Source organism: Beta vulgaris, chromosome 3, assembly GCF_026745355.1.
Source record: "Beta vulgaris subsp. vulgaris cultivar EL10 chromosome 3, EL10.2, whole genome shotgun sequence".
Lineage (NCBI taxonomy): Eukaryota > Viridiplantae > Streptophyta > Magnoliopsida > Caryophyllales > Amaranthaceae > Beta > Beta vulgaris.
In genome coordinates, this window is record NC_079204.1 from 5,329,393 (window position 1) to 5,382,513 (window position 53,121).

At 35.8% G+C, this 53,121-nt stretch overlaps 5 protein-coding genes and 1 non-coding gene across 14 annotated transcripts; 3 read left to right on the plus strand and 3 right to left on the minus strand.

The window, feature by feature from the left end:
- Positions 1-5,219: 5,219 nt before the first annotated feature.
- TRNAM-CAU (transfer RNA methionine (anticodon CAU)) lies at positions 5,220-5,291 on the plus strand. The gene has a single exon. It is a non-coding gene; the product is annotated as a tRNA-Met (tRNA).
- A 4,239-nt stretch (positions 5,292-9,530) lies between these two features.
- Positions 9,531-14,116, plus strand: LOC104888307 (uncharacterized). Of its 3 annotated transcripts, none has more exons than XM_010673235.4 (4): positions 9,531-9,688; positions 11,090-11,149; positions 11,250-12,878; positions 13,493-14,116. In XM_010673235.4, coding segments are annotated over exons 2-4 (2,028 nt in total). In that variant the 5' UTR covers positions 9,531-9,688; positions 11,090-11,148; the 3' UTR covers positions 13,891-14,116. The 3 variants fall into 3 exon arrangements, with proteins under 3 accessions (XP_010671537.2, XP_048496845.1, XP_048496844.1); XM_048640888.2 differs by lacking the exon at positions 9,531-9,688 and adding an exon at positions 9,711-10,920; XM_048640887.1 differs by lacking the exons at positions 9,531-9,688; positions 11,090-11,149 and having other exon boundaries at positions 11,156-12,878.
- On the minus strand, positions 14,106-15,080 carry LOC104888308 (hypothetical protein). 2 transcript variants are annotated; one of them, XM_010673236.4, is made up of 3 exons: positions 14,946-15,080; positions 14,532-14,618; positions 14,106-14,422 (listed from the first exon to the last, which is right to left on the minus strand). In XM_010673236.4, exons 2-3 carry the CDS (start codon positions 14,602-14,604, stop codon positions 14,319-14,321), a joined length of 177 nt encoding a protein of 58 aa, XP_010671538.1. In that variant the 5' UTR covers positions 14,605-14,618; positions 14,946-15,080; the 3' UTR covers positions 14,106-14,318. The 2 variants fall into 2 exon arrangements, with proteins under 2 accessions (XP_010671538.1, XP_057249509.1); XM_057393526.1 differs by having other exon boundaries at positions 14,532-14,620; positions 14,954-14,970.
- A 1,042-nt stretch (positions 15,081-16,122) lies between these two features.
- LOC104888309 (common plant regulatory factor 1) lies at positions 16,123-29,597 on the minus strand. 5 transcript variants are annotated; one of them, XM_010673241.4, is made up of 13 exons: positions 29,287-29,597; positions 27,417-27,508; positions 20,536-20,624; positions 20,264-20,308; positions 20,030-20,125; positions 19,865-19,939; positions 19,317-19,486; positions 18,514-18,568; positions 18,393-18,435; positions 18,009-18,172; positions 17,199-17,276; positions 16,995-17,120; positions 16,123-16,562 (listed from the first exon to the last, which is right to left on the minus strand). In XM_010673241.4, exons 3-13 carry the CDS (start codon positions 20,593-20,595, stop codon positions 16,428-16,430), a joined length of 1,047 nt encoding a protein of 348 aa, XP_010671543.2. In that variant the 5' UTR covers positions 20,596-20,624; positions 27,417-27,508; positions 29,287-29,597; the 3' UTR covers positions 16,123-16,427. The 5 variants fall into 5 exon arrangements, with proteins under 5 accessions (XP_010671543.2, XP_010671541.2, XP_010671542.2 ...); XM_010673239.4 differs by having other exon boundaries at positions 27,366-27,508; XM_010673240.4 differs by lacking the exon at positions 27,417-27,508.
- Positions 29,598-31,858: 2,261 nt separating this feature from the next.
- Positions 31,859-36,214, plus strand: LOC104888310 (hypothetical protein). The gene is made up of 5 exons (XM_010673243.3): positions 31,859-32,186; positions 32,671-32,723; positions 33,442-33,606; positions 34,756-34,857; positions 35,648-36,214. Exons 1-5 carry the CDS (start codon positions 31,958-31,960, stop codon positions 35,780-35,782), a joined length of 684 nt encoding a protein of 227 aa, XP_010671545.1. The 5' UTR covers positions 31,859-31,957; the 3' UTR covers positions 35,783-36,214.
- Positions 36,215-36,319: 105 nt separating this feature from the next.
- On the minus strand, positions 36,320-48,881 carry LOC104888311 (hydroxyproline O-galactosyltransferase HPGT1). 2 transcript variants are annotated; one of them, XM_010673244.4, is made up of 12 exons: positions 48,508-48,881; positions 42,203-42,266; positions 41,722-41,771; positions 41,424-41,614; positions 40,577-40,640; positions 40,408-40,480; positions 39,282-39,405; positions 38,080-38,167; positions 37,934-37,984; positions 37,531-37,602; positions 37,185-37,300; positions 36,320-36,772 (listed from the first exon to the last, which is right to left on the minus strand). In XM_010673244.4, exons 1-12 carry the CDS (start codon positions 48,630-48,632, stop codon positions 36,747-36,749), a joined length of 1,044 nt encoding a protein of 347 aa, XP_010671546.2. In that variant the 5' UTR covers positions 48,633-48,881; the 3' UTR covers positions 36,320-36,746. The 2 variants fall into 2 exon arrangements, with proteins under 2 accessions (XP_010671546.2, XP_010671547.2); XM_010673245.3 differs by having other exon boundaries at positions 42,208-42,266; positions 48,508-48,562.
- Between the last annotated feature and the right edge of the window lie 4,240 nt (positions 48,882-53,121).

The following is a 53,121-nucleotide window of genomic DNA, read 5'->3' on the forward strand; positions in this document are numbered from 1 at the left end:
ACCACTTTCATATTATAGTAATATATACAAGTAATTGGGTTATCGATGGAGCCGGTAAGTTTTTTTTTTTAGAAAACCCATCAGTGGAGATCATACTATATCATTCAAAGCAACAACAATAACATCATCCGGGACATCGTCTACCCAAACACGCTTGCCAATCTTCCAAGGCTGGAAATGACCTAACATATGAACAACCTTATTCCCTGACCGTTTAACAAATGTTCAAACAACATAATGAAAAGAACTAGCTAACACTAACGCATCATCAATAATTAAATTAAACTCACTAGATCCCCTTTACCACTCCTCAAAACTTGTATAGCTATGAGGCTATCACTCTCAATTTCAATGTGAAAATGCCCCAACTCCTTCGGCACCTTCATGCCATAAAAGATAGCATTTGCTTTCGCTACCCGAGGCTCCCACATCTCCTCGAACCGGAATGGTAAGATAGAAATGTTCACAGTTTTAATGACCAAGGCCAACGACTAGTGTTCTATTACATAATGATAAGATAGAAAGGTCAATAATCATGCATGAATAAGTTACTAACATTAATTTTCTTATTAAAAACATTCATCTCTTGGAATATTGAATAGCTTATCTATGTAATGATCTCACAATCATAAGATCATTGTTCTATGACTAGATTAAGAGTACTAACAAGTAACATGGTGTGATTAGTATATTAATCATAGATATGATGAATAACAACATGGTACGGTTAGTACTAATTACGTGAGCTATACCCTTAATGCTATTGATCGAAGGGAAAAAAATATTAATTAGGCTAACACGTACATCAAATTAAAGAATACATGACCAAAGTCTTTCTCGGAGATGCATTAATATTATATATGCATGTTATAGCTAAACTACGTATATCAATATTGCATCAAGGATGTTTTGGCCTAATGGTTAAGATTGAGGCGTTGTGAACGATAAATCACAGGTTCAAATCTTCCTCCGTTTTTTGTACTTTGTACTGTTTTTGTGGTTCATAGGATTAAAAAAAAGTATACCAATATCAAATGTCCATATTGTTGAGAACTCCACGTTCAAAGAAGTAACATGTTAAACAGAATTATGACTTAGTATAATTTTTGGCCAAGTAACATGGGTGAAATTGAACACAAATATATATAATTATATATAGATGAATTATTAAGGTGTCATGTGAGGCTCACCACTTTTAAGGAGAAGTTTCACTAATCATGGGTCAAATGAGAGAATTTTTAATGTGTATATACTTCTTCAATTTTAACACATAGCCAAAGTAGAAAAAGTTTGCTTTATTATAAAAATAGTTTTTTGCCATTTCAAAATATATACAATACAGGTGGGTCAATTGTATATATGAGAAAATAAGTACAAATCTTCAGAATATATTAGGTGATCCTTATAAGAAAAGGATGTCTTTTGAACTATTATTCTTTTGTCATTTGGTGGATTCTAATACAATGCTTAAAATTTTGCTTTCCTTAATTCCATCCTATTGCTTCCGTCATATTATTGTGATAATTTTTCTCAAATGCGGCCCAATGCTCCAATCCCCATTATTGATTTCTTATAAAAAATACATATTGCATTGGAAATTTTTTGAGTAACCCTCAAATTTCCAATTTTTTAAGACAAATTAATTACAATAAAATATTAATATTTATATTCATACAATAAATTAAGAGAAGAAGTTACATAAAAATAATATCTTGATATACTCCTAACTAATAAAAATTAAATAATAAAAAGGTTGACAACCCTTAAGGTCACTCGACCATTCAACGATTCTAAACGTTATTACATAAAAAAAAGGAAGGGTCAGTACTAGACTAGTAGTAGTTTAAAAAGTTAATGAAAATATATGGTGCGTCATCTCTCTATTTTTTTTATTAGGAAAAATAATTGGTCAGAAGACCAACCCCTACTAGGCTACTAACCTTCAGGGTACACCAGTTCAAAGGCAATGTATAAGGCTAAATAGTTTAGAATTAAATGCCCAATATATTATTGGGATGAGGATTCGAACCCTAAGCAACACCCTGGAATTCGGGGTGGTACCCTGGGCATCATCTCTCTGTTTATTGAGTGCAGTATGGGTCCAATTCATATATACCTAACAACACTATTAGTAATACTTAGTTTGTTCTCCTCATCTTATGTTCACCTATTTGAGTTAAAAATTTAGATCTTATCTATATTACAAAGGCTAAAACTATTAAATTTAGAAACAATACGAAACGGGCTTGGGTGACCTAAATAAGGAGGAGGAGAGATTTATTGTTAAATTTTAGGATTATATGAAAATGGGCTTGGGTAACCCAATAAGGAGGAGGAGAGTTTGGTCCACTTACAAGCCTAAGGAGGTTCCATCCTAAAACCAATTGGTGATAGGAGGAGTAACTCCTAATTTTATAAAGTGGTTTATTATCTTCTCTTTCTCCAATGTGGGACACTTACAAGTGGACTTTCAATGGATTTCAACACACCCCCTCACTTAGCTTGTGAGTGTCCTTAGAAATTCAGAGCTAACTGAAAAGGTCAGAGTAATAATCCTCTTAGGGGCTGGACATCCTATCGAGATAAATCCTTATCTAGTAGCGATCAAACACCCAGTTTAGACGAGACCTGCAACCCGGGCTCTGATACCATGTTAAAGGACCAACTCAACCAAAAGCTTAAGCTTATGGTTGAGGCCCCAATAATAGTTTTGTACTCTATCACACCCCCTTACGCAAGAGCCCTTTGGGCTTGAAGTGTGGATGCAACACAAGCCTCCATCGCTCATACCCGGTGCTTAATATTCCACTGAGAAAGAAGGAGTGGATGAGATTCGAACCCGTGACTTATTTTGTCACGCTGGCTCTGATACCATGTTAGAGGAACAACTCAACCAAAAGCTTAAACTTATGGTTGAGGCCCCAGGAATAGTTTTGTACTCTATCAAATACGTTCATATGAGCTAGGTAAAGGCTAAAAAGAGCAAATAATTTCATATACTTTCTTTGTTTTTTAGTTGCAACAATATGTTTTTTTAGGAGTTTTTATTTAGATGCAATATTTTCTTTCTTGGTAAAGATTTTGGGAGGTAATTTGACTATTTTATTCTCGCTACCTAACCAACATGTAAAAAGTATGGGCAATTGGGTCAAATTTTACTCCATCTCCTCTTTCCTTAATATTTTTGCGAAAAGACATTTGTTTCAACTAAAAAATATAGAAGCATTATGAGTTAGAATAGAACCCAACAAGAAATTTATATTAGGGCTTAGTAAGCTCTGATAAGATTGATTAAATAAAAAGTAATACTGAAATGAAGAGAACAATAATTTTGCAAGTGTTGCCTTTGAAATCGAAGAAGAAGAAGATTTGTAGTCGTCGGGTGGGCCGTGGGCGACTTATCTTCCACACTCACTGCCTCATTTATGGTGATTTACCCACGCGAGCGCGAATAGAAGGCATGCATGAACAATGATTTTAGTTTTCGTGATTTCTAGTAATTTTTAGTTTTGAGATATTTCTAAATTAATTGATAGCGCTCTATTGCTCATATTAATTCAGGGTTTTCTGGAGGTTACTAGGGTTCTATGTATCCTATTGGGTAAATAAAATCTCTAAGCCTTTTGTAAAACTCCTTGTAAATCTTCTAAGTTTCTCTATTGAAGATTATAGAAAAGCTCGTGAATTCCCTACTTGTGGACTAGGTCACATTGAACGAACCAATTAAATCCTTGTGTCTTTTATTCCTCTTCTTTATTGTTTTCTTCCTAATCCGTATTAAACCAAACACAACACATTCTAATACTTAACAGCTATGTATCAAATAAAAAGGCTAAGAAAACAAGGCTCCAGTAATACTAATTTAGTACGCTACATACAACTTTATAAAAGATTAAAAGCTATACTTATTATTTTTTAACAATCCTGTAATTTGGAGATATCGCATACACGTAATTGCATGGATGTTGGATATAAAAGTATAAAACGAACTATGATATTTGTCGTTTGTATGCAATTAGTCAATGACAAATTGTATAGATCATGAAAATCCGCCATCCTCTACCACGACTTTACGTTTCTTTGAGCTACAAGAAAACTTAAAATATTTCTTTCCACAGTACACTTTTATAAAAATCCTTCAATTTTTACAATAAGTTGATTAATAATTTATTTGGAAATGATCATTTCATTTGACATGGTGAATTTCACATAATTTAGATATTTGAAAATCCAAAATATTTAGATTTTGGGGTAATTCCATACCCTTATTATAAAATTTGGAGTTCAAAAAAAAAGGAGAGATATTAAAAGAAAAGGTAATGTCATATGGTAATGATATAGCTCAAGGCTAGTCTTAATAGTATCGGCTATTCGAGTAATCGTTAAAATTGGGACTTTATAAATGAGCTTACAATTTACTTCCTCTCTTTTAAAATAATTGTACCGTTTGCTTTTCACGTTTGCCAAGACGTTTTTTAAAACGTTAATATCTTTAATTGCGTATAAGTAAAAAGTTATAAAAAGTTGATATTTAAGATCCTCATATTGAGACGAATTTAACAGGATCCTACATGACTATGTTTTTTCTTATACTACCTCTGTTTTTATTTAGTTGCAACATTTTGACTTTCACGCTTGCCAATGTACAATTTCAAATCGTTTTATCTCTAATTGTATGTAAGTAAAAATTATAAAAATTTGATATTATGAAAGCTTACATCGAAACGAATCAAACAAGACCCCACATGACTATATTTTGTTTAACATATAAATCAATAAATGTGGTCAAATAAGAGAACATGAATAGTGCAATTTGTCAAACGTTGCAACTAAAAGAGAACGGAGGTAGTATAATGGTATGAGAAGGCTTGTCAAAATTAATTTGTAAATAATGACCAAATGTCAAATGCTAAATGATACAACTATTTTGAAACAGAGAAAGTGTATTATAACACCATAAACCAAGACAAAGAGGAGAAAGTGAAACTTTGATTGCCAATTCATAATTGTATGCTAAAGTCATAAAATTAGAAAATTATTACGAGCAGAATAAGTCAACGCATATATTAACAGTTAGTACACTGCACCAAAAAAAAAAAAAAAAAAAAAAACAGTTACAATTCCTTGATTCCTTCTTCCGACGAATGAAGTTTACTAGCTTTGTCGCATATGAAACCGATACAATACAAAAAAATATTTTGGAGAAGAATACCAACAACATCAGAGTGGCGCAGCGGAAGCGTGGTGGGCCCATAACCCACAGGTCCCAGGATCGAAACCTGGCTCTGATAGATTGTGAGAGAAAGCTTCCTTTGCCAACTTTTTTTTTTTTTTTTTTATAACTATAGAGGAAGTGGATTCGATTATGGCCAAGTTTTTTTTAGCAGCCTGCTATGGGCTAAATTATACTTCATATGCTAAAATCTATACTTTTAATAATAATATACTTCCTCCATTTTTTATACAATTTTTCACTATTGAGGATTTGCAAATAGAAAGCGACTTCGATTGTGGACAAGTTTTATAACAGCCTGCTATGGGCTAAACTATACTTCCTCCGTTTCTAAATAAGTGCAACATTTCTTGTTTTCACGTTTGCCAATGCATTATATTAACCATTAATATCTTTAATTATCAATAAGTAAAAATTATAAAAAGTTGATATTAAAAAAATTCACATTTAGACGAATCTAACAAGATCCCACATGACTATATTTTTCCTAAAATGTAAATCACCAAAGCTAATTAAAGTTTAAACTGTGAATAGTAAACACTATACAAATGTTGTACTTATTTAGAAACGGAGGAAATATTTCATATGTTAAAGCCTATATCTTTAATAATAGGGTTATGATATATGCAATCTTTATGGCTACATATAAGACATAAATATATTGGTTAAAATGGAAATTAGTTGTCAATTTATGACAAAAGTTTGCATTAATTTATGTAATAAATGATCAGTTAATGCTGGTTTTTTTTTTTTTTTTTTTTTTTGCATTTTTAGCTTCTTATGTGAAGCCTTAGGGTTGCATATAGCTTTTCCCATAATAATATACTTCCTCCGTTTCTTTTACATATTACATAAAGAAATCGATTTACATAGTATGAGTTAATCCTACTAATCCATGTGAGTAGAAAGCGAATTCGATTGTGGCCAAAAGAACCTACTATGGGCTAAACTATATTTCACATGCTAAAGCCTATATCTTTAATAATAGAGTTATGCTATATGCAGTCTTTAGGCTACATATAAGACATAACTACACGCTTATAATGGAAATTATTAGTTATCAATTTATGATAAAAATTTGCATTAATTTATGTAATAAATGATCAGTTAATGCTTGTTTGTTTTTTTTTGCATTTTTAGCTTCTTATATACAACCTTAGGGTTGCATTTAACTTTTCTCTTAACAATAATATACTTCCTCCATTTTTTTACATGTTACATAAAGAACAATGTAAAAGTTGACACATGAGCTATGTTTTGTTCTTTTGGAGTTTATCTGCACTCTAAAGTCAACTAGATTTGTCTAAATTCAACTTAATTGAGCTGAATTTTCATTAATTAATTTCAAAAGAACATAATCTTAATCCAACTACTCCCTCCATTTTTTTAATTGTTACATTTATACTTTTCAAGCATGACAATGCAAAACTTTGAGAATGTATATCTCTAGTTTTGTATGTGCTAAGTTATACTTCATATGCTAAAATCTTTACTTTTAATAATAATATACTTCCTCCATTTTTTATACAATTTTTCACTATTGAGGATTTGCAAATAGAAAGCGAATTCGATTGTGGACAAGTTTTATGACAGCCTGCTATGGGTTAAACTATATTTCATATGCTAAAGCCTATATCTTTAATAATAGGGTTATGATATATGCAACTAGAATTTTTTGCACGCGATGCGTGGTGGAATTTTTTTTCAAAACAGAAACTCGATTTTCTTCGGCATAAGAGTCAAAATTTGAACATTAGACATACGAAGTATAATTGTTTTAGTTGCAAAATTTGATTGGTTTAGTTTATGTTACTTAAGTCTCTCACCATTCTTTTTGTTTTTTTTTTTTTTTTTTTTACTTTTCAAATTTAAATTCTATGAACAAAATAGAAATTGTATTCCATTAATTTATGATTTCTAATATTATAATTTTTTAGTTGATTTTTGAATTAAGTACAGTACTTCATAAAGTGTAAAGAAAGTAGACACTTTGATTTCAAGTCAATTTTTTCATAGGTTGTAGTTTGTAAGTGAAATTTTAAGTTTTTGCAAAGTTTTCTCATTTTAGTGATTTGCATAACGTAAATTATGCAATTTTATGATTTTAGTTGACTTGTGAGTGATTGTTATAGTTATATTTTTGATATTTTTTGTTTGAAGCCCCCTTTGATATATAAGTGAATTTGTAATTTAGAATGGGAAGGAGGTGACGTAGTCTCTTCATTCGGGGACATCATAGCTCCCCCTTTCCCTTATATAATAGAGACATGTTGTTCTTTAATTCTTGAATGATATTTTACATAAACTTTTTTACCTTGATAATCAATCGCTATTATATAATAGAAAAAAATAGGTCCAAATATATGTAAAAGTTTCATTAGATATAGGAAACACTATAAAAAAGTAAATAAGTTTTTTCCTTGTCTAGCTTCTAAATTATGATTTCACTACAAATACACCTCTATTTTTTTTATCATGACCCACCATTAATTGTGAATGGTTCTTGAGAATAGTGATTTGTAAGTAAATTTTTGTATGTATTGACATTCTAGGTTATTAGCTAGTTTTAATTTGTATGTTAATTTTATGTTTTAATAAAGTTTCCTGATTATTTGAGTGATTTGTGTGATTTTTATAACGTGATTTTCTCAATTGTATGGGTGAATTGTAAAGTTTCTTCTTTTAAGTGATTTGTGAGTGAGTGTTGTAAATTTATTTTTGGTAGTTTTATTTGAGTGTCAGATTTGATTTTGACATTTCTTTTGTAATTTAGAAAGAGAAGGGGGGTAAAATAGGCGTTTCAAAAGAGGACACCATTGCTCCCCCCTTCCCTTATATAATAGAGATCTTTATGGCTACATATAAGACATAAATATATTGCTTAAAATGAAAATTAGTTGTCAATTTATGACAAAAATTTACATTGATTTATGTAATAAATGATCAGTTAATGCTGTTTTTTTTTTTTTTTTTTTTTTTTGCATTTTTAGCTTCTTATGTGAAGCCTTAGGGTTGCATATAGCTTTTCCCATAATAATATACTTCCTCCGTTTTTTTCACATGTTACATAAAGAAATCGATTTACATAGTATGAGTTAATCCTACTAATCCATGTGAGTAGAAAGCGAATTCGATTGTGGCCAAGTTTTATAACAGCCTACTATGGGCTAAACTATATTTCACATGCTAAAGCCTATATCTTTAATAATAGAGTTATGTTATATGCAGTCTTTAGGCTACATATAAGACATAACTACATTGCTTATAATGGAAATTATTAGTTATCAATTTATTATAAAAATTTGCATTAATTTATGTAATAAATGATCAGTTAATGCTTGTGTTTTTTTTTTGGCATTTTTAGCTTCTTATATGCAGCCTTAGGGTTGAATTTAACTTTTCTCTTAACAATAATATACTTCCTCCATTTTTTTTACATGTTACATAAAGAACAATGTAAAATTTGACACATGAGCTATGTTTTGTTCTTTTGGACTTTATCTGAACTCTGAAGTCAACTAGATTTGTCTAAATTCAACTTAATTGAACTGAATTTTCATTAATTAATTTCAAAAGAACATAATCTTAATCCAACTACTCCCTCCATTTTTTTAATTGTTACATTTATACTTTTCACGCATGATAATGCAAAACTTTGAGAATATATATCTCTAGTTTTGTATTTGTAAAAATTATGAAAAATGTGCATATTAATAAAAATACATACTAAAATGAATCTAACAAGATATCACCTGACTATGTTTTGTGTAAATCACAAACGAGAGTTAAATTGAAATTTGTTAATAACAAATTATTAGAATATGCGGTCTAATTTTAACATAAATTAGACGAGCTAAATACTGAATTTTTCTAACAAGCTCATTCATTTCGCTCTAACCCAACACTATTCTAGTCATCCATTCTTTTGTCCTTCATTTGTTTTCTTGATTCTCGAACTACAACAGACAATTTCGAAAGGTAACTCGGTAGTCTTACGGAGTAGATTAAACTAGTTACTGAATGAGTTAAAGAACATCAATACTGAATAAATTAAATTGGTCCCTAAATAGATTAAATTGGTCACAATATTTTAAAAAAATGACATGTTATCTTCTTAATATTGAGTTTAGTCGAACATAATTTTATATTTAAAGTAGGCAGTCTTTTATAAGACCAACTTTTTGTTAATAGTATAAAATATATGTCAAAGTGTAACAATTAAAAACAAACGGAAATATATTAAAATTTGTCGTTGGAAACTACGTCGTCTTCCATCTCAAAAACAGAAGTCCGCGATATTTATCTATACGAGTAAAATATAGAAAAGAGGAAGAATAGAGAGATGAAAGAAGAATGAAACCCTAAAAATAGCGTTAAAATATCGCGCGATAAGTAAACTTGAAGAGCTCGCTCGAATCTGCAAACCCTGAAAACTCTCTCCTGTTTATCTCTGCTGTAAGTTTGTATTATTTCTCTTTCTCTCTCCTCTCGTTATTTTCTCATCCCAAATTTATCATTATCTGCGAAAACATTATATTACTAGTAACATTTGTTATTATTTGCGAAACATTATACTCTTTTCATAACGAATTACTAGCAACATTTATTATTATTTGTGAGACGTGAAATATTCGATTGTTACTAGTAATTTGTTACGGAAGGAGTACTTATACCAGCTGACTTAATAAGAATTCAATTCATTTGATTGATCTGATGCTAAAATTATTCTTGAGACAAATATGATGATTATTTCTTGAGAGAAATCTGATGATAAATTATAATCATTAAATTTGTTGTTATGGACTGCTAAAACTTTATTAATGTTTTTGTACTGAACTATGAGTTTGTTGTAGGAATTACTATCAGAAATTTGGCAGGTTTAGGTTTAAATTAATTGAATTTTAAGAGATAGAATGGGAAATTCTAAAAGAGGATAAGTGCATAATCGTCTTCTTGTCGTGTTAGTTGCCATTGTATTGTTGTGTCTGGTAAGAGATTGCAATGACAATTTCTGTTTCGTGCCTTTTTGCTATGTTGTTCAGCCACGGATTGAGTGTATACTCGGATACGAGTGTCCAAGTGTTCGACTCGGCTATCTTGTAGAAAAAGACAAGTTTTTAGTTTAAAATGAAGTATCCAGTGATGCTCGATTTTTGAGGTAAATGAGGTGTCAAAGTAACATAGCCTTTTTGGATTGTTGCCACATTATTTGGAATACGTGTTTTAGAATGCAGCTGATAGGCTCTTGCTTATCAGGCAATTTGGGTTGATGGTTTATTGTATTGATTAGCTCAAATCATGAACATGGTTAAGATTAGCTAATGATGTAATGTGATTGGATCATTGATGAGTCAAGGGTAGATTGGTTTCTATAATCTTTAGTGATATGGATTATTCACTAACCACTACTGAGGCCCCGTTCTTCTGGACCGAACTTAACTGAAATGAACTGAAAGTGTGGGGAGAATTTGTCTGTCCAAACTGAAGTGAATTTCCATTGATTTAGTCCAAAAGAACAGGGCCTTAAACGATACCAAAGTATTTGGAGCTGCTCATTTCATGATAAGTTTTTGCTAGTCTTGTATCGATGTGCAAAAGCACTGGTTCCTTGTTTTATATATTAGACGAGATGTCGAGATCTAGCTGCATAGAGCTGAGTTCTTCAGCTACTACAGATGATTCTTCAGGTATAATCCGTGTGTTATAAATTTTCTCCTTAAGAATACAGGAGTGTATGGGTTTAACACCTATAAGTTAGTGTCTAAATCCAAAAAAAAGAAAAAAGAAATCACTTGAAAGTTGAAAGTATAATCTCTTCAGTTCATTTGTACTGAAATCGTTGAGATATTAATGCAGGCTGCAGATTGCCATAAACACGGAATAGATGGTTACACATTTCGGCATCAGTCATCAGAAGTATGTGTCCTTTTTTTCATTAAATTTGAATGCATGAATACAGTGTGTGTTACAAGAACTCATGATGATACAAGACTGTTTTGTAATTCTTTTGTTCTAGTGGTTCGAGAAAAGGACGTATGCTGGGAGTATGCTGATAAGTTGGACGGGAACAAGGTGAGATGCAAATTCTGCTCAAGGATTTTGAACGGGGGCATCAGTAGATTGAAGCATCATTTATCTCGGCTTCCCAGTAAAGGGGTGAATCCATGCAGTAAAGTGAGGGACGACGTAAGTGATAGAGTTAGAACTATCATTGCAGCAAAAGAAGATAGAGAAATCCCTCTTTCCAAGAAGCTAAAGCTTCCAGAAACTAGTTCTCCGGGGAGTATCCCTCCAAGTAAACCTCTAATGTTTGCAGAGACATCTCCCATTGCAAAAGTGCATCCTGTATTGAGCCAAATTGATAGTTCTTCCACTTCAAGTGACCAAGAAAATGCCGAGGAAAGTATTGCTTTGTTTTTCTTTGAGAATAAGTTGGATTTTAGTGTGGCAAGATCGTCTTCTTACCAGCTAATGATTGAAGCGATAGGTAAATGTGGTTCTGGATTTTCCGGTCCTCCTGCAGAAACACTGAAGACTACATGGTTGGAGAGAGTTAAGTCCAAAATGGATGTAGGATTGAAAGACACCGAGAAAGAGTGGGTCAGAACAGGCTGTACTATTATTGCAGATACATGGACTGATAACAAATCACGAGCAATTGTGAACTTTTTGGTTTCATCCCCATCAAGAACCTTCTTTCACAAGTCGGTGGACGCTTCTTCATACTTCAAAAACGTAAAATCTTTGGCTGATTTATTTGATTCTGTCATTCAAGAAATTGGCCCTGAGAATGTGGTCCAGATAATTGTTGATGGGGCGCTCAGTTATTCTGGTGTTGCGAACCACATTCTTCAGAACTATGGCACGGTCTTCATCTCTCCATGTGCTTCTCACTGTGTAAATTTGATACTTGATGATTTCTGCAAGATTGATTGGGTGAATAGGTGTATTGTACAGGCACAAACCGTCACAAGATTTATCTACAATAGTACAACATTGCTTGAGTTTATGAAAAATTTTACAGCAGGCCAGGATGTAATTAGAACCGGCATTACCAAGTCTGTTTCCAACTTCCTCTCTCTGCAAGCGCTATTTAAGCAAAGGAGTAAGCTGAAGCTTATGGTGAATAGTGCAGAGTATTCTGTTACCTCTGCTTGTGTAAGTAAACAACAGAGCATATCTTCTGCAGCAATTTTGGATGATAACGAATTTTGGAAAGCAGTTGAAGAATGTATTGCTGTTTCTGAGCCATTTCTAAGAATTTTGAGGGAAGTAGCAGATGGTAAACCTGCAGTTGGGATAATTTATGAGCTGATGACGAAGGCCAAGGAATCGATAAGAACATATTATATTATGGATGAGAGCAAGTGTAAGACGTTCTTAGATATAGTGGACAAGAAGTGGCATAACCAGCTTCATACATCATTACATTCTGCTGCAGCATTTTTGAATCCTTGCATCCAGTATAACCCTGAAGTCAAGTTCTTGGCTGCTATAAAAGAAGACTTCTTCAATGTTTTGGAAAAACTGCTTCCGACACCTGAGTCAAGGCACAATATCACTAATCAGATCCTTTTGTTTCAGCGAGCAACCGGAATGTTTGGGTGTAACCTGGCAAAAGAAGCACGCGATACAGTTTCACCTGGTATGTATTAGTTCACCATTCTAGAAACTTGTCTGCAACATAAATACATAATATATTTGTCAAGGAGATGAATTGTCTGCTTTACCTAAAATCCCACATTATACATCATACTGTCGATTTTATTTTTCAGTTAACCAAAAGAGCTCATCATAATGTCCTAAAATGAAGATAAAGAATCACTAATCTTTGGCTTTTGGGATTATTTGGGCTAAGTTAAAATAACTCATCAAACTACTACTCTTTCTATTTGTGTATCTGATGAGGGTGAATTTGTACCCAGCTCTTTGTTATTGAAAGGGTAAGACTGTTTACCTCTAATTGTCCTATCGTTCGCTCAAGTGAGGATTGTCTTTAGACGAATTGGGTTAATTGTCTGCTAGAAAAGCATCTGCACGCGGAAATGGAACCATACTTGTTATGGCCATTATCAGAGTTTTTAAGCTTAGTTTAACTTTTACAGATTCTCATTTTCACGTTAGTTTGAATTTGAAGCCAAGGAGGTGATGTTGAAGTAGTTACTTTTCTCGTCGTGTATAATTGTGTTCGAACCCCAAAGTTCATCATTCAGGCAATCTAAGAATGCATTGAACTTAATCTAATTTGAACATTTACAGGAGAATGGTGGGAGCAATATGGGGATTCAGCACCAGTATTGCAAAAAGTAGCCATAAGAATCCTGAGCCAAGTTTGCAGTACTTCAGCATTCGAGAAACAATGGAACACGTTCCAGCAAATACATTCTGAAAAGAGGAATAAAATCGATAAAGAAGCATTGAACGATCTCATCTACATAAATTACAACCTCAAGTTAGGAAAACCCAAGAACAAGACCTTCGATGTGGATCCAATCCAGCTTGATGACATTGACATGACTTCAGAGTGGGTAGAAGAAATCGAAACTCCAAGCCCAACTCAGTGGCTTGATCGTTTCGGGTCTGCCTATGATGTAAGTGACTTAAACACAAGACAATTCAGCGCCGCGTTTTTTGGTACAAACGACTTCGGCTTATGACTATAGGACCAAAAACCGCGATTGTATCATGTAAATTTCATCCCTTTATAGTACAGTTGTATACTTGTAGGTATACCTTGTATCAGCAATTGTTCTAGCAATGAAAACCTTTGTACCATGTGCTACAGAAGAAACATAACTTTTCCCAATCATGTAAAGGTATAATGCAACTTACAAACATAAGAATCAGAAACATCATTGGGAAATCCATATCCTTGTTTTGCAATTGGGAGAGAGTAAAAGGTTTATTAGCCTCAGAAAATCCTACATCTTTCTACTCATGTAAACATTGAATCCTTACTCAACATAGCCTCAAATATGAAGCATAAAAAAAAATGGTACACCAAAAAACCAGGGCTTAAGAGTGAAATTTCAAGTGCATACTTAAACTAACAACTTCAAGATTCACATTCTCCCCCATTTCTTGCTCAATCATCCTCACCGGAGTCGCCACTCGATTCGAGAGAACCCAATTCAGCCATCATTTTATCTCTATTCTGCATTTGCCTTTCCACAGCAACCATGTACAATCCTACATATTCAAAGTTTTTTAAAAAAAGGCCAAAAAAGAAAGTAAGAAATTTTCTCAAAGATAACAAAAACAAAGATTTGGGTTTAAAAAATAAAGTACTTGTATTTACCAACTGCACTTCCAAGAGCACAAACCCAGAGAAGCCTCATTGACCATCTATCAGGTATTGTTCCTCTTGTCATTTTTCTTTTCTTCTCTGTCATAAATTTTCAGAAAAATAGATGAAAATAAAAAAACCCAACAAAAAGACAGTTTTTTTTTATGCAATCAAAATCATAAAAGCATCAAATCTTCAATTGCTTAAACTACAAACACTTGTAAACAATTCATGGGAACTATAAATATCAGCCAAAAGATGATTATAATTCGACAAAATTGGTAGCAGATTATCATACTAAGGTGTGAAAATGAAATTAAATTAGTAAAGTTATGACCTATAGTTAGGTTTATTTCAATTTTTAGATGATTGAATAAAGTTAAGATGAAGCAGAGAGACATTAAAAGATAGAGAAATGATGAGTACCTTTGGGATTTGGGTTGTTGGTTGGAAGAGCGTGGTCGTCGCCTCGTCGGGGTTTTTGATTTGCAAAATTTAGAGTTTTAGTTCACTTGGAGGTTCGGGTTTAGAGCTCAAAAAACACTAGTTTTTAGACCCGGCTATGACGCAGGTAATTATATTTTTTATTTATTAATATTTTATTTTTATAATAATTATACTTGTTTCGTTATATAATAAGTGAAATATAGGATTAGATATAAAATTTCGTAAATATTATTATTTTTGGTCCTACTATGAGGAGTTTCCACCGCCTTCGACAAGTGGAGATGACTAATCTCCTGCGGGAGATTGCATGTTTTGGTTTAGTATCCAACTCATATTGAGCTTTGACCAATCGCTAATTTTAGAAGAAGGAAGCATTATAGAGTCAGTCGTATTATTTTCGGTTCATCTCCAAAATTATTCTTCAAGAATATAATTTCCATAACTTAAACTAATTTATATTTAAATATATACGATAACTAAAACGCCAAAATAAAAAGATCAATCGAATTTGAATTCTATATTTTTAGTAGAGTCATGTATGAGTCCGATCCAATATAATTTGAGTGTGACGTTAACAAATATTTTAAGAAAGAGAGAGACAAGGTGAAAAACCGCTATTCTTTTTTAAAAAAAGCCAACTACAAAGACAAAAGTTCAAATAATTTAAGGCAGAATGGAGGAATCCACATACTTTTTTTTTTTAAGAAAAACTTTTAAGGATATCGTAAGAAGTTCAAGAGTAAAAATATATTTATTTGTGTCACGTTATAAACAGGGGAAGCAAAGGAGACATAGCCTTATACCACATATGATCTTATGAAATTCAGACCTTCCAAGTAAAAGAGATCAGACTCATCAGAGCCTTAACAAACCAAGACAATACCTGCACAAATCACAATGTATCCTTCACTTGCAAATTCGACAAACCTTGCATAAGCCATAACATAAAGCTTGGATTATGCACTAGAGTGCACGATGCTCATTGTGCACCCGAGAGAACATACATTTCATATAAAAGAATGTGAAAATCATTTCAACATGTTCCTATTTGCGGCCATAACATTACAGATCAATAATGTCTCCTCAGTTACTATACAATATCAGAACTCAAAGCAATTCACGCAATCAGCGGTAAGTATCTGAAAACGGGGGAAGATGGAAGAAAACATCATTTAGATTATAGATACACATACAAAATGACAATTCGATAGCATACAAAATTACAAATTAACTTACATCTAAGAGAGCAAACAATATACAAATATGTACACTCTAAGAACTAAGAAATCTGTTTTAGTACAAACTATTTCAGTGGCAACTGTTAGCCATAATTTAAGGTCAAAATTCATGGGACACACAGAGCAAAATGTTCTCTTCATCAGCACCTATCTGTGAGGTCTCTGCCAAAAAAAAAACCCGAGTTGTCTAAGATCTCCACGGATTCTCATTTTCTTCGCCTTGCTAGTGGACTCCATTCGAGACTGCGTTGCTTAATCTAGATAGCAAGTTCTCGGTATTGATATGAGACATCTTTTGATGTTCTGTCCTATCAGAACCCATTTCATTTCCTTGTCCTTGCATATTTTTCAACTTGTCCTACATCAAATTTAACCCCACAACTAAGTCATAAAAAAGGTCACTTGTCACATAATATTGATATTTACCTAGTTTTTTAAGTTAAGACGGAGATCCTTTGCAAGTGGTTTGGGGGGGGGGGGATTTGAGGATCCCACTTTGCAAGGGGAAAGAATCGAACCCCTGGTGATAGGAGGACCTCCAACCAACTAGGCAAGCCTTATTCTTATTGAGATTTACTTTACCTCGTTGGTACTCAAATAATGCGTATATATATATATGTATATGTTGTCTAAAAATTTACTTTTAACTTGAGGTTGGGGGTTACCTTGACCCCACTACTTTCTTGGACAAAGATCCACTACTGGATGTCTAGATACATGGTGAAAATTGTCTAATAAGAGTTACAGATAAGAAGAGGCAACAAAGGATGACGAGGAATTGGGAATTTACCATTATTGCAGCATTTTCTGATCTCAGCTTCTCTGAATCTGCCTCTAACTTGTTAATTTCAGATTGAAGGGCCATATTCTCAACATTCAACGATTCAACTTGTTTACCAAGCTCTTCCATTTCAACCTGTAAGAAGAAAAGTAGAGACATGAGTTAGAAGAGAAAGATGTATATATCAGAAACTTATTTGCTCATTTTTTTCACCTGCTTCCTCAATCTCGATCTTCTGGCAGATTCTCGATTGGATTGTTTTCTCTTTTCCCGCTTTAGCTCTCTTTCATCCTGAGAACATATTAGCACCAGTGTCAATAACTCGTGGAGAGTTCATTGGACTACTCTTATCAACTGACTTCCACTGGTACTATCTCAAAAATAACAGCCGCAGACTGCAGTATGTAATTAAGCCACATGAGTCACAACAGCAAAAATACTCCCAAGTCCTAAACCTTATATCCCAGATTGCAAAAATACTCCATTCCAAAATTAGCTCCGCTACTAATTTAAAATCTCCCAAAAAGAGTTAAATTTAAAATCTCCCGAAAAGAGTTACTTGTTGTATACGCAAACCTCTAGTATTAAGGACGTTATAAGGATAAGACAACCATGAAATACCGATATGTATAACCCAATGAATGGTAATTTCCACCCAAAAGCAAAAGGTGGAAGTGAGCAAAAGGTGGAAGTGTGTTTGGCACAGAAAGTGGACGTTAATTTCGGAAACAGTAGAATATCTTCAGAATGCTTATCGATTTGAAAACATGCATGGGTATGCCTCTCGTGTGTACCTCGATTAGAAATACATATTTTAATACTAAGGATCCTCTTTTTTTTACTTCGACAAACATATCATATCTCGAGCCACACACCTCGAGTTTCAATGAGCATATCTGCACCTCTTATCAGTACTATGCTCCTCACTCCCCATATGAACACTATCTGAGTAAAAATATATACCAACTCAGAACCTCACATAAAGCCATGAAGAAATGTTGAAACATAGTGGCAGTCCAGGACCTGTAAGCCGACTCCAGAAGGCCTGGGTGCACAAGGTGCAGCAGCATTTACTGCATTTACATCAAGTCTTGCACTGGGGCAATGATTCATCTCCGGTGTCAAAGGTTTTACAGAAGCAATTGGGATGCCTGGAACTACATCATTCATCTGCGTATTACACGTGCCTTAGCACATGCAGATCACCAGTTAAACTAATCAGCAACAGAAATAAGTGACTAAGGCACAAGAAACTCACTACATAAGAACAAAATGCATGCGCAGAGCATCTTATATTTCCCACAGTGATACGAGATGTTCCAAATTGAGCTCGAGCCCTTAAATTCCCGACAATTGACAAAAGTTAGTGAACAATAGACCAGAAAATAGGTTAGAGTGCACTTGTACCTGTGTCCAACACCCCATCACAACTTCTACTATTATAGTCCTCCTGAAAAAGAAATCAAATATCAATTAGAGGCTACAAATATGAACTCAAGAATCCTACTAAGAGATAATGAACCCTCACTCTTGCTGTACTGTCATCACTTCTATCGCAAGAACCTTCAGTTCCACAGTCCGTGCTGTGCAAAAGCATGATAAAAAACAGCATTAAGCCATTAACTTGTTATTCAGATGAAATAATAAGACGGTCACGAAGGACTTGGACAGTAAATCCAGACAGTACTTTAACATATCGACCACCAGTCCACAGTAAAAAGTATGAAATCAAAGATATCATAGCTTCTCTCAATCCTTGACAAACAAACTTGATGTTGTCCAAAAAAAAAAAACTCCAATAGCAGGCAGTACCACAAGTAGACACACCAAGCCAATCAAGTGTCAACCAACGTAATAGTCTATGTTTAAAGAGATTATATGGAGTCATGCAAATCGTACACATAAAGAAATCTCAACTATATATATAGTTGTGCATCAATCATAATGTATCGGTTGATCATCGCACAATGTTCAGTTAAATTACTCATATACTGAACTAGCTAGCTAAGAAGCTTCCTGTTTACAAGAGCTTAATATCATTTTCATCGAACATATGGAAAAGTGTGATGAATCATACTTCAAATTGAGGGACAATTATGAGAACTGCCTTTTATTCAAGTACCTTATATGTCCACAAATTCAAGTTACAATTTGATGACCTATGAAACAACTACATGAAATTACACTTTCCTTCCCATCACAGTAATTATTTTACTATAGGGGGAAAAGGATTTTTTACTTAAACATGTGCATCTCAATTCTCAACCAAGCAAGAACTGTTCGATATTACTCAGGTTAATTGCATCATAAGCAAAAGACAAAAGGACAAACCTCTGTGACTGACCACGAACACCTCCATCTCCAGCACTCTCAGCATTGGCATTGCCGTTGCCTGATGCTGCACGAACACCGGATTTTCTATTCATCTTTCCAGAACCACTATCTTTTCCAGATGATTTTCCTGGAGTTTCTAAACTTAAAGGAGTCGTAGCCTGCATACACTAGAATACAGTAGCATCATCCATATGGCTTTCTGAAGAAACATATCAAGTACTTGACTGCTCCGAATCAGCAAACATATGGATGTGGCTCAATAATATCAATATGAATGGTTTGAGCAAGAATTATCCATAAATATAAGAAATGTGTGAATTTAATGTGCATAATAAGTAGTTTTTTAGCCAAAGAGTAGATGGTCTTCTCTTTAGATTTACACACGTATCCGAAGATTAGGAACATACAAAAAGAAAGGATCTTTTAATAAAAAAAACAGATTGTCCATTTAACTCCGAATAGAGATTTATGTAATCAATTAGGGTCCATTATCTAGTGATAGAAGTGTTCAGGGGAGTGAGCAAGAGAAGATGAGGCAAACTTACCATAGGAACAGAAGGGCCATATAGTCCTCCATGTGAATACATTGCCGCATAAGGAGATCCATAAGGTGCCATCATCTGCCCAAAGACAACAACAAAGAAATAAGTGACAGAACATTAAGCAAATTTTATTTTTATTGATTTCGGAGAAGGGAGAAAGGATGCAACCTGTGGTGGAGCCCACATATATGGATGAGCGGCATGTCCAGAAGCAACAGCTTGATTCAAGTAAGGTGGTGACAAAGCTCCTGGTCCGTAATATGTCTACAACCGCCAAGCATCATCAACTCAGTATAGCTACTAGAACTTTCCCCAGCAAAACTCTAATGCTCAACATGATTGTCGATAATGAAAAAGATAAACAGGCCTATAGAAATAGTAGTAAACCATGCAAAACATAACCTGAACAGTTGCCCAATCAGGATATACATGGACGCTGCTCTGCTCCTGTATATTCAAACAAAATAAGTAGATGAAGGTTAAAAAATAACATTGATTTTAAACTGAATGTGCAGACAGTAAAACCTACTTGTTACAACACAGACACACAGTACATAGTATATACAACTGCGAGGCAACAAAAAGATTCACTCTTCCACCAAAACTATATGTAGTGCAAAACCGAGTATGATCATCACTAACAAATTACTCTCAAGCAAGACTCTATAACTCACCCGAGGTGGCGAAACTGTTTTATTGGATTTTGTAGGTTTCTCCCCTTCACTGTTGCCCATGACGTGTCACCGGCTTCAGTTTCAGAACCCTGAAACATTATTTCAGAAATATGAGAATACCATTTCTAGGCCAATAATAACCCATCAAGTGGGATCTGGCACAAAAAATTGTTGTACAATAATTCAAGCATCCAATATTTCTGCAAAAAATTAAAATGAGATTTACATGGAATACGCAATGTTCCTTTGATAGTGTTGCAACGGAAGCGATTATCAAAGCAATAAACTCAAGAAAAACGAATAAAGAACACACAAGATTTAACGAGGTTCACTATCAATGTGATAGCTACGTCCTCAAGGCAGGGGAAAAGATTGTTTCACTATGAACGAGACGATTACAAATACAATAGGCAAGATTCAATTGAAAGGATTTCAAATTGAATCTCAAAGACTCTCTAATCTTCTCTATTGTGTTTTCTCTAATCTCTCTCTCTAACTTTTTGTGGTAAAAAGCCCTAAAATATGAAATAACATATTTATATGAAGTCTAAAATACAAGTCGTAAGTCGTAGAGAAAACCGGGCAAAAACGCGCTCCGCGATAAAACGCCCAGCTCGCGACTCGCGAGCTAGGTCGCGACTCGCGAGCTAGGTCGCGACTCGCGATGGGGTCGCGATCTGTGTCTCGACTCGCGACGAGCAATCTGCCTCGCTGCTCAAAATCACCCCGTCGCACCTCGCGAAGCTGGTCGCGACTCGCGACCAAGCTGTTCTTCTTCGCAGCAAGTCACATTTCACAAATCTCCACCTTGACTTGCATCTACCACACAACTCCACCTCGAAACAATCAACCAAGCATGTATCTCTCCAACAGTACTCGAGATACTCTTTTCCCCTCCTGCAATTGCATCTTTAACCCGATGCCGGGCTTGCCCACTTTATCCCGGGGCCGGGATTGCCTCCACCTTGAGGCACAACCTCTCACAAGGTCATATGTGACTATCAACGTTCAACAAGTCCAAGCAATGTTTGAACTTGCGAACTGGAACTGGCTTGGTGAACATATCAGCTGGGTTGTCTGCAGTCCCAACTTTCTTCACCACTATCCTCTTCTCACTTCTCAGAAAATGGTACCTTACATCAATGTGTTTAGTTCTATCATGGTGCACCTGATCCTTGGCAAGACAAATAGCACTCAAGCTATCACAATACACAGTAGCACGATCATGGTGTAGACCCAGATCACTAACCAAACCACGTAACCATATACCTCCTTTGCTGCAGCAGTCAAAGCCATGTACTCAGCCTCCGTAGTAGACAAAGTCACTGAAGACTGCAAAGTAGCCTTCCAACTAACCACAGAACCTCCTAGAGTGTATACATACCCGTCATCGATCTTCTAGTGTCTATATCACCTGCATAGTCCGAATCAGAATATCCGGTCACCAAACACTCAGTATCATTCCCATAAATGAGACCCACATCTGCCGTTCCTCTCAAGTAGCGGAAAATCCGCTTCACTGCCTGCCAGTGTTCCTTCCCTGGTTGAGTCATAAACCTGCTCACAACACTAACAGCATGTGCTAAATCTGGCCTAGTGCAAACCATAGCATACATCAGACTACCAACTGCACTAGCATACGGAACCTTAGACATATACTCCTTTTCCTCATCAGATTGAGGAGAAAGCACAACAGAAAGACGAGCATTTGCAGCAGCAGGAGTATCAATAGATTTCGCAGTACTCATACCAAACCTGTCAAGTACCTTCAAGATATAACTTTTCTGAGAAAGGAAAAGTTTCTTCCGTCCATGATCCCTATAGATCTCCATGCCAAGAATCTTCTTTGCTGCTCCCAAATCTTTCATGTCAAACTCGGAACTCAGAAGCTTCTTCAACTTCAACACGTCTGACTTCTTCTTTGCTGCAATAAGCATGTCATCAACATATAATAAAAGTAAATATATGAACCGTCCTCCACCTTGCTATGATAAACACAACAATCATATGGACTCCTGTCAAAACCATGCTCAACCATGAAGCTGTCAAACCTCTTGTACCACTGTCTGGTGACTGCTTAAGTCCATACAAGGACTTCTTCAGACTGCAAGCAAACTTCTCTTTTCCTGGAACAACGAACCCCTCTGGTTGACTCATCAGAATATCCTCCTCCAACTCCCCATGTAGGAAAGCTGTTTTCACATCTAACTGCTCAAGTTCCAGATCAAAATGTGCTACCATTGCTAATAACACTCTAATAGAAGTATGACGAACCACTGGCGAGAAAATCTCATTGTAGTCGACCCCTTCCCTCTGACTGAACCCTTTTGCAACTAGCCTGGCTTTATATCTGACACTTTCACCCTCTGAAGTTCCCTCTTTCCTCTTGAAAACCCACTTGCAACCAACCACCTTACGACCCTGTGGTATCCTCACGAGTTCCCATGTCTGGTTCTTGTGAAGAGACTCCATCTCCTCACTCATAGCAACTAACCACTTAGCTGATTCGTTACTAGAAACTGCTTCCTGTAGGACATTGGCTCAGGTGACTCAATATCTTCAGCTACATGTAATGCATAACCAATCATCTCCTCTACACAGCAGTTTCGGCCAGGAACATTCCTGCCCTCTATCTTTCAATCAGTCTCTGCGTCTTCTTCCTAGGTCGTTTCTGACCTTCAACACAGTTTCCTCATGATCAGACTCAACATCAGCTGTTTCATCAACAACAGCTACATCCCTCTGACTAGTCTCCACAATGGGAGAACTCACTGGAGCCTCATTATCCTTCCCCTGAGTTCGAACCTGTGGAGTAGGGTCTGGAGCAACTACTTGCTCAGATCCTTCATCTGTGCTCTCATCAGTATCACCTGCAGGTTTGTTAGCAGATAAAAACATAGTGTTTTCATCAAAAGTAACAAATCTACTAAGTATAACACGCCCTTTTGATGGGGACCAAATCCTGTAACCCTTCACACCATCTCCATACCCCAAAAAACAACCCTTCTTAGCCCTTGGTTCAAGTTTACCCTCATTCACATGATAATAGACCATACAACCAAAAACACGCAAACCAGAATACTCAGCACTTCTCCCAGACCATACCTCATAAGGTACCTTGCAGTCAATACCTGTATGAGGACCACGGTTTATCAGATAACATGCCGTTTTCACGGCTTCACTCCAGTACTTCCTAGTCAACCCTGCATTAGAAAGCATGCATCGAACTCTCTCTAGCAAAGTCTGGTTCATGCGCTCTGCAACACCATTCTGCTGTGGTGTTTTCCTGACAGTGCGATGTCTCACTATCCCTGCGTCCCTGCAAAGCTCATTGAACTCATCATTAACAAATTCTAAACCATTATCCGTACGTAGCCTCTTACCTTTCTTTCCTGTCTGATTTTCCACTAAGACTTTCCATTGCTCAAAAGTCTTAAAAGCCTCTCCCTTATGCTTTAAACAATAAAGCCAACAATACCTGGAGAAATCATCAATAAAAGTCACAAAATAACTGAATCCTCCTATACCTTCTACCCGAGCAGGCCCCCAGCAATCTGAGTGAATATAATCCAGCGTCGCCTTAGTTATGTGCAGCCCCTTCCCAAACTTAGTCCTGTGTTGCTTACCCAACACACAATGCTCACAAAACTCAAGGTTCTTCACCTTGTGGCTACAAAGAAGGTTCATCTTGGATAATATCTGCATCCCTCGCTCACCCATATGCCCAAGTCGTCTATGCCACAACTTAGTCATCTCCTCAGAACTTGTAGATGCAAATTAGCAGAACCAGTCAGAGTAGTACCTTGTAACACATACAGAGTACCCAACTTAGTGCTCTTAAGCACCAACTTCGAACCTTTCCACACACATAGTTCCCCATCCGAGCCAGAAAAAGTAAACCTCCTTCATCTAAGACACCCAGAGAATTAGATTTTTTCTTAAACTGTGGAACATGTCTAACATTCATCAAAGTACGAATCTCACCCCCCAAAGTCCTTATCTTGATGGAACCCCTCCCTACAACCTTACAAGCAGCATCATTACCCATAGTAACATTACCACCATCACAGGACTCATAAGAAGTAAACCAATCACGATTTGGACCAATGTTATCAGGATCGGGATCCTACTTTGGATCGTAGGGGTTGGTAGAATCGAATCGGTGGGATCGAATCGTAGGATCGTAAGATCCTACGATTCGGTGAAATAGAGATAATTATACTAAAATATGGTGAGAACATCATTTAAAAATTTACACATAGTAATAAGAACTTTTAATTATCAAATGATGATAGTTGTTCAATAGTATAAGATTGAATCATGCCACCAAAATCTAATATGAGAAATATAATATGTGAAATTACTTTATGATTTTTATACGGTAGGATCGGATCGTAGAGTCGTAGGATCGTAGAATCGTGTTAAGATCCTACCATGTGATTTTTTTTGGTTGGGCAGGATCGAAAGATCCTACAAAATTAAGATCCTACGTAGGATCGGGATCGATGAGGTCCTCCAGGATCGTAAAATCGTAGAATCGTAAGATCTGGATCGGGATTTTAACAACAATGATTTGGACACATATGGTAAAAACACCCCGAATCTAAAATCCAACGATCAGACGGACTAGGCATATCAATAGCAGCTAATGCTAGGTCCTCTTCGGAGTCATATTTCGTATCCTGTTGTGCAATGTTAGCATTGGAAGCTTTAGGATTCTTGGGACATTTATTCTTCCAATGGCCAGGTTCTTTGCAATAGTGACAGACATTCCTAGGATTGGTCTCTTTACCCTTAGAATTTTCTTCTTCTTAGGACCCTTCCCCTTAGCCGAGTTCACCACCAACCCAGCCCCTGAATCTCCACCACTCTCAGTCGTGCCGCCTTATGGCGCAACTCCCTAGTAAAAAGTGCTGACTTCACCTCCTCTAGGGTCACAGTCTCTCTCCCAACAACAAATGACCAACAAAGTTCTCATATGAGTGTGAAGTGAAACAAGCAAAATCAAAACAGCATCTTCTCACAATCTTAACATCTATATTACGCAAATCAAGTAAAATAGTATTAAGTTGATCTAAATGATCTCTTAGAGACGTACCTCCTTGCATACGCAAGGCAAACAGTCGTTGCTTCAAAAGCAACTTGTTGGTGAGTGACTTCGTCATGTAGAGACTCTCCAACTTCGCCCACAGACCTGCCGCAGTGATTTCATCAGCAACCTCTGTGATCACATCGTCTGCCAAGCACAGCAAAATCGTGGGTGAGCCTTCTCCTCCATCGCCTCCAATTCGGCCTCACTAGGGCCTCCAGCCGCTCCACTCTTGTCACTCTTGACAAGAGGTTTCCAGATGCCTTGTTGCTTCAGCAAAGCACGCATCTTTATCTGCCATAGCCCAAAACTGTTCCTCCCCATAAACTTATCAATCTTTGAGTTCATCGTATTCATCTTCCCAAAACCCTAATGTTGATTTTAATCTCAAGCTCTAGATACCAAGTTTGTTGCAACGGAAGCGATTATCAAAGCAATAAACTCAAGAAAAACGAATAAAGAACACACAAGATTTAACGAGGTTCACTATCAATGTGATAGCTACGTCCTCAAGGCAGGCGAAAAGATTGTTTCACTATGAACGAGACGATTACAAATACAATAGGCAAGATTCAATTGAAAGGATTTCAAATTGAATCTCAAAGACTCTCTCTAATCTTCTCTATTGTGTTTTCTCTAATCTCTCTCTCTAACTTTTGTGGTAAAAAGCCCTAAAATATGAAATAACATATTTATATGAAGTCTAAAATACAAGTCGTAAGTCGTAGAGAAAACCGGGCAAAAACGCGCTCCGCGATAAAACGCCCAGCTCGCGACTCGCGAGCTAGGTCGCGACTCGCGATGGGGTCGCGATGGGGTCGCGATCTGTGTCTCGACTCGCGACGAGCAATCTGCCTCGCTGCTCAAAATCACCCCGTCGCACCTCGCGAAGCTGGTCGCGACTCGCGACCAAGCTGTTCTTCTTCGCAGCAAGTCACATTTCACAGATAGATTAGGGGATAACCTAGAGAGTAGTGCATGGAGAAAAGAAGAGGCACATATTGCTCCATAGGGAGAAAAATATGAATCAACATAATCACTTCCACCGTCTTCTAAAACACATTTTTTTAAAAATGGTTTACCATTCTTCTTAATTGCATTAGAAAAATGAATCCAACCATCAAATCCCATTTTACTGTTGGATATGTACATTAACATCAAAATCAACATTAACACTCCACCTATGAAGGATAAGGGGGGTGGGATGCAATCACAGAGCATTTTCAAGTAGACCCTTGATCAAACATACAGACATCTAATCCCTCCGTTTCAAATTATAAGGCATGTAAACCACTTATACGCATATTAAGAATTTAGTTACTTTTGCATAGGTAATAAGAATTGACATTAAATATTGTATTGATAATAGAAAATAACCTATAATCTTATCTTGATAATATAAAGTTGCGTTTAATTTTACATTGGTAATGTAAAGTGCCTTATATTTTGAAACAAATTTTTTTAGCTAAAATGCCTTATAATATGAAACAGAGGGAGTATCACTTTACAATTAATGACAGCTTTAAGCACCATTTCGAATACGTCCATTACACCCAAACACCATAGAATTGTGAATCGATTCCTCCATTGGAAATACAGCGGAAGAATTAAATAACATGGAAAAAGATAGCTCGAAGTTGCAATAACAATGAATAAACGTTAGTTTTCGGCTTTCAACTAACTCAACACAACAAGTCATCCCCCTGATCAAGTCAAACCCAAAAAGGAACAAGGTAATCACCGACAGCAATCCTAATTGCTTCATTCCGCATTTCACTTTCACCAAACTCACTTTAGAAATACTAATCCCTCTGTCCCCAAAGGTTCATCCATTTGTTTGTTTCCACAGTCAAACTTCACAAACTTCGACCATAACTTCCCCACCTATATACAATAGAAAATCATAAGAAATCGTGTCAAATACATTCAGACCCTCAAATTATGAAGTTTGATTTTTATTTTCATCAATTCGTAATTGACGATATAAATTATGTAATGTGTGTAGTATAGAAGACATTTAAGCACATGAAGTACTATATTTCACAACTTTCTTTCATAGTTATACGCACTCCAATCATTGTCACTTCTTAGATCCATGCATTTTGCACATCTAATGAGTAGACTCTTACAAGCTAACAGCCCAATTTCCCAAGTTATTGTTCTTAATCAACCAATTTCGATATAAATACGATGCTGTGAGCCAAAGCACACTGGCTATATATATATATATATATATATATATATATATTATATATATATATATATATAATAATATTATATTATATATATATATATATATAAGTCTTCATACGCTAATGAAAAGGTGCTTCCAACAGCCTTTTTATCCTTTTCTTGTAAATTTCCAGCAATGATGTTACTAGTAGAGGAACTATATAATACAACAACTATTCGATAACATGTAATCATTGCACCAAATTTTCATGGGAAGCAACAAAAGTTTTCCATAGCAATAAGCTATCTTTCCCATTTAACTTTTTAATTTCTTGGACAAATACAGAGTTTTTCTAAAAAATTATCTTAAAAGGGAGTTTGGCATGAGGGATAGAGATTATCAGGATGAGAGTAGGATAAGGATAGGAAATTGATGGGTGGAATAATATATAAAACATAAACTTTTTAGGTTGGAGATTAGATTGAGACAAGCTACAAAGTAACCAAAGTACTCCCTTCTTCCTTTTCATTAAAGGTGTAATAGTATTTTCTTCACTTTTCTTATCTCTCCCTCTTATACCACCCCCTTCATTTTGGCTCCTAGGTATTATTTTGGTGGTAAGTCAGGTTCTTTGTCTCCTAGGTACTCTCTCCATTTCCGAAAGTTCTTTCTACTTTGACCATTTTTCTCTTGCAAAAGATTCCAAAAAGGAACAATAAACGAAAACAGATGGAGTTTTTTGGTGGTAAGAAGGGTTTCTATGCCTATCCTTATTATCCCTTGCAGTATTACTCCGACTATTTACCTCAAAAACAGGTGGTTGTGTCATGTCCGACACGACACTTTACTTGCATACTCCATTTTAAACTAAAAACTTGACTTTTTTCTACAAAATAACCGACTCGGACACTTGAACACAGAACACCCGTGTCTGAGTAGACACTGCCTGAGTAACATCGCTCCCTAGTCCCTTCTATCCTCATCCCTTTAAACAAACACAGAAACACTACATATTTATAATCCCTCCCCTCTTCCTCTTGTCCCTATCCCTCCTTCCTTATCTCTCTAGACAAACACCCCCCAATGGTCGTTTGGTTGAACACAAGTAGTAACTTCCTACAAAAAATTAATGCTAGTGATTTACAGGAAAGAAATTGTTTGTTCGAGTACATGGAACTAGTTAAGTTAATTTCTCCACACAAGGTATCTTTATGTCCACCAAACAACTCAAGACAGTCAAGAGTATACCACTTTCCATGCCTTTCATGTCAGCCAAACAAATCCCTAGTGTTTAAATACAACAAAAGACAAAATTTAAGCAGGAATTAGCTCAATAATAAGGCAGAAACCCATATTGCACACAGATTACCATGCCTCAATCTTTTTTGTCAACTTTTGGAGTGATCAAAATATGGCTATATCAATATATGAAAAATATTTTTATCAAAAAAAAAAAAAAAAAGACTCAAAGATTAAGTTATTAACATACCTTAAAACAACAATAATCCTCCAAATTCACCTGAGTGCAAAAGAATCAGTAAAAAACTAAAAGTTCTTCCCTTTTCATTATTTCTGGGTCCCAGAAACAGAAACACAACACAAAGACACAATCTTTACCCTCTAATTTATAGGAAAAACAATTTGGGTATAATTGTTTTTCAAGGTTAATCAATAGAATGTAGAAAAAGGAGGGAAATTTGTGTTTTTGTTTTTTTTACAAATAATTAATTTCTGGGGGATGCAGGCAAGAGGAAAAGCGAGAAAAGAGGGAAAATGAGAAGGTGAAAGAGCAAGAAGGTTGCCAGGCTATCATCCACGTCAAGTCTCTTACACGTGTTTAATTCTCCTATTTCTTGAATGTTCTAGTTACTTCCTTTGACCTTCTTCTCCACCTCACGTCTCTCCTTTTGAATACTCTTTCTTTCTCTCCCTTGTTTGCTTAGTGGCATTATTGAATAAAGTAATAAGGGTCTGTTCTCCCCAACTTATTTTCAGTTCAATTCAGTTCAGTTTAGCTCTGGACAATACTTTAACTTTCACATATCACTAATCATTTCAGTTTTATTCAATTCAACTGTTTTATGCCGAAGAGAACAGAAGAACAGGCCCTAAGTACTTCTTTCCCAATTTTCATATAGCTAAGAGGCCTAGAGGTATCTCAAGATGATTATAGATCGAGTCAGGTTTAAGTTTAACGTATAGATATAAGACTAATATTTCTTTCGTTTCATAATACTCGTTGCACTTTCCATTGTGGAATTTGCGGGAAGCTTCACATTACTTGCTACACTTTCTTTTTGGACAATAAACTCCCTCTATCTCTCTCCTCTTACATGGGTCCCTTTTCTTTTTACTCTCTACCTCTCTCTTCTTCAAAAAATATTTAGGACTCCGTGAATTGAGAAGTGTAGCGAATAATATAAAACAGAGGAAGTATATAAATAAACAATGTTTTTTTTTTATTAGGAGAGAAAACTAGCTAGGCTAGCCCTAGGAAAGGACCAGCCTAAAGCATCCTTACGGATTATAAATAAACAATGTGGTTTAACAAAATGAACTTTACATTGAAAACAATGTTTTTGATTTTGTTAAAGGGGCATAACTTTAGAATATTCTTTTATGAAAGATATACGGTTATTTTACGTAAGACAAAATGTTCAAAAAGCAAAAGTAACATAATGTGTATTAAGTAATAACTCTATAATTTATTCCCTAACTCCTCCTCTTCGCGCGGCTCCAGTTCCCCCTCTACAACCCCCAACCACACAGCTTGTCCACCGACTCCCTTTCCTCTTCCCCTTCCTTCCCCCGCTCCTCCCCCATCTCCTCTCCCTACGTGCGTCCCCAGTCCCCCCCTCCCTATTTTCCTTTTTCTTCTTTCTCCCCTTCCTCCTCCTCTACTATGAGATTTCATTGTTTTTTTTTTGCTGATTTAAGGTGTGTTATCTTCAACTTATTGCCCCTGAACTTATCTGAACTGAACTTATTGAACTTGAATTTAACTTATTGAAACTTATTAAACCTGATTGGACCCGATTCAACTTATTGGACCTGATTGGAACTTATTGGAACTTATTGAAACTTATTAGACCTTATTGACCCTGATTGAAACTTATTAGACCTTATTGGACTTGATTGAAACTTATTAGACCCTATTGGACCTGATTGAAACTTATTTGACCTTATTAGACAAAAAAATTGACCATTAATAACATAAATATTACCCCTAACGTAAATAATACCCCTCAAATTTTATTATGAAGTAATAATTATTAAAATTCGTCTTTTAAATAAATTATTATTATTAATCATCTCTTATGATAATTAATTTAACAAAAAAATTTACTATTTATATATTTGTCTATACATAACTTTCACCACTAATATACTTCCTCCGTTTCTAAATAAGTGCAACATTTGCATAGTGTTTACTATTCACAATTTAAACTTTAATTAGCTTTGGTGATTTACATTTTAGGAAAAACATAATCATGTGAGATCTTGTTAGATTCGTCTGAATGTGAATTTTTTTAATATCAACTTTTTATAATTTTTACTCATTGATAATTAAATATATTAATGGTTAAAATAATGCATTGACAAACGTGAAAACAAGAAGTGTTGCACTTATTTAGAAACGGAGGAAGTATCTAATAGTCTTGTTTTGATTTTATAAAGCACTAGTAGAAAACCAAAAGTTGATTAACATTCATTGCTAACAAGTTAAAATTGACACATGAAAAATTCTCACCTACTTGAAAGCACTTACTATTCAAAGCACTTACTATTTTAGAACGCTTCAAAATAAGTGAAACATATCTTAAATGGAAAAAAGAATGTGACAAAATGACAAGAGTATCCATCACAAACTTGTGTAGTTTACTTTTCTCTCTCCTCCTTTTGATAATGAAAAGGGTATTTTATGATTTTTTGGCTTTCAGAAATGATGTTTATTAAATCTTGTGCTCATTCTCTATATTTCACTTATTATGGAACGGAGGAAGTACGAGTTATAAACTTCTTGTCGCGTGTACAGCAATTATAATGTGAAGGAAGGTTCACAAGTTAAAAGAGTGTACAAGCAAAGTCAATCTCTCTTTCTCTCCCTCTGCAAAAATTAGGAAAGTTTGAGATTGTGAGAACAAAAAAGGGGGAAAATAATGGAGAATGGGTACTATTCAAGCAGAAATGGAGGTGGAGCAGGTGTATCACCATATGATCCACACATACCCATGTATCAAAAGCTTTCATCTTCTTCCTCTCAACCTTCCCATGTTTCATCATCTTCTTCTCTTTACCCTAAGATCGGTCAATCCGGTCAGTCGCTCATGCCTCCTTCTGCCCGTGCCCCTCCTTATCACCATTCTTCTTCCGCCCCTCCAACTTCTTGTAAGTTTCTCTCTCATATGACTTTGTGTTTTGTTGAATTCTTGTGTTAAATTGGCAAAAGAAGTGAACTTTATTACTTTTTGAATTCTGGGTTTTTCTGGGTTTCTTTCGTTTGTTTTGATTAAGCCCTATAGTTTTATGGGAGTTTCTTATGATTTGATTTTGTTGATGGGTTTTTAGACGAGGGTAAGATTTCAATTGTTTTGAATTTGAGTGATAATAATTGGTTTTTTTTTTTGGATTTGTATTTGTGATCAATTTGATCATATTAATGGATATAGTGAGTTGATTGATTGTGCTATTTGTGGCTTTGCAAAATGAAGTTGATTGAGTAGTTGTTTAGTGTAGCAAGTTGATTTGAATTGGGTTGAAATTTGAAAGTTTTGTTTGTGCAAGTGAGGGATTTAATATTTTCCCACTATGTTGGATAAGTTGATGTTTGATGTAATTGTGTTCTAATTATATGAGAGTATCAAATTTGCAGCAGGAACTGGAATCAGGGTTCAAATAAAGCCACAATATAGGATCACTCCTCCTGTAAGTTCTAGCTTCCAACTTTGATTTTAAACACTGATTAATCGAGTTTCATTTGTTTCAGCACCTCCAATATTATTTTAACTAAAGTGTGGCTCAATTAAGAAAATGAGAACTAATATGACCATTATCTTGTTTTCTTTTCGTATCCAACATGTGTTTCGCTTGTCTGTGGATGGCTATGGGCAAAATTGGCTATTACTGTGTTTCTGCTATGTTCTTGGCTGTTGCTGTAAGACTTACATCTCTTACATATATGATACATTTTGCTGTTATATTTGCAAAGTTACATTGAATGTGAAATAATTTGTAATTGTACAGAGCTTGACAAATTTCATGTACATGATGCCTGAGGGAAGTAGTAAATGGCATAAGAGATATAGGGTATAATGGATACATAATGTTTCCATGTTTGAACTGTGGGGTCTGTAATATAGATCTATATCGACTATATGTGTCTAATTTAGTAGCTGATATCCTGAAAGTAAGTAACAAAGGAGAAGAAGAGGTGACTTAACTCCTCAGGTGGCTGTTTCTTTAATTTTAGTGATTTATAGGCTCACTTTAAAAGCAATTATTAAGGATGGTAAGGAGACAACTGACAACATGACATTGAGTATCTATAAGGTATTCATGTGGAGACTGGTTTTTGGGCCTTTTTTTCCCCTTGTTGTATCTATTCTGGTGATTAACTTGCCTTTGATGCTGCTCTGTACTGTAGCCTCAATTATTGCCACAAATGGGAGATATACCACGAAGTGCATTTCAGTTCGATTTTGATCTAGAGAAAAAAATACTCGCCGAAGCGGAAAAGGAAAATCAGAACTGGAGCCGTCTTGCATCGGAAAATTTCCCGTCAAGAACATCACAATCCATGCCAGCAACAGTAAGTTCTTGCACTCCTGCGATTTAACGTGGATCATATAAATGATGGTTACTGTCTTTTTACAAGTTACACCCTTGATCTCCCCTTGTCAAATCTGCGCTCCCTTGAAATATGATCTATGGGTGAAATTGAAGGTTCTTTTCGTCTATTAACTTTTTTCATTACTAAGAATTCTTTGGTCTGTTTCCATCATGTTATATAAGAGAAGCAATAGTTGCTTTTCTTTGCTATCTTATGTGTATTGTGTGATATCTATGCTTATTGCTTTAGAATCCATTTGCTCAGACTGCTTGGAATTTTTTGCGTGTGCGGATTGTCAAAAAAATGCTGGTTTTTTTTTTAAAAAAAAATTCCCCTAAGGGTGTGCAAGGATTATGTGTCTTATTTTCCTGACTGAGACGGGATGATTGAATTTATCTAGGTACCATGAGGATTACTTCTTTAATCTTTATACTTGGTGAAAACTTTGCTGCTTGGTTACAGAAAGCTACAACCTGCTGTGTTTAATTATATCCTTTCTCTGAGGAGAGAGGTGTAGGGAAGGGGAAGATAGAGGACATGCTCAACTACATGAGGATTACTTTTTATACTGGGTAGAAACACTTCCTGGGGGATGGGGATTTATTCTGCTTGGTAATAGGAAGCTACAACAACCCGCTGTGTTAGTGTTTAATATCCTTTTCTGAGAGGGAAGGAGAGTATGATGCTTGTAATTTGAGGATAAATAGGTAGAAAGAAGCAAATGTATATGTGAAGCTTCAGTAAATTGTGTGCAGTCAGTAGTGTGTGTAGAACATTAATTGATGTAGCATACTTGGTGTTAGGTTCAGTTGCCTATGGTGAGCTGCCTTTAACATTTCACGTATTGATCTCTGAGTAATTTTGATTTTAGGTGCTCAATATTTCACTCAGGCCTCCTTTAAGTTCCTTTTAGGAGAAATGAAATAATTGGCACATATATATATTTACAGTGATGTGCATGAAAAGAGCTCCTATGTAATAATTCTTCTTACTTGTTATGTTTTAATTGAATGCAATGTGGATATTCATTCAGATATCTGTTTCTTGTATCTTTCCCTAGAAGTTGGATATTACCTTGTCAGGCCTGTCCTCCTTTCTGCCCTAACTGAATGTAATCAACCCTTGTAGACCCCTGCTGTGGATCCTCTTGTGAGCAAATATATTGCATCAGGCCTTAACCGAGAAGCTGTTCCTCTAGCAGTTGCAACCTTCGGGGACAATCCCACTAAGGTAATTTTTGCCGGTCTTTGTTTGTTTCCATTAAGTCACTTTCACTTCCCATGTACATAACATTTGTACCCTCAAACTTGTGATGGAAAAGAGTGAGTTTTGTGCCTTTTTCAGTTTTCACAAGCAATATGTACTGGCTTTAAAGAGCTAGCTATTTTTGCCTAAGGTCTGTATTTCAATATATTAGGGGAATTGAATTAAGGCTGTACCATTAGGTGAGATCGATTTGTGACTGATTTCGAACTAGTTCTGCGATCACATCGTGAATCATGTTGATAGTAACATGCGATTTAAAATCATGCCGCAACATCCGTTATAGACTGGTTATTTACTATTATAGCCGATAAATCCATTATTAAAACCATGTGTGTATTTATACAACTTGTACTCATATTTTAGTTTCATAACAAAATGTTTAGGTTCCTCTTATTGCTACACAGAATAGCAAGGTAAGGTTCAAATTTATGCTATAATTGAAAGAAAAATTTCCAGTTACTCTTGGATTGCGATGATGATTTGCATCTTTTGGAAGTTGTCAATTTATGCTCTGGGCCAACTTGAGTAATTCATTAGGTATAGTGAGAGAATATGTTTTTCTAAAGCAAGAGATGTGTTGCTGCTACTCATGCATTATGTGATATCACTCACTCATGCATCCTCTAAGTCACTAAACCCTGGTCCTTTTTATTTTGTGCTTTTTCTTGTGTTTAAGATCTCATGGTAGGGTCTTCAATATTCTCTCATTAATTGCTCAGGCCCTTTACTAGAATGCAATTTTTTTTGTTTGCAGATTCGAGAATTTGCGAATGGTTTTACGCTCCTCCGGGAAATGGGTTTCTCTTCAAACAACGTCGCTGAAGTTCTTCTCATGCATGACAATGACACAGATAAAGCTGTGGCTCATTTCCTGAATAGTTCATCATAGAGGATTTCGCGGGTTTTTCAAATATCCCCCTCATGTTGACGATAACATTCTTGTAGATTTAGCCTGTGTGTAGTGAGCTTTCTCGATGTACAAAGTAGTCAATCTTGCTTCTGTGATTGCTGCTCTCTGTTTGGAAGGGACACTGCGGATATAGTCGAATGGTAAAATTTCTCTTTGCCAAGGAGAGGACACGGGTTCGATAAACCAGAGGGGTCTGTTGGGATCATTATACTGTGCTGTAAAACATTACGTTTAGAACTTTTAATATTCTCTGTTTAAGTCGTTGACCTAATGATACCTTTTCTTAGTATCAAACAGCCACACTTTGCTTATCCTGCATAAAATATGTTTGTAACATAAATAGTGACAAAATTTTGTGAGTATTTCTGTAATTCGATGGGTATAAAATAATATTTGAAATTCTGGCTTGCATATTTGCTCGAAGTTTTGCTAAAGTTCAGTGTGATAATTCGCAAATTCGTGAAAAGAGATGTGATAATGGTAGCAGTGTACTATGATTGAAATGCATCCAATATGTAAAGGGAGGATAACAATCCAATATGTCTAGGGGAATTTACAAGAGCTGAAATTCACACATAATGCAGGTTGTAAAGTGGAGGTTGCATATAATACAGGACAAAGTGTAGATGACTTCTTTTTTCTTTGGAGAACAAATGTGTCCTGAGAAAAGGGGTAACAAATGCTTAACCACATACAGTTTTCCAATAAAACAAGAGCTATGTGAAGGCTAGTTGTGGTTAAGCATCATTTGCTCTACCTATTTGCTCATCTGTAGTTACTACCTACTCGGAGTATCTACTATCTAGTATAGTAATATAAGAGAAGGCAGGTTAGAGATCCAACGTATCCTATATGGCCTCAGCAAGGAAAAAAGATAATCTCTTGTTGAGAAAATTGACAGCCGTCTGCACGGTATTGCAGTCAGAATAGAACTTCGAAATTCTCATCGAACTCCGGCACATATAGCTCCTGATACATAGAAACAAAGTTCAATAACACTGAAAGAGGTTTAAAGTGGAAGTATGCACTGAACAGAGGCTTTTGGTTGAAACAAAAGGGGAAAAAGAATAATCTAATCTAAACCTATCAATATTCTTGTTGCTTAAGGATGAGCAATGGCCTGAGAGAGTGACGCAACAAGAGGTCAAGATAGGGTCAAAATAATGCAAATTTTACGATTACAGATGGCCTACAACTGACACTTTGAGACTAGTGGAGAGGCTGACTCTGAGATTAATAGTTTTAAGGATGATATTACCAGAAATCTGAGGATTCTTAGAATTTTAACAGTTTTAAGAAGTGTGTGTTTGATCGAATGGGGAATAAAGATGCAAGGTCGTAGATGCAATATGCATATTGTTTGTGAGACAGAGAGAGGGACCTGATGATGCCCACGATGAACAGCAAAACTTTCTTTCATCAATATGTTTCACATCAAGCCCAATAAACCAGGAGCCTACACTGACATCATCATGCGCATAGGTGCGGAGATTAGATCTGCCAAGTCAATATAATGAAGACTGATAAAGATATGCATTACAAAAACATTTAGTAATGATATGGACAGAAGTTAAACAAAAAATTTGGAAAGAAAAGTTTGCCAAGGTCGCATAAATCTAGAAACTGTAGAAGTGTAGATCAGGTTCTCAGTTGACCAGCGACTAAAATCAGCCTCCAAACAAACGGCTGAGCAAAGGAGAGAAACTATAGTTTTCCAACAGACTCACCTATTTATCGAGACAAATTTTGCCAGTGCTTGTGATATGACAAATATTTCACCAGAAGCATGGCGGAAGTACCTGTCGGACAAAAGATAGAATCATGAGGTGGTAAATTCAAAAGGTCAAATTTGAAGGAACAGCATGATTAGTGAAGGGCTTAAGGCTACTAAACAGGATTATGGGGGAGAGTAGAACATATTAAGCAAGAGAGGAACAAGTGTGTTGTGTCAGGGAATTTGGTAACTAAAGAGATGTCACATGTTATTACCACAATAAGAAGCTATACAGATTTGGCTTAACAATATACAGGGTCTTCAGAGGATGTAGTACACATATCAAGTGTGGTCATGTTAACAAGAACGCAAACCTATTTTATAAAGCTAACAATTAAATTATTATCTGTACTTACGATTTTCCGTCACCAAATTTCCACCACTCTGGCTCATACCATTTCTGGTTCCTGGAAGGACAAGCATTGATGAATTCTTAAAAAAGCGATTTTCGCAAATTGCATAGTTCATCTTTTCAACATGCTAAGCTTGTGGTTATACTCACGGTTCAGAGAAAACTTCACCAGACTTCATACATCCCATATAAACTCGAGGGTCACTCACATGAGCTGCAAGAGTATTTCCCAGGACATCTGCAAAGAACGAGACAGTTAAACACTGATTGCAAGATCCAGTGCAAGAACCGGTAGAAAGAAACTAAATACTACAAATTTATGAGTTATGATAAGGAACAAAACAATCTATGGTGGTAATCTCGATATCTTCAAAATATACATATATTTAACACCCAATTCCAATGATGGCAACAAAACTATTGAGAAGGAAAGTGTAGCATCCGAAAAGTAATTTACATTTATGATTTATCAACTAAAAGATCAGAAAGAGCCATAAAGAAAAAAATCAGAGCATGAACTTTAAAATCTCACCGAGAAAACTAAAAGTACAAGGAAGCAATATAATCTTGAGAAAACCGGTCAATTAACCAAATTGGTAAGAAAAGTGACCCTCAACGAACAATTTGGTAAAACAAACTTGCTCTAAGGACAAATTGGTAAAAAAAATTGATCCCCAGCGACAAGTTGGTAAAAAGATTAAGCGAGTCTAGACGACATTTAACTAAATAAAATGAGTTCCGAGGACAATTTGGTAAATTAAATGGATTCCTGGCGACATTTTGGCCATATTTTCTATAATTTTTCAGCTTGATCAACATTCAATACGTGCATTTACATGCCCTTCATATAGATTTTTCGTGTTTTTATCTAATTAACTTATCTTGTCACTACACGCTATTTACCCAATTCGAAATAAAATCTTACAAATTGCATGTTCTGATCAAATCGAAAAATCATAGAAAAAATTTGGCCTAAATGTCGCCGGAGCTCAATTTTGTTTTACCAATTTGTCGCTAGAGCAATTTTTTTTTTACCAAATTGCCGTTGAGGGTCACTTTTTTTTTTTTTACCAATTTGGTCAATTGGCCTGAGAAAATCCCTTCATAATTTTCTCAAAAAAAGCATGTCAATCATCAGCCATAACTTTTAACGGAACTTTTATCATGAGCTAAGTTAGCTCTTCATTTGTGAAACCCAAGATATGCCAATGGTTGATCAATATAGAACAAAGCAAATGCTTAGTTGAAAACAGAGTCATGAACTTAATGCATATGCTGCTGTGAAATAATAGTTCCAACTTCCAACAGACATTCTAACACATGGGTGAGAGTGACGTCAGATGTGCACTTACCAATATTTATATAAACATCATCATTGACCTTGGCGTAGAACTCTGCTTCCCAGTTATTGGCAACATGAGCAAAGAAATACATAGTCTTCTTTGGTAGCTCTTTAGAAGTCTCCACATGGTCCTCCTGTAAACATAAAGTGCAAAATTCTCCACTCAAAACTTATATCTAATATGGAATAAGGGACATTAATCAGGGGGTAATATCTAATATGGAAGCTACTGCAGGAGGTAAACTAAGTATATAACATGGTTATGCATAGATTAACACTTTATATGCTACTCCACATAGAATATGCTTGGAATAAGGGGAATTCATCACGGGGTAATATCTTATATGGAAGCTACTGCAGGAGGTAAACTAGTATATAACATGGTTAAAACATGAAAGGGTGATATCATCACAAAAATCAAAAATCTCAGAGATGGAGAAAACCAGCAGTTCTATGAAGCAGGATTAAGGAAGAAATCAATAAACTTTCAAGTGAACAAAAAAAATTAAAAAGATAAATACACAGAGCAGATCTTAACAGGACACTCAGTATGCAAGGCACCAATAAAACCAGGTCTACGTTATGGGTTTCCCCTAACCCATCTTATAGTCTTGAATTACCCCTATAGGTTACTCTACCCAATCCCAACATCCACTGTGTCCCCCCCCCCCAATTTGATGTCCCCTTACTCAAACCCCTAACAGATTTCTATTACCCCCTAACTCATTCCTCTCATTCCAAGCATTGCTTAATGAGACATAGAAGAAGCATCTTTTACTCCAGGACAATCTCCTTTGTTTTCAAAGCTACCTCTGCTTGACAAGCATCTAAATCACTAGGCGTACATCCTTTTAAATGTTTCAATAATAAAGCTTAAAAGCCATTCTTCCAGGATCTGTTTCCTAACAAGATGGTCCAGGTCATTATGACATAGCAATTTTCTCAATTTTTCATCGTCAATTGACTCCTAAAACTACTACCTCAGCAAATCCACTATTCTGATAATTTACTATAGAGGTAAAAACCATAATTCTAGAAAGGTACAAACTACAAACAGAAGCCAAACATCACAATAAATCAAACCTAAAAGGAATGTGAAAAGAGTTGATTGAAGATTCCAAATGCTAGAGACATACAAGAATAATGAAATCATTGTTCTGTCTGTTCTCAATGTCAATGTCCAAGTCTAGACTATCTCCACGATTTTCACTGCAAGCAAATAAAACAAAAGTAATCTTATCCAACACTGAAATATCAACCAAGAAAAAAGAAAAGAAAAGAAAAGAAAAAAGAGATAAATGACACCTTCTTCCAATGACAAACTGAGGAACAATGCCCTTCTCGTTCTCCATCTTCTTTAAAGCAGTACCTATGACGCATTCACATTAATCAGATAAGAAGATGTTAAATTAGACATCTCCTACAGGAAGCATTTTCAGTTCCAAAGGAAAAAAAATCAGAAAAGTAAAGCAGATAAAGACTGTTGAGAAAAACAATAGAAATAAAATATCATCCATTTGTTAGATGTTCGAGAAACATGGACACGCTTCAAACAAAAGATTGTAGGTTAATATGCAAGTATGTCATTCAGCTATGGCGTCAGTGGCTTTAGTTCCAAAATCAATAACTTCCAAGGGTAGTTACAGAATCAAAATCCCAAACCCGGATCTTAATACAACAGTCCTCTTGAAGCTTCCACATAGCATGTAAACAACTAAGGTTCGCTCCATCTCCCAGCGGAAAAGCATTCACTTACAAAATAAGAGAGGTAAAGCAAATAAAGATTGTTGCATACGTTAAAAGATTCAACAAACATGAGGACCAAGATTTAAGAAGATTGCAGGTTAATAGGCAAGTACGTGAAGTGAAAATTCTATAACTTTAAGCCTCACTTCAAAAAGTGGTCATATACCATTCAGCCATGGTGCCAATAGCTTTAGTTCCACAACCAATCATTTACACCTATGGTTAGGTTACCAAAACCCCAATCTCCTGATTTTGATACAACATTCCACTTGAAGTTTTCCTGATAACATTTTAGCAACTAATGTTCACTCCATGTCTTCCTGAAATTAATGTACCAAAGTCCAACAAAGACTTACAGCTCCTCAAATGAAGAAGCACAACAAGATAGGGAGGCTGCAATTTTCACCTGTTCCCATCCATGCCTTGCGGACCGCGTCTCTCTTACTTTTCCGCCCAAAACTTGTCAATATGCCTATTACAACCAGTGGCTTTTTTCCACCCTTAGCTTTGTTTCTCCCATGATATTTTGGAACAAAGCCTTCTTCCCTAGCAGCAGCCAACTCCATCTGAAGAGCTGAGAGTTTCTTCTGTTGTTCCCTAACAACCAAAACTTTCTTGTTTCAAACTTGAAAATAAGAAACTTTAATCGCCATTGTATAATATAAAGAGTTAGAAGTTAGAAAGGTGAATTGGAAATAAATTACCTGCATGCTATAACTTTCAGAGAATCATCAACTGAAATGGCACTTCGTCCCTGTCAAACGTAGCCCATTCATTCAATTAAATATCTAGAACGAAAACAGACAGCAATATCACATGCACAGGAGATCAGAGCAGTAACTGAAGGTCAGTCAGGTATCCTCATACCTCAAATTTAGCTAGGAAGGCGATGCGTAGAATAACAATATCATTATACATAGAAGAAATTTACACTAATAGTATGTTAAATGGATAAAATTTGACTGCTAGTATTCCTACTATTACTAATTTACTATTACTTTAGCTCATAAGGATCCTGCCATTGGCCATGTCTAGGGAGATCAGAGATGTCTAGGGGATTCAATTATTTTCATATGCACACAGCTGAATTACCACTAAGGCACTAATCACTCCATTGCATAAAAAATATTGTAAGAAAAAATAAGTTGAGAGGTACAAGGAGTTAACAAATTGTAACAAACTTACCTGACCTGTAATTTTTTCAAGCTCATTAATAATATAAACCCTATTCTGTGCATCCTGCCACAATCTGTCACAGAAACAGTTAATTCAACACGGGATCGAAACCAATATCAACAATTACAATTTACAGCAAAAAATCAAAGGTGTTGACAACCAATGCCCCATTCAATCAAGAGCGAGAGATCGTCTCTCAACCATTTACATCTTATCCTGACCTCACGACCACTCCCCATCAGACTTCTACTTTACATTGTATAGGATTATGATTCTATCCATTTAACGTTAGACAAGGGTTATGTATGAACTCGAATCATCTCCCCCCCCCCCCCCCAAAGAGGAACACTTAACTTATGTGAAGGTTACTGTTACGTTATATTAGGGAATAGTTAGCACAATCTTAGGGATATTCTTGATATTCTTGTATGATACTATTCTATCTTTTAGGGAAGTTATTATCTTCCTGATTTCCCTCCTCATAGAGGGCTTGTACTCTATATTACGCTTGATGGAATGAGAATACGCCCAAGAGTTTTCTGTGCCCATTATCACTTTATCATGGTATCAAGAGCAGGTTCTTAAAAATCCTCAAAACCACGTAAAAAGTTCGTTTTTTTTCCAGCCATGGCTGGTGATTCTGTTCCACCACCACCGCCCAAATTAGATTCCTCCTCCCCTTTCTTTCTCGGTCCTCAAGACCGCCCAGGTGACTTCATCACCCCAACCCGGCTGACCCACGACAACTATGCAGACTGGGCAGCGGATATTCGCCTAGCCTTACTCGCTCGACGCAAATTTGGACTTGTGGATGGCTCCATCTCGTCTCCTACCCCACCGTGTACTGAGTCTGATTGGCTCACACTTCACGCTATGCTGGTTTCATGGATTACCAATACCATAACCCCCGAGGTAAAAAGTACTCTAACAAAATATAGTGATGCTAGTCGTCTGTGGGCACATCTTAAACAACGTTTTTCTGTTATCAATGGCCCCCGTATTCAACAGATTAAATCTTCTCTTGCTCGTTGTGAACAAACTAAATCCATGTCTGTTTCTACCTATTACGGTAAATTAAATTCTTTGTGGGAAGAATTGTCTTTGCTTGAACCCCCTATATGTTGTTCTTGTTGCTCGAATTGCACTCTTTCTGTCAGCGTCGTGAAACCGCAAAGCTCCATGAATTTCTCATGGGTTTATATTCAGAATTCTATGCTCAGTTACGTACAAATATTTTATCTACTGAGCCACTGCCTACGCTTGATCGAGCGTATCACTTAGCCGTTCAAGATGAACGTGTTCGGCAGTCTCTTTCCTCTGCTGTTCCGTCTGGGCCCACCGAGGCTCTTGGTTTCTCGGTCCAGGCACGTACTTCTGCTGGCCGTGGCTCGCGTCTCTCATGTCCCAAGTGTCATAAGAATGGTCATGATGCTTCATCCTGCTGGGCGCACTTGACGTGCTCTCATTGCCACAAAAGGGCCATGGTAAGGCTCATTGCTATGATCTTCATGGGTACCCTGAAAAACAGTCTAAGGGTGGGCCGAGTCAAGGCCGTGGTGTTCCTCTAGCCCGTGCTAATGCTGCTGCCAGCAATGTTGGTGAATCCTCCTCGGTGGCTGTCTCGGGCAGCCCTGCCACCTCATCCTCTCTCTTCACTTCTGAGCAATGGAAGGCATTAGCAGGGTTATTTGGTAATGTTTCCACCAATCGTCTTAATGGTGAGTTTGATAAACGATTATGGATTATTGATACAGGTGCAAGTCATCATGTTACTGGTATTCAATCTTGGCTTACTGATTCTAAAGTTTTTGATTGCCCAATTGGTCTTCCTAATGGTGCTTCAGTTCAGTCCACCATGATGGGCTCGGTTTGTTTATCTCCTACTATCACTCTTAAGAACGTTCTTTTTGTGCCTAATTTGAGTTGCAATTTACTTTCTGTTTCGCAACTTTGTGATGATTTACAGTGTATTGTTCAGTTTAATGATTCTATGTGTGTTATTCAGGACCGCATGAAGGAGCAGATTGGAACGGGGAATAAGAAGGATGGTCTTTACTATTTTGCGGGCAATGACTCCATTCATCATGTTTCTGTTGCTTCCACCATCTCTCTTCTGGAATTATGGCATCGCCGTCTTGGTCATCCCTCTGAGAAAATTGTAAAACTCCTCCCCCCTCTTTGCAATCATAAGGGTAGTTTAGATCCCAATTGTGAAATTTGTTTTTATTCCAAACATTCTCGGAGTAAATTTCCCACTAGTGATACTAAGACTTCTCGTATTTTCGAGAAAATTCATTGTGATTTATGGGGACCTTACAGACATGTTTCTTCTAGTGGTGCACGTTATTTTTTAACCATTGTGGATGATTATTCTCGTGCTGTCTGGACTTATCTTTTGATTGATAAATTAGAAGTTTTGTCTATGTTCATGTCTTTTGTGGCTATGGTTCAACGCCAATTCTCTCAAACTATTAAAATTGTTCAAAGTGATAATGGCACTGAATTTCGATGCCTACTTGATTTTTTTTGCTGCATCTGGCATTTTGTTTCATACCTCTTGTGTTGGCACTCCTGAACAAAATGGGAAAGTCGAACGTAAACACCAACATATTCTAAATGTTGCCCGTGCCCTTCGTTTCCAATCTCATCTACCTATTTCTTTTTGGGGGGATTGTGTTCTTGCTGCTGCTCATATTATTAATTGAACCCCGTCTATGTTGCTTAATGGCAAATGTCCCTTTGAATGCCTTTTTAGTCATCCCCCTTCTTATGATGCTCTTCGTGTTATTGGATGTCTTGCTTTTGCTCACAATCAAAAAACTAAAGGGGACAAATTTGCGAGTCGTAGTCGGAAATGTGTTTTTTTGGGATATCCGTTTGGAAAAAAAGGATGGAAATTATATGATATTGAGGCCAAAGAATGTTTCGCCTCCCGGGATGTCAAATTTGTTGAACACATTTTTCCATTTCAAAACTCTCCTGAGCCTTCTACTCCTGCATTATCAAACTCTCCTGAGCCTTCTACTCCTGCTCACAATCAAAAAACTAAAGGGGACATTTCAAAACTAAAGGTGATAATGCAGGAGTAGATCTTCTACTCCTGCATTATCACCCACTCACGATTTTGCTCTCCCATTTGATTTTGATGATTATGAGTTGCCTCCTGCCAACCCAACTTCTCCATCCCACACTCCCATTGCTGACCCAGGCCCATCTTCTTCTGCTGGCCCCAACCCATTGACTGAAGCTCCCAGTCCTTTAAACAAATCTCCTTTAAACAAATCTCGCCCCAGCTCCGCGTCTCCCTTACCTTCTTCTGGGCCCATTTCCTTAGGCCCCAATCAGCCATCTTCTACTTCAGCTCCTTCCCCCGCTTCTGGCCTCACGCTTGATCTGGGCCGATCCTCCTTATCCGGCCCAAATGCTTCACAAAACACAACAGCCCCCCCTCCTCCTAATTCACAAAATTCCTCCGACGATCCACAAAATTCCTCCGTCGCTCCACCCACTTCTACTGCCCCACAAACTTCTTCCGCAGCTCCACCAAATTCTTCCGCATCTAATTCATCTCTTGGTCGTGGTCTTCGGACCAAGCTCCCCTCTTCCAAATTACGTGACTACGTCACTAACACTATCGTTGCCCCTGCTAGTGAGTCCTCTCCTTCTGTCTCCGGTTCATCTACTTCTTCAGGTACTCCTTATCCCTTAGCACACTACATTAATTGTAACAATTTTTCTGTGAATTATAGAAAGTTTCTTGCAACTCTTATTTCTACACAGGAACCTCGTTCTTTTAAAGAGGCCATGAAAAATGATGGTTGGCGAGCCTCTATGCAACAGGAAATTCAGGCTCTTGAGGACAATGGCACATGGACTCTTGAACCTCTTCCTCCTGGTAAACATGCTCTTGGGAGTCAGTGGGTGTACCGTATCAAGTATAATTCTGATGGGAGTATTGAGCGTCTTAAATCTCGGTTGGTAGTCTTTGGCAATCATCAGCAGGCTGGCCTCGATTACAATGAAACCTTTGCTCCGGTTGCCAAAATGACCACAGTTCGTGCTTTTCTTGCCATTGCGGCCGCTAAAAATTGAGAACTTCATCAGATGGATGTTCACAATGCTTTCCTCCACGGTGATCTTGAGGAGGAAGTTTACATGAAACTCCCCCCCGGTTTTTCACGCTCTGACTCTTCTTTGGTCTGTCGTCTCCGCAAGTCTCTATATGGTTTAAAGCAAGCTCCTCGGTGTTGGTTTGCGAAGCTTGTCACTGCTTTGAAAGGGTATGGCTTTCTTCAACCATACTCTGATTATTCTCAGTTTACATTCACTAAAGGGCGTGTTCAGCTCAACGTCTTGGTTTATGTGGATGATCTCATTATTTCGGGCAATGACTCTGGTGCTATTTCTCTGTTCAAAGCTTATCTTGGTGATTGTTTCAAAATGAAGGACTTAGGTCCTTTGAAGTATTTTTTGGGTATTGAGGTAGCTCGCGCTCTTTCTTTGTCAGCGGAAGTACACTCTTGACATCATTTCTGAGGCTGGTCTTTTAGGGGTTAAGCCATGTGGTTTCCCGATGGAGCAAAACCATCGCCTGAGTCACGACACGGGTACATTATTTGATGACCCTGAGCTTAAGTGGCTTAAGGGGCTCTTACTTAGTCTTGGGGTCCAGCAGCATCCTAAGGCGATTCCTCTGTTCTGTGACAGTCAGTCTGCCCTGCATATTGCCAATAACCCTGTTTTTCATGAGCGCACAAAGCACATTGAGGTTGATTGTCATTTCGTTCGAGATGCTATTAAGGATGGTTTGATTGCGCCTTCCTATGTTCCTACCACTGCACAGTTGGCCGATGTCTTCACTAAAGCTCTTGGCAAAACCCAGTTTGATCTTCTCATCTCCAAGTTGGGCATTTGTGATCCCCATGCTCCAACTTGAGGGGGGGTGTTACGTTATATTAGGGAATAGTTAGCACAATCTTAGGGATATTCTTGATATTCTTGTATGATACTATTCTATCTTTTAGGGAAGTTATTATCTTCCTGATTTCCCTCCTCATAGAGTGGCTTGTACTCTATATTACGCTTGATGGAATGAGAATACGCCCAAGAGTTTCCTGTGCCCATTATCACTTTATCAGTTACAGTGTTTTAACACTGTAAAATTGTAATATGTTAATGGTTATTTTAATATTTCGCTTTAGCGGTAAGGACTTTGTTGGTTTGGTTCCTTTTTTTCAGATATTAGGTGACGAATTTGTAGCTTTGACAAAGTTATTGAATGAATAAAGGATTCCCTACTCCTTTCTTGGATATTGTTTTATCCAGATTACAAATAGTTCCTGATGCATTTGACAAACAATTCTTACACACATGGTATCGGAGCAAAACCTTCCACTATGGATGTTGTTCGCATCAAAACAGGAGTCGGAAAATGAGTTATAATCATCCTCTTTATTTACTCCTCATAACTATGCAAGTCCTCTTGACTTTCTTCTCTTTAACGGGCAATAATAACCTAGGATGGTCTAGAAAAGAGCAATTTAGGTTTTATCAACGGAATAGTGAAAAAAACCTACATTTACGGAGATTTACATACTCTTCTAATTAACAACGGATTCAGTGTTATTGTAAGCTAAAAATTCTTCGGATGTCAATGGACACGTATCTTTGGAATGAAATCTAAGAGAGGTTTCGGCTTTCGCAAAGTAATACTTCCTCTGTTTCGAATTAAATGCAACCATTCAACTTTTTCACTATTCACACTATTCACTTTGACTAAGATTTGTGATTTATATACATAATGAAATATAGTCGAGTGTGATCTTGTTAGATTTGTCTCGTGACCTACTTTCATAAAATGTACTTTTTTATAATTTTTACTTATATGTAATTTATAGATATTTGTAGTCAAAATAATGTCTCAGCATACGAAAAAAAAAAAAGTGAATTTGTTGCATTTAATTCAGAATGGAGAAAGTACATAATTTCAGACAGCAAAAACACTCAAATTTTACATTAATATAGCAAAACGATGAATCTAGTTTATAGACCGTTCATTAAATGAACTAAGTGTAAGTGGCTTTCTCAATCAATGTACTTGTTCCTTATTATACCAAAAATTTCCGAAATCGCAAAATTCAATTCTTTCCAATATGATCAACCACTTAAATTAAAGCAAAAATTCCAATCTATCACTAGATCACTCCAAAATTTACATCACACACATCATCATCATCATCAATCAGCAAAATAAATTGATTCGACAAAATTAGCGCAAAAAAAAGAAGAGACAGAGAAAAAGTGAAGTAACAAACCTTCCTGCAACATAGAAGGAAGCAATGGTGGCGAACATGGAGAGCATGAGAAACGAAATTCGAGATCGAAGCAGCTTATTGCTACTACTACTTGATAACCTTTGATTTGATCCTTTTCTTTGCATTTTCTCTCTCCTCGATTGAGAAAATCTAGGGTTTTCACCGTAAAATTGAAGATTAAATCTCGGATTTTGGAGAGAAAAAAAAAGTGATTAATGTGAAGAAAATGCAGTGTATGTGTATGTATCATGTATGTATGTATCAAACAGGTTTCAGCGCGAGGTCCATCACACTGTATGACTCTGTGAGATCAGAATTCAACCATTTTCGGTTGTTGTGAAAGGACGAATATGCCCCTGAAGTTTGGAGGATGTTTTTGGTAACAAGAATATCAACTTTATGGGTTTTCAGCTTTTGTATGGATTGATATGTTTTTGTATGTTGGTTGTTGGGAAATTGGCCCATTGGGTCACCTAGCCACCTAAGTCTTTAGCACCTAATCATAATCTTGGTTTTTTTTAAAAAAAAAAAAAAAAACTAGGCTAGTCTCTTAATCTCTTATATAGGACGAAGCCGATCAACATAAAACATTTTTTCGGATGATAGAGAGAAATATTAGGTTAGGAAGTTCAAAACAGCAATGGAGAGAACCACAGGAGTGACCTTTGTGAGCTAGGAAGTCCGCCGCTTGATTCGCCTCCCTGGAAAAAATGAGAAAACGTGACATTTTCACAATAAGTCAAATCAGAATAATCATCATCCACCAGGCCGTGTAATTTGTTTTTCGAAAAAAATTGACCACAATAATTTTAAGGTTGTAAAAGTTTAGAAAGGTCTTAATAATTAATACTTTTGTTTCCTTTAATTATGAGCTTTTTTTTGTTAAAAAAATAATTATGAGTTATCCTATGGCTGTCAAAAGAAAAAAAATCCTTTGGCTGGGGATGTCTTTTTTTTTTTTACCAAAATAACTAGTTAATATTATTAATTAACTCTAATATAATTTCTTAAGGGAGCTAAAAAAAATTAGCATTTAAGCTTTCATTCTTAGAAGAGTGTAACTTTGTTTATGGAGGCCTGTCTATAAATATCATGGTAGTTGCTTTATCCGGATGATGTCCTAGGAGATGTTTTGTGTGTTACTTTTGACTATTTTGTCACAACTAATAGGATTTGTTTATCATTTTGACTATTTCAAAGTTTAAGGCAATAACATTCTATTTTGGTTTTAGTCCGTTTAATTTTTAATTTAAACTTATAAGTATTCAAACTTTTTAATTAAGCAAAATAATTTAATAACTAAAATTGTTATACATATTAGAGATCATATCTCGGTGGTAGGATTATGACATTTGAAGTAAATAGTCACAAGCTTGAGACTTTGTATAAACATATTGATAATTTTCTAGAAAAATGTTAAATCTCTACTATAAAAAGGAAGAGAAGGACATGGTGTCCATCCTATATATATATATATATTATAATATTATATTAATATATATATATATATATATATAATATTATATATTAATATAATATATATATATATATACTCAAATTGAAAGACAATCAAACTCATCTTGACGCAATCAGAATTAATGAAGGAAAAGTAAGCGCAATTCCTAGTACGAACAAACAAATTCACAAGCGACATATCTTTCAAAGGACTACATAATCCACAAGAAAATGAATAAACTCTTAAAGTATTATTTTAGAAGAAAAGCTGTCTAATGACGGCTCAAAACATTTAAATAGTTTTAGCAAATCCTAATACAAAAATTAACTAAAAACAAAATTCAAGATTATTAAAATACTGTTTTTGGGCTCTAAATGAACTCGGTTGGCTCAAAAGGCATGTAGGTCACATTATTGTGAGTTACACTCTTTGACCTGTTTCTCTTTTCAAAAAGGTATTTTATTAAACATTTTGACACTAGAGGCTTGAAGAGTGTAAATTATTTCAAACTTTTTCGACGATTGACTTTTTCGTCGAACGGTACAACTAACCTCTTTACCTCACAATTCACATCTTTACCATTTTTTTTAAAGAAAAAACATAAGACCAAATTACACGACAATACTATCAAATCTCAAGGCAGATACTCAGCTTCATTAGCTTCTTTTTTTTAAAAAAACAATGATATGAATAGATGTAATTAGTAAATTAATTTCTATTTGTTTCGCACGCATAGCGTACATATAAGACTAGTAAAAGAAGACACAAAACTTTATCAATACTTGGAATGGAGAGTGACACTTTAACATGGTGACACGTTACGGGGTATAATTCTTGTCCTCACATTATAACTAGTAATTGATATTAATATTTATATTGATTTGGCTTGTGGTTTTTCTCTATCTTCTTATTACACGAGCATTATATTGAATCACTTAAATCGGACTAGAGGCTATGCTCATTACTTGGTTTTTCTTGGAATAAATTGGACCTCTCGATCACTTGCACAGTATTGAATGCATTTGTTGATTAGTGAATGATTGATGCCTACAAGTCAAGAAGTGTGACTTGAATAGCTTTTGGTAATGGCATGGCAAATTAATAACTATCGTATCCTACCATATGCCACGGCCATACGGCTTGTCCCCAACTCCTACGTTTATGTCATAAGTACCACAAGAACTAGGGGTGAAAGTTCGGTGTGCGGTTTGGATTAGGGCCTAATCCAATCCGAATAAAATTTGGATTTCAGTTTTTCAATCCGAATCCAAACCAATTAGGGTTTGAATCCGATCCAATCCAATCCAAAATTTCATACACTAGATTGGATCCGATCCGAAAATCCGATTTTTTAAAAACTTTAATTTTTCGATGAAATAAGTTAAGCACAACAGCAGCCTAGTAGATTTAGGAAATGAGAAATTAAGTGCAGTTAGTGCTTTAGGGGAAGGATTGAAGTTCTATGTGTATTGGACTATGGAGTAGGTTTTTTTTATAATAAAAAAGCAATTAAGCACTTAAGCCCAATCCAGATACATAATACAAGGTATATTACTATTCGGTTATATTGGATTTTTGGATCCAATTACCCTCAATCCAATCCGATCCGAAAACCCATTTTTTTCAAAAATTCTCAATCCGAATCCAATCCGAACATAGTTCGAATCCGATCCGAAATACTAATTTGGATTGGATCGGATTGGATTTTGGATTTTATCCGAATAACTTTCACCCCTAACAAGAACTCATAAGGTCTCATTTTCTTTTATAATTAGGGTCTGTTCTCTTCGGCATAAAACAGCTGAACTTAATTGAACTGAACTGATGAAATGAATAGTGATATGTGAGAGTAAAAGTATCGTCACGAGCTGAGCTGAACTGAACTGAATTGAACTGAACTGGTCTGAACTGAACTGATCTGAACTGAACTGGTCTGAACTGAACTGATCTGAACTGAACTGAAAATAAGATGGGGAGAACAGGGCCTCGGTATTTGGATTCGGACGTTGTCCTGGTTTAGTATTGTGTTTCCGATTTGATATGCATTTGTTTTCAATCTCACTAAAATATATTAAAGAAAACTCAACATTTAAAAGGTACAAATATAATAATGTGGACTTTAGATGGTAAGTGTATCATGTATAATAGCAAGAGATCACAAGTTCAAATCTTGTTGCAAGTTAATTTGACTTTTGTTAATTGATATGACTTATGTACACTTTAGACAATTTTAGTAGAGTAACGGAATTGGTACGTAACGTACATTGATACGTCTTTTAATATATTTATATAGATCTATTTTCTAACGTTTTGTCCTACAAGTCTACAACTACCAGACAAATATGGGTGACATATAACTTTTTCTCACAAAAATAATATACCATAAAAAATTATGAATGATTGTTACTCTCCTTCTACCACCCATCATACCAACTAACCATCTTGTCTTCATATAATTATACTTCTATCATATTATATACTTCCTCCGTTTTTTTTTTTTTACTTGCAACGGTTTGACTTTTACACTATTCACCAACTCTACTCAGTTTATATTTGGTGATTTATAGTTAAGGAAAAACATATTCATGTGGGATCTTGTTAGATTCGTCTGAATGTATATTTTCCGAATATATACTTTTTATAATTTTTATTTATCGGTAACTAAACTTATTGATGGTTGAAATTATGCATTGGCAAGCGTAAAAGTCAAACTGATGCAAGTAAAAAGAAACCGAGGAAGTAACTTATTAGGATAAGTACTACTACTCCCTCCGTTTCATATTAATCTACACACTTTGACATTTTACACTATTCACAAATTACACTTTGACTCTTGTTTGTGATTTATACGTGAATAAAAACATAGTCATGTGGGATCTTGTTAGATTCGTCTTAGTATGTATTTTATTAAGGGTAATGTTATATGTAGCCCTTAGGGCTACATATAAGCATTAAATACATGTCTTAAAATGGAAATAGTTTATGAATTCATGACAAAATTTCACATCATTTGAGGTAATAAATGCTTGATTTAAATTTTTATTTCTATTTTAAGCTTCTTATACATAGCCCTAAGGGCTATGTATATCAATTTCCTTTTATTAATATGTACTTTTTATAATTTTTACAAATAAAAAACTAAAGATATATGTCTTCAA

What these genes read in the sequence shown, in the direction of transcription:
- LOC104888309 (XM_010673240.4), bottom strand. Translation starts at nt 20,595, where the DNA reads ATGGGCAACAGTGAAGGGGAGAAACCTACAAAATCCAATAAAACAGTT. An exon ending in AAACAGTTTCGCCACCTCGG is followed by an intron (nt 20,309 to 20,535) that starts GTGAGTTATAGA and finishes TTGAATATACAG; the next exon opens with GAGCAGAGCAGCGTCCATGT. An exon ending in GTTCGTGGTCAGTCACAGAG is followed by an intron (nt 18,569 to 19,316) that starts GTTTGTCCTTTT and finishes GCTTTTGCACAG; the next exon opens with CACGGACTGTGGAACTGAAG.
- LOC104888307 (XM_048640887.1), top strand. Translation starts at nt 11,183, where the DNA reads ATGAATACAGTGTGTGTTACAAGAACTCATGATGATACAAGACTGTTT. An exon ending in ACGCGATACAGTTTCACCTG is followed by an intron (nt 12,879 to 13,492) that starts GTATGTATTAGT and finishes GAACATTTACAG; the next exon opens with GAGAATGGTGGGAGCAATAT.
- LOC104888310 (XM_010673243.3), top strand. Translation starts at nt 31,958, where the DNA reads ATGGAGAATGGGTACTATTCAAGCAGAAATGGAGGTGGAGCAGGTGTA. An exon ending in AATATAGGATCACTCCTCCT is followed by an intron (nt 32,724 to 33,441) that starts GTAAGTTCTAGC and finishes TCTGTACTGTAG; the next exon opens with CCTCAATTATTGCCACAAAT. An exon ending in TCGGGGACAATCCCACTAAG is followed by an intron (nt 34,858 to 35,647) that starts GTAATTTTTGCC and finishes TTTTGTTTGCAG; the next exon opens with ATTCGAGAATTTGCGAATGG.
- LOC104888311 (XM_010673244.4), bottom strand. Translation starts at nt 48,632, where the DNA reads ATGCAAAGAAAAGGATCAAATCAAAGGTTATCAAGTAGTAGTAGCAAT. An exon ending in TCCTTCTATGTTGCAGGAAG is followed by an intron (nt 42,267 to 48,507) that starts GTTTGTTACTTC and finishes TTTCTGTGACAG; the next exon opens with ATTGTGGCAGGATGCACAGA. An exon ending in GGTGAAGTTTTCTCTGAACC is followed by an intron (nt 37,985 to 38,079) that starts GTGAGTATAACC and finishes TTGTCCTTCCAG; the next exon opens with GAACCAGAAATGGTATGAGC.
- LOC104888308 (XM_010673236.4), bottom strand. Translation starts at nt 14,604, where the DNA reads ATGACAAGAGGAACAATACCTGATAGATGGTCAATGAGGCTTCTCTGG. An exon ending in TGCTCTTGGAAGTGCAGTTG is followed by an intron (nt 14,423 to 14,531) that starts GTAAATACAAGT and finishes TTGAATATGTAG; the next exon opens with GATTGTACATGGTTGCTGTG.